The sequence below is a fragment of the Podarcis melisellensis genome (assembly GCF_964234715.1).
Source record: "Podarcis melisellensis genome assembly, chromosome: W".
Classification (NCBI taxonomy): Eukaryota; Metazoa; Chordata; class Lepidosauria; order Squamata; family Lacertidae; genus Podarcis; species Podarcis melisellensis.
In genome coordinates this window covers 29,401,223-29,472,787 of record NC_138535.1, presented here as the reverse complement: position 1 = coordinate 29,472,787, position 71,565 = coordinate 29,401,223, and the positions used below count along the sequence as shown (strand labels likewise).

At 47.4% G+C, this 71,565-nt stretch overlaps 2 long non-coding RNA genes across 2 annotated transcripts; one reads left to right on the top strand and one right to left on the bottom strand.

The window, feature by feature from the left end:
* Positions 1-31,679: 31,679 nt before the first annotated feature.
* LOC309361333 lies at positions 31,680-33,597 on the bottom strand. The gene is made up of 3 exons (XR_014164430.1): positions 33,455-33,597; positions 32,848-32,932; positions 31,680-31,787 (listed from the first exon to the last, which is right to left on the bottom strand). It is a non-coding gene; the product is annotated as an uncharacterized lncRNA (long non-coding RNA).
* Positions 33,598-34,521: 924 nt separating this feature from the next.
* LOC309361337 lies at positions 34,522-55,337 on the top strand. Its single transcript, XR_014164434.1, has 2 exons — positions 34,522-35,158; positions 55,191-55,337. It is a non-coding gene; the product is annotated as an uncharacterized lncRNA (long non-coding RNA).
* The last annotated feature ends 16,228 nt before the right edge of the window (positions 55,338-71,565 follow it).

Genomic DNA, 71,565 nt, shown 5'->3' with positions numbered 1-71,565 from the left:
ATTCATAGCAATCGAGTCTTTTATTTCTTCTTGTGCCTTGTTTAGTTCCCCCATCTCATTCTTCATCTTCTCTTCCTCTCGTTTCATCTCCTTCATTTCCTGCTTTGTCTTTTTTAATCCCTCATCCACTTTTTTTGAAACCTCCTTGATCTGTCCTTTCAATTCACTAACTGTCTCATCAATTTTTTTGTCCATTTTCCCAATTTTACTATCCACTTGTTCCAATTTTGTTTCTAAATTTTTCTCACTTTGTTTTATTTCTGCAAACATTTTCAAAATTTCCGTTTTAAAGTCTGTCTCCTGCTTCGAAGCTCTCCTTTCTATCGGTGTCCCCCCCTCTGCCCCCTTTTTCTGTGCGTGTGACATTCTTAAATATCAGAAATCCTAAATATCAAAATAGAGTTAATTATCTACACAATCCAATTATTATTTAGCCAATTACACAATAAACCCCCAAGTTCAATCCCCAAGTTATCAGTCCAAGTTTTTGGAGCAGAGTTACGGGGTTGGTATAAGATTCCACTCTTTGTCTGGTAGAGCTTTCAAGGCAGAAATTCCAAAATTCAATTGTCTGTAAATTAATTATCTTCTTGCCCCCACTCGGGCTAATCCACAATTGACCATAAAAGATTAAACGTAATCCAATTAGTCCAAATTCTACCACTTGTAATCCAACCTGAGGTCTCTATTGTAATCCAAATTTGTATTCCAAATTGGGGTCTCTGTTATAATCCAAAAGATGCAGGAAATCCAGAAATAAAAAATGCGAGAAGTCCAAAAGTCCAAAAATAGAATCAACGGTTTAAACTCCTCAGGGGCCAATCCAAAAACCCTTAAAAAAACCCCTTGGAAATAAGTGTAGAAAGTGTAGAAAGTCCAATCAGGGGGGAGGTCGCAAAGAGCTAAATTCCCCAAGTCCTTTTTTTACTTCATCAATGGAAAATTCCGAAAAACAACTTGTTATGACTTCTTTTGCCCACTAGGGGAGCGAGTCCTCACATAAAAGTTGTCAAAAACTTAGCGTCTTCATTTAAATTTAACTTTTCCAATCTCTAAGTCCGAATATAAAAGGCAAAAAAAAGGTCACATAAATTCCATCTAAATGTATCAAAACCCCCCAGAAAACAAAATTATCGATTCAGGTCTTCCTCCTCTGCCAGCGTCTCTTATATACTTATACTTAAAAAAATGGCGCCGGTGGCTCTTTTTTACTGTAGCTCTTTTATCACAAACAAAGAGAAACCGGGAATGAGTTCTGAGTCCAAAACCCTCCGTTACATCAAGGGCTTTCTCCTTTGCTCACTTCTTCCTCTGTTCCCCCTCAAAGGTCTCTTCCCTGAATATATATATACCGTCTTTATCCTTTAACTTAACTTGAAACAGTTTCATAAAGTTAGGGAGAAACGGAAACAATAGCCGCTAGCGGCAACTCACTTTCACTTTTCTGCTCTGCAGCAGTCCTGCGATTTCTTTTGACTCCAAACGATCGCTGAACTCGTAATTTTTCCTTATTAATCCAAGGCTTTTCCTTTTGTAGTCAATCCAATTTTTCGAAATCTTTATTTCAAGTCTGAATTTCTTAGTTTTGAGAGTGGAGCGCTGTTCCTCACAGGCTCGGGGCTTCGCTATTCGGCCGCAGCAATGGCTTCCCGATAGCCGGCAATCCCGTTCCGCCGTACTCTTCACCTCCTTTTCGGAGGCTACCTGACGGCTGGACGGGCTGCTTTTTCGGCACCGCCGGGAACCTGGACTTCTGGACACCCACCAGAGGCTTTAACGGGGGGCTTTTCCGCCCAGAAAACCCCCCTTTAGGCCGAAATAGCTAGGATTTCCCTCGCGGGAAAAATCCTTCGCCTGAGTCGGGCTCGCGCTCCACCGGAAGACCTGGCGGGTCTTTGGAAAACTGGCGGGATTCAGATTGAACAAGAATAAGACGAAAATGATTGTCAAAAATATGGAGCAAAATATGATTGAACTACTGCAGCAACAAACGGAGATAGAGGTGGTGAAAAAGGTTAAATACCTGGGAATTTGGCTAACACCAAAGAATATCGACTTATATCAAAATAATTATATCCCGGTTTGGAAAGGAATAAAGAAGGACCTGGAGGTGTGGGCCAGAATGAAAATATCATTTTGGGGAAGAATTTCCACGGTAAAAATGGCGGTGCTGCCAAAAATGTTATTCTTATTTCAGACTATACCCATATTAAAGGGTATAGGAATTTTCAAAGAATGGCAAAAAGTGATTTCAAGGTATATCTGGCAGGGTAAGAAGCCCAGAATAAAATTTAAGTTTTTGACAGATGTGAAAGAAAGAGGGGGCTTCTCCCTGCCAGATATGAGACTGTAGTATGAGGCAGCATGTTTATGCTGGGTAAAAGAATGGATAAAGCTAGAAAATAATGAATTATTGGATCTTGAAGGTTTTGATAACAGATTTGGATGGCACGCATATCTCTGGTGTGAAAAAAGGAGGGCTCATAAAAGTTTTGGAAACCACATTTTCAGGGGTTCATTAATTGAGGTATGGGAAAGATATAAGAATATTTTGGAACCAAAAGTCCCACACTGGCTGTCCCCCTTGGAGGTAATGAGTGTTAAGAAAATTAATATGAGGGAAAAAATGGGGTACATACAGTGAGTTGGTGACTAAGGAAGAAGGGAAATGGAAATTGAAACCATACGAACAAGTTAAAGAGTATACATATGATTGGCTGCATTATCGTCAGGTAAATGAAATATTTAAAAAAGATTTGAAGGAAAAAGGTTACGTAGAAAAGGAATCAACTTACCAAAAAGAGATAATAAATAATGAATACAAAATTCTGTCAAAAATGTATAAGATATTGCTGGAGTGGCATACTAAGGATGAAGAGGTTAAATCGGTAATGATACAGTGGGCAAAGGATTTCGGGTACCATGTTCAATTTGAGGAATGGGAAAGATGGTGGAAAGAGAACATAAAATTTACGGCATGTACGTTGTTGAAGGAGAATGTAATGAAAATGTTTTATAGGTGGTATATGACTCCTGTAAAATTAGCAAAGATGTATAAGGTTGATAACAAATGTTGGAAATGTAAAGATAAAGAAGGGACGTTCTTTCATCAGTGGTGGGAGTGTAAAAAAGTTAAAAGTTTCTGGGAAATGATCTATAATGAGATGAAAAAAATGTTAAGATATACTTTTGTGAAAAAACCAGAAGCATTTCTTTTAGGGATGATAGGAACGGACATAAGAAGGAAAGACTTTAAACTTTTCCAATATGCAGTAACGGCAGCCAGAATCCTGTTGGCCCAGAAATGGAAACAAGAAGAGATACCGACGATAGAAGATTGGAGATCAAAACTAATTGACTATGCGGAACTGGATAAACTAACCGGGAGAATTAGATATACTAAAGACCAAAAGTTCATCGAGGACTGGGGAAAATTAGTTGATTATCTGAAGAATAATTGTGATATGAACACAACGTTAGTGGGTTTTCAAGAGGCACTGTAAAAAGCCAAACAAGTATTGTTTATGGGAAATAAGGGGACTAAGGAGTAATAATGACAATATATTAAAAAGGGAATGCGTAATAAAGGTAGAAAAATGGATGACTTGCAAAGACGCTGAAGGAAGTCCAAAACAGACATAATTTGTTGTATTTCGGGTTCAAATGTATAACTGCTGGAAAATTAATAAAAATTTATATATAAAAAAAGGAATGATCAGGCATAGCAACTCCTGCAGAGAGGATAAAACCAAAATGTTTCCAAGGGACACATTTATCAAACAAGATATCTGCCCATAGCTCAGTCAGTAGAGTGTGAGACTCTGCATCTCAGGGTCGTGGGTTGGAGCCCCACGTTGGGCAAAATATTCCTGCATTGCAGAGGGTGGACTAGATGACTCTTGTGGTCCCTTCCAACTCTACAATTCCATGATATCCTGTGAGGAGTAGTCAACTGAGTTTTACTGAGAAGAGATGCGTCAAAATCAACACAGCCACGTAATTTGTGCCCATCAATTTAAATAGGTCTGCTGTGGAAAGGACTGATGTTGACTACAACCCTGATGTTTTCTGATTATTTTACAGAGCGTTTCCCTCAATATCAAAAAATGGAGGCAGAGACAATTTACTGAATTTCAAAACCACCAAAGCTTTATTGAATGAACGAATCAGTTTATTACAGCCACAAACCAGAATATGGACTTCTACAGAGATAGAGAAAATGTGGAAGAAGAAGAAGAAGAGGAAGAAGAAGAGTTTGGATTTGATATCCCGCTTTATCACTACCCTAAGGAGTCTCAAAGCGGCTCACATTCTCCTTTCCCTTCCTCCCCCACAACAAACACTCTGTGAGGTGAGTGGGGCTGAGAGACTTCAGAGAAGTGTGACTGGCCCAAGGTCACCCAGCAGCTGCAGGTGGAGGAGCGGAGACGCGAAGCCGGTTCCCCAGATTACGAGACTACCGCTCTTAACCACTACACCACACTGGCTCTCATATATATGTAGGTTAAAATCAAAATCTATAAGCTAGAACACAGTAAAGAATACAGATGTGAAACTATTAAAATGTGTAGTTTAAGACCTTAACCGCTAATTTAAAATATGCATGTCAATGCTTTATTATAATTAAGGCAGGTAAAATAATTATTATTCTTAATAGTAGTCATTGCTATGAGGCTTCTTGAAGCAATTCAGAATACAATCAACATTAGCAGAACACTTTCCTTTACAAGGACAACTTAAAAAGCAACAATTTAAAAGCAATAAAAAAGTAATATGGCATAGGAAAGAATTCTAAAACAACAGCAACAAGACACAATGAAACAGCAAGCAACAATTGCCACTCCATCATCGCTGAGCCTTGAAATTTGTGTCTTCTCCCCATAATCGAAACTGACATCAAGTCTTATGTCATCTGGAAGAGAATGAAGGAGAAGAGAGATGAATTTCTGCCACCTTTACTGATTCACCAAATTGACCTGGCCCCCATTTACAAGGAGGCTTCCAGGGCTGGGGTTCTATTTATGGATCCTGCCTTTGGTGGCAACGACTCCTTCCAAGCCTGCAGTTTGGCCATCTTTGTGCTGTGGCAGGATTGCACAGCCACATGACCCAGGAGGTCTGCATCAAGCAAGGATGCTGCAGCTACTGAGTGGGCTCTCCTTAGTCTGGAAAGTGTGTCCCATGTCCCCAGGCTGTGGGGTGTTACCTTCTTTGGGGCAGAAGTGAGCCAGCTCCAGAGGGACGAGAGCATGTTGTAGAGAAAAGAAAAGACCGTACTGGGTCAGATGACTGATCTGATCCTAAACCCTCCCCCCCCCCAAAAAAAAAATAATGGGTGCAAGAGAACATGGAAGCAGACCCAAGCCAGGGAAGACTTGCTTCCATCATGGGATGAGTGAGTTCTATTGCCTGGCCCCAAGGTGGAAGTGTAAGATCAAGGAAGAGGGCAGGAAATGTCTCCAGCCTTGTCCGGCATCCCAGGGACACACATTGTGCTGTGCGCCTGATACCAGACTGTGATTCCTCCTGTGGGAATCCTTTCACAAGCCACTCTGGGAGCCTCTTGGGGCTGTGAAGGTGCCAAAGGTGAGAGACTTACCTTCAGGCAACTGAGCCTTCTTGCACAGGACATCAGCCAGCTAATGCCACTGGCTGCCAGTTGCCTCTCCGCTGCAATCACACTTGTTGTGTAACCTCTCAGTTCCTGTGGGAGGAAAGGGGACCTCAGAATCAGGAGGCTGGTCTGGGGGAAAGAGGCAGACCACTGTGAAGCCCTTTACACTCTCAGAGAGAGATCCGTTTCTGTTCTAAAATGGCAATGTCCTCCAGCCCCAAATTGTAGCTCTGCATCCAAGGCCCTCCTTTGGCTGTCTGGGCAAGTGGGCCTTTGCTGGCTGGTCCATGTGGCCAGCTTGCCTTACAAGAGGGGAAGGGCCCAAGAGGTGCACTGCTAGGTGGCGGCTTCTCCATGAAAGCTTTCTAGGTCCAACAGCCACTGAGGCCATCAAGATACTTACATTCATCAGCAAGTTCAGGGACTTAGTGCTTGGGGCCTCCCAGAGGAGGCCTCCCAGCATCAGAGTATAACGTTCCTCTAACTCCTGCAGGCAATGGCAATGAGGGAGAGGATGCGCCAAGCAGGGGAAAGAGAGATCAGATGTTGAGCAATGCTTAAAGCGTGTGAAGAAGAAACAACAACTACAGAAGTCAAATTTCAAGGCTAACAACTTACCTGCTTGTCGGGCTCAGTTTTGACCTCAATGACCGCCGCAAAGGCTGCATGCACAATCAGGCTGTGGAGCTTCAGTGGTAATTTGGGCTTCATGAGGCTGGAGAGAAGGAGGGAAACCTTTTTAGACTCTGTCTCATATGGGGGGGGGGAGCATCAAATACATGCCATTCTCTTGAAGTTCTAGTGAATTCCTGTGTTAGCTTAAACCACTTTTTACAATCAAGCAGCGTATCAATTTTACAGGGTAAAAATGAATAAAGGTAAAATTAAAATAAACACACGAGGGCACTGTTTATGTGGCAGTCTACCTGGCACTTGGTTGCAAGCCTCTAGGTCTTAGTTAATCCCACCCCTAAAAGCCGAGTCATTTCGCAGTCATCTCTAGACAATATATCTTCTATTTTCTCTCTCACATCTCCACTCATCCTGTAAATAGTTGCTGCATAAAGAAAGCTCTTTGAACGCAAGAAACCCAAGAAATTGTAAGCAATTCTTCCAATCGAATTCACTGCAGTGGCAAGGTCTGGTAACACCTTTCCACATTCTGCTCCCCTCCCCTCCCCCGCCCCCCCCCCCCCCGCCAGCTCCTCGTCAAGCTCAAAAAACCCGGTATACCTCAGTTGGTAAAGGGCTTCCAGCGCCATAGCAAGGGCCAATTCAGGCTGCGTAAAGCACACAACCCGTCCCATGAGATCCTGATAGAGAACAGAGGGCGGAGGGGGGAAACGTCAGTTCCCTACGGACATCAGGTGGATTCCTCCAACCCCAAACTCAGTGCAGGAATTGGCAATGTAATGCCAAATGCCTGCACAACCCTTCTCTTGGCCAGACCCCGCCAGGCCTTCCTTCTGCCCAGCATCCCCCCAATCCCATCCCCAGCTCTCCTGCCCACCTCACCCCTGGATACCTCATGCAACCTCTCACTCACCGCAATTGCCTTGACGGCCATCTTCTTGGAATACCTCAACCTGTCCTTTTCTCTCGCGCGGGCCTCCGAGCAAGTGGCCAGCACGCAGCAGAGCAACATCTCATCCTTCTCCAGTTGCTGGAATGGCAAGAGTCAGGCTGTCAGTTCATGGCAGGAGGGCTTCTCTGCATCTGAGACCGCCAAAATGGGGGTACAAACAGCACTGGTGGATGGGGGGGTGGGGGTGAGGGATTTCGTATGTACTGTGCTGTTTTCTCAAATACTAACCACAGGCGATGCCCAGACCCTGCCAGTCTCTGAACCATCTGCAACAAGAGAAGCAGGAAAGGACATGGGGGCAGGTTAGTTCCTTTCTACTTATTTTCCACAGTTGAGGATTAGAGCATTAAGGCCACCCCTCCTTACGCTCCAAAATGAAAAGGAAGCATTTGCTCAAGTGGGCCCCCAGCAACCCTGGACTTCTGGGGGACTTTGCGGGTCCCCTTCTTCTTGCGGGCTGCCATGTCCCTCAGTCGCCTTGTCGCCGGAAATCACCCCCCCCTTCATTAACACGTGTAACACATAAGCACCACACTCACACATGCACGCACCTCCCCTCCCTGACCCCAGAGATGTCCCTTTAGAGGGCCATCTCTTAACAGCCTTCCGTAAATAAGGAAGCACTAGTCTGACAGCTTTTCCCCATAGCGCTCCGCATCGCCCTATCTTTATTATGAGTAGACCGGCCGCCTGAACTTTAGGTCAAACGGTGGCCGCCTCAGCCAATCAACATTGCCGAACAGCGCCCCTTGCGGCGGCCACGCTGGTACTGCAGGCTGCAAGCGCCTTTTCCTCACCTTTTGACAGCTCTCAATACAATGTTTCCGAGTTAAATTGACCGTGACTGATTTAATCAAAATGTAGCAAGTAACTTCCGAAAGGCGAAAGTACTTTGAACTTCAAGGACAATATTCTTTATAAATTCACCAAAAATCAGCCGTACATCGGATTTTCACCGGACCACTTTTATTTTGCTACATATTACAAGGACTATCAAAGGGGGGTGACCTGATGCAGGGCAGCCATAATCCCTTGACCGAGCGGTCACGTAGTCAGCGGCCCTTCTCAGCGGACGTGACTACCTTGATAGCCATCATGATGGGCTCAGACAGAAGGCTATCAAGGACACAATAAACTGCACCCTTTAGTGTATTCCATGCGGACTCGCACAAAAGGACTCTGACCGGATTCCCCTCAGGGGGCAGGAAACTTCGCCCTTCTCTTTTGTTCTTGTAAATAACTCATATGGGGAGGGGAGAGGAGGCTCCGACCAGGTGTCAGGTCACTCAGATTACCTGTGTAGCCCCTCCTCGACTCCTCCTAATATTAATGTAATCATGATGTAAATGTGATGTAATTCTAGGGGTGTAGCATAGGGGATTAGCAACTAATAAAAGTTACGGTCTCCCTTTGTTCGGGGCTTCCATCTTGCTTCACCTCGTGGGCGGTGGGAGTCCTGTCGCGACAGTCTTTTCTTGAATAAAGACCGAGCCTACTGGCTGCTGTTTTGCTCTGAATTGCTCTGGTCGGTGTCTTCATTTGTCCAAGAGAGCCCTCGGATTTTCCGGTAACAGCCTGAACCTAGCAGAGAAGGAGAGGGGCAGACCTTGTTGTTGTTGTTGTTGTTATACCGCCCTATACCCACAGGACTCAGTTACAACCAGTGCTTTTTTCTGGGGGGATGCAGGGGTACGCACACCCCGAAACATTTTGTGAATCTTTGCACTTTTGTCCATTTACTGTACTGCATTTATTTCCCCGATTTGAACTATAAAATGGTGATTTTCTTGAGTCAAAATGAGAGTACCCCAAACATTTTTTTAATAGAAAAAAGCACTGGTTCCAACATAAAAATCGCAATATAGAAACACAAAATGCATAATAAAGGTGAAAAACAACCCAGTAAAGCCCCCTCCCCAACACATTTCAAAACCTGAGACAGAAGCCTACAACCAAAATGGTGTGTGTGTGTGTAAGAGAAGGCAGGGAGTCTTTGCAGCATAGCCATAACACAAATACGGGTGGCCTAACAGTTGCAGGCAGAGCCGTGTCATTTCACACACTACTTTGGCTGCGGGACATCGTATCAACAAGGAAAGGAGCATTTGGTGTTGTTGCATCTCCTCGGGTATTTGTTGATTTGTCGCCACGAGGGGTTGTAGTTGTGGAGGTATAGTTTGATGAGGTTTCTGGTTATTTGTACCCTAGGTGCCCACTCACACACAAAAACAAATCTCCCTGCAGCCAACCAAAGACCACCAACCACACCCTAGGTCACCCCCAACCTCTCTCACCACCAAGGAAATGCAACAAGGGAATAGTAAGTGAACCCACACAAGTGATGCTGACACAAAACCCCACACATACAGGGGAAACTCGGGAAATTAGAATATCGTGGAAAAGTTCATTTATTTCAGTAATTCAACTTAAAAGGTGAAACGTCTACTTCTCAGAGGTCAAATATTGCTCTGTTTGCAATCCTTGTTTTGCTGATTTCATTTCATATTCTAATTTTCTGAGATTGTTAATTTGGGGTTTTCATCAGCTGTACGCCATAATATCACAATCACAACAAATAAAGGCTTGACATATCTCGCTTTGCATGTCATGAGTCTATCTCATATATTAGTTTCACCTTTTAGGTTGAATTACTGAAATAAATGAATCTTTCCACGATATTCTAATTTTCCGAGTTTCCCCTGTAAACTAAGTAGAAGAGAAGCATTGCCACCCGGCCCCACCCTCCCCCTCTTTCCCCCTCTGTTCTTCCTAACCCAACACTGCATGCAACACTAATGTCTCACAACAAATGAAACTGATCTGTAGAAAACACAACTTGACAAAAGAGACAAGGCACGTTTTTTTGTAAACTAAGAAATCTTCAAGCATTTGTTTATTTATTTATTTTTTTAAAAAAACAAGGAAAGGAGCAGGAAGGAGTTATCAGAGATGATCGTGGTCTTGGAGAGAAAGCAGATGGAGGGAGAGCTTTGAATCAACTAATTTGAGTATGTTGGTGGGAACTTCTTCACATCATGTTTACTCCGTTGCTGAAATTTGCAGGCAGCCGATGCTACAAGGACAAGTAGCCTGCAGGGCTGGGAAGCAGATTACACCAATTGTTGGAGGAGAACAACAGCATCTCTTACTATTACTCAGCATAGCAATATAGAGCTTCCAGGAACAGAGGCACTCTACCTCTGAAGCCAACAGCTAGAGGAGAAGCAGCAGGAGTGGGCTACTGCTTGTGAGTTTGGACTAGATGGGCTTTTCCTCTGATCCAGCAAAGCCACTTCCGCCTACAAAGGAGGTGGAGTTGCGGGCGACTGAGGGAATCCCCGGCCGCGTCAGCCCCTGGACAGCCAATCGGCTGGCTCAGGGGGCGTGACCAGCCCTATTTATCGCCGCCTACCTCGTAGCAAATCGTCACAACTTTCTGGGTATTGGCGGTTAGGCATTGGTATTGGTATTGTTCTGTAGATGGAAGAGGGGAGGAAGCGCCATCACCTGCCCCGCATATTGAAGGGTAGTCCGATAAAGGATTCCGGGGGCGTGGCCCTGTCCGAAGCCTATGGAGGTGAGGGCCTAAGGCACGCCCCTGAGTGGTGACCCCGGGGAGGGGGGTGCGAGTTGACGTGCATCAGCAGGACTCCCCCTACTGGTGGTTAACCCTTCCCGGACCTCAAGCGGACGGGCTGAAGCCGGATAGTCGGTTAGGACCAATGCCTAAGCCAATACCACTCATCACCTGTAACCAATAAAGTTGTGGCCATATTTAGCCCATTAACCTGAAATAATTGTGTCGTGTGTCTTTATTTCCCCTTGGGGGGGGCGGGAACTCGCCACGCAATAGGGCTCTTTTTGTTTTTTTATGCACCCACAGACCCCAAACGGCTCTCCACAGGAACACAGTGGTGCATCTCATGTATTGGGGGGGGGATTCCAACACTCCCCCCACCCCCATCCCCAGCAAAGGAAAGATAAGGGAAGCATTTCCAGCATTTAAAAGAGCCCTCAGCACAATGCTTTTAGGACAGCAGCCCTGCCTGGAGAGCGAAGGGGGCTGCTAGGAAGGTCGTCAAAGCATCAAGGCATAGATGAGCCAAAGAATGCAATGAAAACTCTCTTAGAGTCAGAGAGACTGACAGGAAGACTGACAGAACCCCTGTCTGTTGCAGTTGATGGCTGAAGAGTTGAGAAACGGAGAAGGGGTAGAGAGAGGGGGGTGTATAGTGGCTAGAATTCTGGACTAGGGGGACCTGGGAGATCCGAGCGCAAATCCCCACTCAGTCATGAAGTGCACTGTTTGATGTTGGGTCCAGTCACTCTCATCCTAGCCTGCCTAACAGGTTTGTTGTGAGGGGAGAAACAGGGGGAAAGGCAAGCCATCAATGCCGCCTTGAACTGCTTGGATGAAAAGTGGGCTACGAATGTAATAAAAAGCATCCCCAAATAATGATCATGGAAGGTCTAGTCCAACCCCCTGCAATGCAGGAATCTGCAGCTGTACCTTCTGGGAATCGGGCCTGCAACCTTGGTGCTATCTGCAGCTCCCTCTAACCAGCTGAGCTGCAATGAGATTGGAGGGAGAATGGGAAGGCGGGTGGGAAGAGAAGTTAAGCTGTTCAGGAAGGGGTTAAATTCCATGGGGATGCTGGCCGTGTGGGGGACCCCAAGCCCTCGCCCCAGAAGATTAAAAGAAAGAAGCAGAAGACATCCTACTTACAGATTCACGATGCTGGCCATCTCTTCAGCTGAAATCCCCTCCTGTTTAAACTCAACTGCTTTAAAATGCTCACACAACACTAACTGTGAACCTTGCCTCCAACCCTATTGCTACTCCTCTCTGTCTAAAGTATACAGGAAAATAGGTGCACAAAATATACAGAGGAAAATGAAATGATAAAGTGAAAGCAAAGCAAAGTCTACACCTATCTCCCCTGTTGGTCCCTCGCTCGCTTGCTTGCTTCTCCGTCCCAATTCTGTCTCAGCCAACTCCTCCCAACTATCCCACGACAGGGATGTGTAGCCTCTGTCTTTTCTACAAGCAGCACGAGATGTCACAAAGATGGGCAGGACACTGTTTCCTTGACAACCCATCCAGCTTGACCCTGAACTAATCTCCCCCCTCTTTCGTTGCCATGTTTTCTCCCTAACCTTGGGACACCTGCTGTTTGCAGCTTTACGAATCACTTTTTATCACAAACAGGTTCATACATTTTCTGGCAACGTTTCTCAAGAGAGGCCACCCAAGCAATTCACCACCCACAATTTGCGGACACCGCTATGCCATCATATTGGCATCAGGTGTTTTCCAGGCCAGTGAAAGTCAGCAACCCCTTCTTCTAAAGCGGCTTCCCCAGTTTCATCCAAAATAGAAAGAAATGCCATTTGGTAGCCCAGTGAGAAGCTTTGGGAAGTAATGAAATACATTTCTGAAAGTTATTTATGGATGCACAAGGTCACCACATCTTTGCTTAAGGTGAATGGAAAGGAACATTTCCCCAGGCGGCACACCACTGTCCCCGAATCTCGTCCACTGCCTGGTCATTTCAACAGATTGTGTGTCTTAGTAAGATTTTGTACATTTCAGAAAGCTTCCCCTTGCCTACAAATGAAGTGCAGGATTTTTCAAAAACTTATTAATGCCCCGTGCTTTTACTTCTGGTGTGGTAAAAAATGGCAGAATCTGGCTATCATTTAAAGCAGTGTAAGACGCTAGTTTACGTTTCCCCTCACATTTGGTGACTAGGTAGGGATATGCAGTTTTGTGTTTTGTTTTTTGAAGAGTTGCTAAGGAGTCCTGCTGCTTCCGAGTTTTATTTTGGGGGTTGTTGTTGTTTTTGTTTACAAAAAGGTAGTCCAGTTGTAACCCTTTTCTAGGTACAATTCTGTACATTCTGGTACTACCTGTTCACTCATGGTCCCTCCAAATCCCTTTGTTTCTTTTAGCAATGTGTCCTTGTGTATCTGCATAAGCTTTTCAAAGCCTGCTACCTTTGCTTACAGAATTTCTCCTTGGTCTGACTCTGTGGAAGGCACCATGCTATTCCCCTTTAAATTAGCCATTTCAACAGAAAACACGAGAACTGGAATTTTGCTCTTGAATGGATTTTTGGATCGCCTGCATGCCAAGCACATACTTCTCCCACTGGGCCAGCACCCTTCCTCAGTGACTGAGCTCTCATTGCACACAGCCATCCAGCAAGCAAAAAATGTTCTTGTTAGAAGGGCAGAGTGGGGAGCAAGAGATTCAGGGGCCGGTTTTAGACCCACAGTGCTCGGGTTTATTCTGCTGCCTGCTTGACATTGTGCCTCCTTTCCTCCTACCTTTTATTCCTATGAAAGTTTCACAGTGTCGCTGCTTGGGATTCTGGATAATTTATGGTGTTTTTCTTTTCAGTCTTTTAAATTAATTTTCCAAATTTTGTTTTTTAATTTTTTTATTCAAAGTTATAACAAAGCATATTTTCCAAAAACATATCCTTATTCCCTCCCCATTTTTCCTCCCCCCTCCCCCCACAAAACCCCCCCCCACCCCCCGACTTCCCTCAGTTCCAGTCTTTGGTTTCTCCAATAATGCTATTTTCTGCATGTTACAGAGTTGTATAGATCCTCCAACTGTTTAGCTAATTGTTATCAGTAAAAAAAAAAAAATGTGTGAAATATACTCAGAGTCGCAAAGTGATTTCATGCTCTTTATTCAGCTCATAGTGGTGAGGAGGAATGAATGAAAGTCCCCTCAAAGTATCTGCTTTATATACATTATTTACACAATGGGCTGCACATGATTGGCTAATTCTGGAATTCTACTGTAAGCCAATCAGGTTGTGGATTCACTTCTATCTGGAGCATGATTGGGTGGTTCCTGCCAACCAATCATATTGCTGCATTGTTCTAGGACCAATCAGACTGCTGCATTCTGAATCCTATTGTTCTAGGACCAATCAGACTGCTGCCTTTTGGATCCTATTGTTCTAGGACCAATCAGACTGTTGCAGTTTGGATCCTATTCACTCAGTACATAACACCCCTCCCCTCTAAGTTCCAGTCCTCCTCGGGAGGTCGCATTCATAGTCCTGAAGGTACGCCGGCGGCCTACGTGTGCGTTGCGGCCTGGGGTGTTCCCTGGTCCGGGGTTCAGGTTCTGGCTCGTGTTCCAAGGATGCTGGCTGTGATGGGGCTGTTTGGTCTGGTGCAACCTGCTCGCTCAGTCGTAGTTCTGGTTCTGGTGTCCCTTCGGCCTCACGGGTCCTCTCTGTATTTACTGATTCTGCCTCTCCTGCTTGCCCCTGCTGCTCTATGGGCCTGACTGCCCCACTGTTCCCTTGGGACTCCCTTGACCTGTCCTCCTACTCCTGGTTTTCTCCCGGGAATCGTCGCCGTATCTGGTCACAGTGGCGGCGCCAGCATTGCCCCCCATCTGTTAGCACCTCATACGACACGGGGCCAGTGACCCTGGTGACTGTGGCGGGTACCCATGCAGGGCCTGCCCCAAAATTCTTTGCGTACACTGGGTCCTGGGCCTCGAAGGTCCGGGGGTTCCTGCCTTCCCCCACCCCTCCCTCATCCTGAGCTCTATCGGGGTGAAGGCGGTCCAATCTGATTGCAAGGCGCCGACCCATTAGTAGTTCAGCGGGGCTCCGGCCAGTCGTTGAGCTGGGGGTGCTGTGCTGTGCTAGAAGGAATGTGGCAAGGCGGTACTCCCAATCCCCTTGCGTCATGCGGCGAAGGGTGTCCTTGGTGGTCCGCACCATGCGTTCTGCTTGGCCATTGGTGGCTGGGTGGAATGGCGCCGAACGGATGTGGCGGATGGCGTTCTGCGCTGTGAAGGTTTGGAATTCTCCTGACGTAAATGCAGTCCCGTTGTCTGAGACGAGAGTGTCAGGGAGCCCGTGGGTTGCAAACAGCCTGCGTAGTACCCGGATGGCTGCGGACGTAGAAGTGGACGGTACCAGTGCGACTTCCAGCCATTTGGTGTAGGAGTCCACCACTATGAAGAATGTTTTCCCCTGAAAGGGGCCAGCGAAATCCACATGCAGGCGTGACCATGGTGCTCGGGCGGACTCCCAGGACTGGACTGGGGCCCTTGGGGGATCTGGGCGGGATTCTTGGCAGGCCTGGCAGTGTTTGACCCAGGCCTCTATCTCTCCGTCGATCCCCGGCCACCACACATAACTCCTGGCAAGGGCTTTCATTCTTACTACCCCTGGGTGTGTCTCGTGTAGGGCTGTGAGGACCCTTTTGCGGAGGGGCTGGGGAACAACGACCCTGCTTCCCCATAACAGGCACCCCTTGTGGGCTGACAGTTCATGTTTGCGGGTTGTGTAGCCGGCGAATTCTGGCCCGGGGCTGCTGCTGGGCCATCCCCTCCACACCCAGTCCAGGACCCGGGAGATGACCCTATCTTTCTTGGAATGGTGTGCAACTTCTTGTGCCTGAATGGGGCGGTCGGGAAGCAGCTCCAGGCTCATAACCTCTTGTGCAGGTGCTGGGTCGGGGCCTGTTTCCGGTAGTGGTAGCCTGCTGAGGGCGTCCGCATGGCCCATCGCCTTCCCAGGGCGGTGAATCAGTGCATACTGGTAGCTGGCAAGGAAAATTGACCACCTGAGGACGCGAGGAGACAGCACTTGGGGGGTCTGCTTTTCGGGGGCAAACAAGCCCAGCAACGGCTTGTGGTCAGTCACCACAGTGAAGGGCCGCCCGTACAAGAAATCATGGAATTTTTTTACTCCCTTCACGATTGCCAGACCCTCCTTGTCGATTTGCGAGTAGTTCCGCTCGGTTTCGTTGAGTGTCTGGGAAAAGTATGCCACCGGTACCTCTCTTCCATCCGGGAGTTGGTGTCCCAGGACAGCGCCAATGCCATAGGGTGAGGCGTCGCATGCTAGCACAACTGGCAGCCTCTCGTCGAAGTGTGCCAAGACCGAGTTTGAGACAAGCAAGTCCTTGACTGCCTGGAATGCGGCCTCCTGGCGCTGGCCCCACACCCAAGGAGCCCGCTTGTCCAGGAGTCTGTGTAGGGGCTCCGCTACCGCCGCCTTGTGGGGAAGGAAGGAATGGTAAAAGTTCAATAGTCCCAAGAAGGCCTGAAGTTCAGTCTTGTTCTTGGGTGCTGGGGCATCACAAATGGCCCGTACCTTGTCCCCAGTTGGGTGGACCCCTTCTGCATCCACCATAAATCCCAGAAAGTCCACCTGAGGCACTCCTAGTAGACATTTTTCCCGCTTCACCTTGAGACCCGCCGTCTGGAAACGGTGCAGAACGGTGCGGAGGCGGTCCTCAAACTCCTCGGGTGTGGGCCCAGCAATCAACACATCATCGAAGAAGGGGGTGACACCAGGAATCCCTTTAAGGAGAGAGTCCATTAGATTCTGGAATATGCCTGGTGCCACGCTGACCCCGAATTGCAGCCGCTTTACCCTGAACGCTCCTCTGTGCGTCACAATCGTCTGTGCCTCTGCTGTAGCCTCATCTACTGGCAGCTGTTGATATGCTTGGGCCAAGTCCAGCTTGCCAAAAATTTTCGACCCAGCCAGGGTGGCAAGGACATGGCTGACCACTGGCACTGGGTATGCATGGGCCGTGAGGGCCTTGTTTATGGTACATTTGTAATCTGCGCAGATGCGGACCGAACCATTAGGCTTGACGGGTGTGACGATTGGGGTTTCCCAGGGGGCATTAGGCACCGGCTCCAGCACTCCTTGCTCCACGAGTCGGTCCAATTCCTCATCTATACGGGGTTTCAGGGCGAACGGGACCCGGCGGGCCTTGAGCCTGACCGGTCGTACTGCAGGGTCAAGCTGTAGAGCAATGGGGGGCCCCCTATACTGTCCCAACTTCCCATCGAAAACCCCCGGAAATTCCTTGCATATGGCGTCCACGTCCACTTGTAAGCTCATGTGGTTCACCCCGGTGATGGCTAGCCCCAGTGGTCCAAACCATGCCAATCCCAGTAAGCTAATGTAGGGGCCCTTGACCACAAGCAAGTCCAGTTGTCGCGTCCGCCCTCTGTATTGCACCCTGAAGGTCCCCACCCCCATTGTGGGGACCTTACGTTTCTGGAAGTCCCGGAGGGTGAATGGGGCCGGCCTGAGTTTGGGACCCCCAGTAGGGCACAGTTTCCTTAAGGTCCTTGCCGAGATTATGGATAGAGTTGAACCCGTGTCAAGCTCCATGCGGCATGGGGCCCCCTCTATCCGTACCTCTACATAAATTTTCTCTACGTTGGGGTGGGGCAACTGGTATACCTGGAGGTCCGTGAGCTCCGTTGAGTTGCCTTGGTGCGTTGGGCCCCGGGACCTGGGGCTCTTGGGTTGGTCATCTGATGCCTGGTGTCGGGTGGGCCGAGCCCGACACACCCGGGCGATGTGTCCCAATTTTCTGCACTGCCTGCACTCTGCGTTGGGGAAACGGCAGGTCCTCCTCTCGTGACTTTCTCCACAGCTTGCGCAGTTCCCTCCTTCTCGTCGAGGCAGCTGTGGTATGTGGGCTGCTTGAGTGCGCTGCTGTACTCGGTGCACCTCCTCCCTGTCGGATCCTGAGTCGTTGGTGAGGTCTTCGTGGTGGACCCTCGGTTGGGACGGCTGGCTCGGCCGTGCCTCTTGCGTCGACCTCTCGGCAGCTTCCGTTGCCAGGGCCTCCTCCAGAGCGACCTGGAACGTTAGGTTCTTCTTAGCGTAGAGGCGTCGTTGCAGCTTCTCATCCTTCAGGCCACCGACGAGGCGGTCACGAAGCATGTTCTCCAGCTCTGAGAAGTTGCAGAACCGGGCAGCTTGGCGGAGAGAGGTCACAAACCCAGTTATGGTTTCCCCAGGGGCTTGCCGCTTTGCGTAGAAGGCATTTCGACGAGCCACCACTGAGGGCTGTGGCGAAAAGTGCCCCTTCAGCTGTTCCATTATTGTTTTGTATGGAACAGTAGCGACGTCTTCAGGTGCAAGGAGAGCCCGGGCGATTTCAAACGTCTCCTCTCCGCAGACGCTGAAGAATATTGCCCTCTTCTTGGCGTCTTCTTCATCGGTGATCCCTTTGGCTTCTAGGAGGAAGGTGAAACGGGAGGCGTATGCTTCCCAGTCTCCAGATGCTGGGTTGAACGGCGAGAAGCTGCTGTCGGTTGCCATTCTGAGTTCCTTGGGTCCGGGAGCTGAAGCCTGGATACACGGTGCGAGGCAGCGGTGCGGCAGGTGGCGGTGCTGCGGTGCTGTGTGTGGCAGTCAGCTCAGCGGGATCCCACCTTCGTCGCCAGTGAAATATACTCAGAGTCGCAAAGTGATTTCATGCTCTTTATTCAGCTCATAGTGGTGAGGAGGAATGAATGAAAGTCCCCTCAAAGTATCTGCTTTATATACATTATTTACACAATGGGCTGCACATGATTGGCTAATTCTGGAATTCTACTGTAAGCCAATCAGGTTGTGGATTCACTTCTATCTGGAGCATGATTGGGTGGTTCCTGCCAACCAATCATATTGCTGCATTGTTCTAGGACCAATCAGACTGCTGCATTCTGAATCCTATTGTTCTAGGACCAATCAGACTGCTGCCTTTTGGATCCTATTGTTCTAGGACCAATCAGACTGTTGCAGTTTGGATCCTATTCACTCAGTACATAACAATGTGGATGTTTATTCAAAACCTGCCAAGGAATCCAGTTCGCTTTGTTGCGTCTTCAAATACTTTGTGAAAGGTTCCCATTCATCCTTAAAGTCACAGTTATCCTTGTCCCGTAGCTTATGAGTCAATTTCGCCAGTTCTGCATAATCCATCAATTTTTCTTGCCATAATTCTTTAGTTGGGGTTTCTTCAGTCTTCCATCCTTGTGCTATCAGAACTCTCGCGGCCGTTGTCGCATGCATGAAGATGTTTTTCAACTTTTTTGGCAGGTCTTTCCCTACGATCCCCAACAAAAATGCCTCGGGTTTTTTAACAAATGTTAGATGGAACATTTTCTTCAGTTCATTGTATATCATTTCCCAATTTTTTTTAATTACCTTACAATCCCACCACATATGATGAAATGTTCCCTCCTTTTCCTTACACTTCCAACATATGTTTGAACTAGTTTTGTACATTTTCCCTAACTGCACTGACTGGTGTTGTGTACCATCTGTACATCATCTTCATGTAATTCTCCTTCAATAGGGAACAGTCTGTAAATTTTAAGTCAGTTTTCCATAATTTAACCCAATCCTCCATCATGATGTTGTGACCTACATCTTGTGCCCATTTAATCATAACTGATTTTACCTCTTCATCTTTCGTCTCCCATTCTAATAGTATGCTATATGCGGCCTTCAGTAGTTTCACTTTCCCTTCAATCACTTCCGTTTGAAACCTAGATCTAGTATAACTAAATCCTTTCTGTAAAGGGAATTGGGGTTGCTTGTGCGTAAGTGGCCGCTGCTTTTGGCAACGTTCCCTGGCTAAACTTTTCCCTGGCTGAACAGCACTTTCTCCGTGGCTGTGTCAGTCACTGGCAGAATCCGTCAGTGGGCGTTTCCTGAACTTCTTCCAACACAAAAGCTCTTTGACACCAAGTCGTCGCCTAGCTTCCCTGCGTGGAAGTTTTCTGCGCAGAGTGGGTGTGGCCAGCGGAGGTCCTGGGCTCTCCCCGCTGGTCTCTGTGGAAGAGTCTTGGAGCCATCTCTCCGACGTCCCTTCCGGCTCTCTATTCTTCCTGGTGTCACGCTGATCTCCTTCCTCCGAGGAAGTGTTCCCTCTGTCCCGGCTGGGCCCTTCTCCTGCATCGCTAGGGAGCCTCACCTCCACTCTTGGCTCCGATGGCAGTTCCCTGACACTTTCTTACAGTCTTCTTTATGTTTCATGTAGTTGTCGATAATGCAACCAACTCTGAAAGTGGTCTTTGATCTCATCATAATCTCATAATTTCCATTTTCCATCATGTTCCTTTAATAAATCAGCATATGTGAGCCATTTTCCTTTCTTTCCAAGTGGTTTGAGCAGTAATGCTTCATGTGGTGAAAGCCACCACGGAGTCTTTTGTTCCAATAAGTCTTTATATCTCTCCCATACTCTCATTAATGATTTCCTGATTATATGGTTGTAAAAGCTTCTATGAATCTTCCCTTTCCCATACCATAAATATGCATGCCAACCAAATCTGTTGTCATGACCTTCTAGTTCTAGTGCCTCTTGCTTGTCCAATCTCATCCAGTCCCTGATCCATACCAAACAAGCAGATACGTAATACAATTTAAGGTCTGGGAGGGCAAACCCGCCTCTATCTTTCACATCTGTAAGTATTTTATGTTTTATCCTTGGCCTTTTGCCCCCCCCCCCCCCGATAAATCTTAAAATCTCTTTCTGCCATTTTTTCAAGCATTCTTCTTTCAGGATGACTGGTATTGATTGAAAAAGAAATAGCATTTTTGCCAACACATTCATTTTAATCGCTGATATATATATTTTAAAAAATAATTGTCAGGGTTTCTGGGAGAGAGGAGGAGATGACAGAGGAGACGGAGAGCGAGTGGGAGGAGGGGCAGAAGGATGAGGAAGAAGATGACGGAATTCTGAGGGAATCCACGAGTCTGAGCAGCGAGTCAGAGGATTCTCAAAAGGGGGTTACCTTAATCAAGCAAAGGGGAGGAGAAGGGAGAAGCGGAGAGGAGCCCAGTGGAAGACAGAGGAAGCAAGAGACGTCTCAGCCGGAACGGAGTAAAGGGGGTGGAGTCGTCAGCCTCTCGGAGGGAGCAGGATTAGGAGAGAACAGAGAGAGGGGGTTGGAGCAGGGTGTTCAGCCGGAAAGGGTGGAGAGCAGAGCAGGGGGTGGTGTAGCGGTCGAAAGAAAGGTCAGCAGCAACGTACGCGCGCCAAGTTCAAACGTAGAGGCGCGCGGAAGTGGAGAGAGCTCAGGGGAGGAGCCCGGCCCTAAAGCCAGAAAGAGGGGGGAAGAGGCGGCAGAGGATTCAGCCTCAGGCGAGTCACGGAGAGAGGGAACCCAGGGGGGCAGGAAGACCCTGCGGAAAAGAAAGGAGAGGAAGAGGTGGTCTAGAGCCAGGCTATTAAGTTGGTGCGGAAGAGGGGAGGAGTCAGAGGGGACTTCAGCGGTCTAACGTGGCAGACGTACGGCCACAATGCTGAACTGTATGAGAAGCAGAAATCTTCAATAAACTTTTCCTGTAAATAAGCTGCAACGGAGTGAGGTCTCTTGTGAGCTGGGACCAGTCCTGGGTGGCCGTGACAGTAAGTCCCCTCTCAGAAAGCAAAAATTTTTTTTTGCGAAGCTCACGAACGGGAGCAGCCATGAGCGCTGAGGAGCAGCTGGTTGCATTGCGGAATCAGGTTACCGCTCTCACATCGGCAGTCATTGCTTCGCAGAAGAAGAATGACGACTTGGAGAAGACGTGCCAGGATTTGCAGGCAAGGTGGGAGCGCGCGGACAAGGCGGGGGCCCCAGGATCCAGAGCGGAGGGCATTGCGCTTGGACGGAGGGGGGGTGCCCTAGTTCCGCATTTTAATGGCAACTTGCAAGACTATCCCAATTTCAGAGCGGACGTTGTATATGCACTGCACTTACTCCGTCACGATTTTAAAGATGAGGAGGAGAAAGTGGGGTTCATTGTTTCGCACCTGCATGGGGAGGCCAGGGCTTGGCTACGCAATTTGTGGCGCGGAGATGGACCGGCCCGTCGCGATTCAACTGCGTTCATCAAAGCGATGGATTCTTGTTTTCAATCCTCTGTGGATGTGGACATTGCGCGCCGTCAAATGCACGGGCTGCGGCAGGGGAAAGCGACTGTGCGCCAATACCACTCTAAGTTTTTTGCATTGCTCACCGCCTTAGATTGGCCAAAGGACAGTAAGCCGGTCAGAGATCTTTTTTGGGAGGGATTGAGCCCCCCCATCAAGGATGAGATCGCTAGGGGGGACAGACCCCAGACCCTAGAAGACGTGGTGCACCGGGCTTTAGCTATTGGAATTCGACATGAGGGGCGTCCGTGGCACGAGGAGGACGGGCCCCAAGCGCGTGCGCAAGCAAGGACTCTCCCTTTTGTGCACAGGGACTTCAGCCGTGCGCACCCCTCGCCAATGGGGAAGGACAGAGAGGAGCCAATGGAGATTGGTGGTGCTAGGGCTCAGAAGCCATCCCAGAGCCCTGTCCCTGGTGCAGCCAAAGCGAAGCCTCCTAGAGGAACCAGGAAGTGTTACATCTGTGACAGTGCGCACCATATGGCGAAAGAGTGCCCCCAGAGGCTCCAGAAGCACACTGCAGCGCTGGCAACTGTAACAGCAGAGGTGCAACCAGGGGAGCAGCTTCAGGGAAACGACAGTGCCTGGCTGGAAGCAGAGCTACTGGGGCTCAGCCAGGCGGATCTGTAGACAAGCCCCCAGCATCACTGCAGAGCGTGGACCCTTTGCCTCCCAAACCGGCAGTTCTGCTCACAGCAACACTCCAGTTGCCTGATGGGAGACTCCTCGAGGTTCCAATAACGATCGATTCGGGAAGCAACGCCGACTTCATGGGACTGCAGTTCGTTAAGCAGCACAACATGGCGCTCCTGCCTGCAACGACGCCTCTGAACGTGGTCACGGTGGACGGCAGGAAGTTGCTGGGGGGGCAAGTGGTGCAGCAAACCCCTCCCATGATGATGCAGATTGGCAACCATCGAGAACTTATTAGTTTCAATGTCACCCACTTATCGGACACACCCATCGTGTTAGGCATGAGTTGGCTGGAGAGGCACAGTCCCGCGGTTGCGTGGTACCAGAGGCAGATCAACTTTTGTTCATCGTATTGTGCTCAGCATTGCTTTCAGACCGATCAGGGAGGAGAAGCTGAGCAGCCATTGCATCTGGGTATGGTGCAAACAGTGCCTCACAAGTACCAGGAATTCTTGGAGGTTTTCTGTGAGAAGGAAGCTGACAAGTTGCCGCCTCATAGACCTTACGACTGCGCGATTGATTTAGTGCCAGGGGCGCAATTGCCTGCTGCCAAGCTGTACTCCATGTCGGAGGACGAAATGCAAGAGCTTCGGGAGTTCATAGACCATAACCTCAAGCGAGGTTTCATCCAGGAATCTAAAGCAGCGGGAGGCAGCCCTGTTTTCTTTGTGAAGAAGAAGGACACGCCCCAAAAAAGGCTTATAGTGGATTACAGGTTCATCAACAGCTTGACTAAGCCCAAAGCTTTCCCCATGCCCAAAATTGACGACCTTTTAGCGACCGTCAGGAGGGGCAAGATTTTCACCAAGCTGGACCTACGTGGAGCTTACAATCTCATCCGCATCCGGAAAGGAGATGAGTGGAAGACCGCCATGTTCACCCCTCTGGGCACATACGAATACAGAGTCATGCCTTTCGGCCTCCAAAATGGCAGCCACGTTTTTCAAGCATTTATGCACCACGTGCTAGCAGGTCTCCTCTACAAAAAGTGTGTCTGCTTTCTCGACGATATCCTGATTTTCTCGGAATCGCCGGAGGATCACGATAAGGACGTGAGGGAGGTCCTGCAGAGGCTGAAGGAACACAGGCTGTACGCCAAGTTGGAAAAGTGCCAGTTTGATGTCAGAGAGGTTGATTTCCTTGGCTACAAGTTGTCCGACGAGGGACTGGCCATGGACAGGGCTAAGGTTCAAGCGCTGTTGGACTGGAAAAGCCCTCGAAATCGGAAAGAGGTCCAGAGGTTCATCGGCTTTGCCAATTTTTACCGCAAGTTTATTAAAGGTTTTGCGAACGCGACGGCGGCGATCACTGACACCCTCAGTTCCAAGAAGAAGAAGTTCGTCTGGACCGAACAAGCGGAGCGGTCCTTCCGGACGCTTAAAGGTCTTTTCGCCTCCGAAGAGCAGCTGCTCCACGTGAATCCCGGCAGACCCATGCGGGTAGAGACCGATGCGTCAGACAGAGCGGTTGGGGCCGTTCTTTTGCAAGAGGATTCACAAGGCAACTGGCGACCGGGTGCGTTCTACTCCCGGAAGCTCAGCAAGACGGAGCGCAATTATACCATATGGGACAGGGAGTTGTTGGCCATTCATGCAGCTTTCAAAGCGTGGCGACACTTCTTAATAGGAGCCAAGCACACGGTGCAGGTCCGCACGGATCACAAGAACTTAGAGTATTGGCGGACGGCTAAGTTGCAGACCCAGCGACACATGCGCTGGGCGGAGTTCTTTGCGGACTTCGACTTCAAAATAGAATACATCCCAGGAGACTCCAATGTTATTGCAGACGCGCTGTCCCGAAAGCCGCAATACTTGGAGGAAGCAGCTCCAATCGCAGCAAAGCACATTTTCGCACCGCAGGCGTGGACGTGCGCTACCATCGCAGTCGACCTGGACGCGGTGCGACGCGCGTTGCAAAGGGATCAGTTTGCACAGTCTAAGATGGAGGAGCTACGCGGAGGGTCGCGACACAACGATGAGTTTCAATTACAAGATGGACTTTTGACTCGTAAGGGTGCCCTTTACGTGCCCACCGACGATCTTCGAGCCAAGGTTTTGCAACAGTTGCATGACGCCCCTAGTGCAGGCCATTTCGGCAAAGAGAAGACGATGGAGTTGGTGGCTAGAGACTTTTGGTGGCCCCAGATGAGAGGAGAGGTGGCGGACTACGTCGCCAGGTGTGATATCTGCCAGAGGTCCAAACCAGTGCACCAGAAGCAGGCGGGATTGCTAGAACCGCTGGAGACACCGCAGCAACCGTGGGAGAGGGTAGCGTTGGACTTTGTTACAGACCTGCCCAGCTCCAGAGGTAAGACGGCGGTGTTAGTGGTGGTGGACTTGTTCACCAAGATGGCGCACTTCATCCCTTGTGCCAAGGTGGCGACGGCAGAACAGACCGCAAAGCTCTTCATCGATCACGTCTTCAGAGTGCATGGACTTCCGCAGTCCGTCTTGTCCGACAGGGGGCGCCAGTTTGTTTCCACTTTCTGGCGAAAGCTTCTGGGCATCTTGCACGTCAAAATCAACCTGACATCGGCGAGGCATCCACAAACCAACGGTCAAGCGGAGAGGGTCAACGCGATCATGCAGCAGTACCTGCGGTGCTACGCCAACCAGCGACCTGCGGCGTGGGTGGACTATCTGCCGATGGCTGAATTCGCCTACAACAACACGAAACACGCTTCCACCGGGGTGACGCCTTTCTTCGCGAACAATGGCCGTCATCCCAGAACCTTCCCGAGATTTGCGGCACCAGGAGGGGGGGGGCCTCAAGATGCCGACCAGTTTGCAGCGGAGTTGCAAGAGGTGCACGAGGAGCTGCGGAGACATTTGGAGCTGGCAAAACAGGCGTATAAGGTGCAGGCCGATAAGCACAGGAGGGCGGGAGAGGACATCCAGGTTGGGGACTGGGTGTGGTTAGCAGCCCACGCGATGCCGGCCAGGTCATTGGCCAAGAAGAAGTTAGGACACAGGCAGCTAGGGCCATATCAAGTTGAGGCTAAGATCAATCCGGTGGCTTTTCGTCTAGCCCTTCCGGAAGGTTCCAGGGTGCACCCGGTCTTTCATAGGTCGGTGCTCACTCCCTACAAAACCCCACACAGGTTTCAAGAGTCAGGAGCACTCCCAGAGCCACGTAGGAGGGCGCCTGAGAGGGGGGAATCGCCAAGACCAGAACCTCTTAACGAGGTCACAGAGATACTGGACTCGAGATGGGGGGAGGAGGGAGTTGAATATTTTCTCGCCAGGGAGGGCACACCAGCCGCTGCTAATAGTTGGGTGCCAGGCTACGAGTTAGACGAACCCCTTTTGAAAGAAGAGTTCCATGCACTTTTCCCACATAGACCCATGCCAGCTGAGTACTTTGATGACTGGCTTTTCACACCCACATTGTCTGATAGCACGTTCAGGGGTTTCTCTTCCCCCGAGGAAAGAACACCAGAATCAAGCCCGCCCAGGGGATCGTGCTCGGGGGTGGACACGGAAACCCCTTATTGGTGGGAGGAGCAGCCAGAGGAGGAATGGCGTAAGAGGTGGCTGATAGGTCCTTGGCGGGCAGCACCGGAGGAAGTAGCGATGGAAGCAGAGACTGAGAAGCATTTGGGGGAAGAACCCGACTTCGAATACACTTACACAGAACTGCCAGCGGAGAACATTGACGTAGACGACCTGTATCCTGAGCCTACCCCCGAAGAGCCGCAGTTTCCACAACCGGTCCCCGGCGAGCGGGAGGGGGGAAGGGGGGGCTTCGAGGGGGGGATGGATGTCAGGGTTTCTGGGAGAGAGGAGGAGATGACAGAGGAGACGGAGAGCGAGTGGGAGGAGGGGCAGAAGGATGAGGAAGAAGATGACGGAATTCTGAGGGAATCCACGAGTCTGAGCAGCGAGTCAGAGGATTCTCAAAAGGGGGTTACCTTAATCAAGCAAAGGGGAGGAGAAGGGAGAAGCGGAGAGGAGCCCAGTGGAAGACAGAGGAAGCAAGAGACGTCTCAGCCGGAACGGAGTAAAGGGGGTGGAGTCGTCAGCCTCTCGGAGGGAGCAGGATTAGGAGAGAACAGAGAGAGGGGGTTGGAGCAGGGTGTTCAGCCGGAAAGGGTGGAGAGCAGAGCAGGGGGTGGTGTAGCGGTCGAAAGAAAGGTCAGCAGCAACGTACGCGCGCCAAGTTCAAACGTAGAGGCGCGCGGAAGTGGAGAGAGCTCAGGGGAGGAGCCCGGCCCTAAAGCCAGAAAGAGGGGGGAAGAGGCGGCAGAGGATTCAGCCTCAGGCGAGTCACGGAGAGAGGGAACCCAGGGGGGCAGGAAGACCCTGCGGAAAAGAAAGGAGAGGAAGAGGTGGTCTAGAGCCAGGCTATTAAGTTGGTGCGGAAGAGGGGAGGAGTCAGAGGGGACTTCAGCGGTCTAACGTGGCAGACGTACGGCCACAATGCTGAACTGTATGAGAAGCAGAAATCTTCAATAAACTTTTCCTGTAAATAAGCTGCAACGGAGTGAGGTCTCTTGTGAGCTGGGACCAGTCCTGGGTGGCCGTGACAGTAATAATATTTATTGAAGTTTCAAAAAAGTTACAAAAAGAAAAAAAGAAAAAAAGAAAACAAAAAATACAAAGTACAGAAAAATAAAAGCAGTTAAAAACAAATCAATCTTTCCATATCTTATCTTTCATTTACTTGTTTCCCTGACCTCCTCACACCTCCCTTTTTTGTATTCTAGTTCAATTGGTTATTTCAGCAAAACCTTTCCGTTTTTGCTTTTATCTTAATAATTCATCTTAATATATTGTAGCTTTACATTCTCACCTGTTAACAATCCATTTTTACATACCCCTTTGTAACATTACTGCTAAAACCACATAACTTCATTCCAGCATCCTTCTAACATTCATTAATTTTACAATATTTCTGTAGATAGACTTTAAATTTCATCCAATCTTCTTCCACTGACTCTTCTCCCTGGTCTCGGATTCTGCCAGTCATTTCTGCCAGTCATTTCTGCCAGTCCCATATAGTCCATCACCTTCATCTGCCATTCTTCCAAAGTGGGTAGATCTTGTGCCTTCCAATACTTTGCAATAAGTATTCTTGCTGCTGTTGTAGCGTACATAAAGAAAGTTCTGTCCTTCTTTGGCACCAATTGGCCGACAATGCCCAGGAGGAAGGCCTCTGGTTTCTTCAGGAAGGTATATTTAAATACCTTTTTCATTTCATTATAGATAATTTCCCAGAAAGCCTTAATCTTTGGGCACGTCCACCAAAGGTGAAAGAATGTACCTTCAATTTCTTTACATTTCCAGCATTTATTATCAGGCAAATGATATATTTTTGCAAGCTTGACTGGTGTCATGTACCACCTGTATACCATTTTCATAATATTCTCTCTTAAGGCATTACATGCTGTAAATTTCATACCTGTGGTCCATAACTGTTCCCAGTCAGCCAACATAATGTTATGTCCAACATCTTGTGCCCATTAAATCATAGCAGATTTCACCGTTTCATCCTGAGTGTTCCATTTCAACAGCAAGTTATACATTCTTGATAAAATCTTAGTCGCTGATATTTTTCCTAACATTGAGAGATTCATTCTGCTCCATATTTCTAAATTTCTTTTTACCTCAAGCCAAATTTTTTCATAGTTATTTTTAAATAGGTTTATATTTCTTGATGTTAACCAAATCCCTAAATAGTTAACCTTTTTATGGACTTCAATCTCAATATTTTGTTCTAATTCGGTTCTTTCTTCTTCCTTCATGTTTTTAACTAATAATTTAGTTTTATTCCTATTTAGCTTAAATCCTGCCACTTCCCCAAAATTTTGAGTTTTTTCTGTTACTTTAGGGAGTGAAGTTTTAGGTTCTTCCACTCTTATCACTAGGTCATCTGCATACGCTTTTAACTTGAATTCACTTTCCCCAGCTTTTACACCTGTAAACTCCTTATTTGCTCTTATGTTTTTGGCAAGTACTTCCAAGACCAGAATAAACAATAATGGTGATAATGGGCATCCTTGTCTTGTTCCTTTTTGGATCTTACAGTCATCCGTTATCACCTGATTTATAATTAGTTTGGCTTTTTGTTCTGAATAGATTGCTGCTATTGCTTTTAAAAACTTGGGACCACTTCTAATTTGTTCTAACAGCTTTATCATGAACTTCCAAGAAACATTATCGGAGGCTTTTGCAGCGTCTATAAACATCATTGCCACTTTCTTTTCATTTTTAGCCTCCAAATATTCTATTATATTCAAAATATTCCTTATATTCTCCTTCATTTGTCTTCTTGGTAGGAACCCGACTTGATCTTGATGTATATATTCCTTTAATTTTTTTTTTAATCTGTTAGCTAGGATATTTGCAAACAATTTGTAATCATTATTTAACAAGGAAATAGGCCTATAGTTTTTAATTTGCAGCAAATCTGCGTCTTGTTTTGGAATTACTGTTATATAGGCCTGTTTCCATGTTTCTGGGATTTCGCCTGTGTTCAGTATTTCATTCATGACATCTTTCAATGGGTTCACTAATTGTTCATTTAATATCTTATAATATTTTGCCGTAAAACCATCCGGGCCTGGAGACTTGCCATTTTTAGAGCTTTTTATTGCGTCAAGTATTTCTTGCATTGTTATCTGGGAGTTAAGGATGTTCCTTTGTTCTTCTTTTAAATATGGCATATTGCTATTTCTGATGTACTCTTCTATCTTAAATGTTTTTTCTTTCCCTTGTCTGTACAACTCAGAAAAATATTTAACAAACCCTTCTTGTATTTCCTTCAGCTTGTCTGTGATTCTGCCATTTATGTTAATTTTATTTATGGAGTTCCTTTGTTCAGTTTTATTCAACTGCCAGGCTAACAACTTCCCCGGTTTATTTGCATGCTCAAAATATTTTTGTTTTACTCTTTTTATTTCCCAGCTGATTTCCTCGTTTATAATCATTGAGTACTGGGTTTGTAATGTTTTGATTGCCTGTTTTACTGCCTCTTTGGTTGCTTTGTTTGGCAGCTGTTTCTCCTTTTTCATAATTTCCTCTAATATTTCTTTTTTCTTTTTCTCTCTCAATTTCCTTTTAAATGAATTTTGTTGTATAAAGAGTCCTCTCATTACAGCCTTGCTTGCATCCCAGACCGTCTGTAACTTTGTTAGCCCTTGACTATTTATTTCAAAATAATCCATCAAGGTCTTTTTTGCTTTTTCAACAAATTTGTGATCATCTAATAACTCATCATTTAATCTCCATCTAAAAGAGATTTGACTTTCTTTTTGTAATTCCATAGTCAGGGAATTATGGTCTGAAAAGGTTTTGGGATTGATTTCAATTATTTTGACTCTTGTTTCTAATTCTTTGGAGATCCATATAGAGTCAATTCTCGAACTGCTGTCATGTACATGGCTGTAAAAAGTATACTCTCTATCAAACACGTGTCTCACTCGCCAGATATCTATCAGCTTTAGATTTTGAGTCATGTCAAAAAAAGTTTTTGGCAGTTTACCTTCTTTGGTCTCTTTTTTCCTGGCTGATCTGTCTTTGTCTAAAGTTGGAACTCCATTTAAGTCTCCCATTAAAAAAATCTTTTGATCTGCAAATTCAAGTAGTTCTGTTTCTAGTTTCCTGAAAAAAGTTACTTTTTTATCATTAGGGGCGTAAATACCAACCAATACCACTTTCTCTCCCTGGATTTTAATTTGTATTATTAAAATTCTGCCTTTTTCGTCCTTCTGAATCAATTTGGGTTCAAGTGCAGGATTAATATAAAAAACAACTCCTCTCTTTTTTGTTTTATCTGATGAGATGAAGTCCATACCTAATTTTTTGTTAATTAAGACCCTTTTATGCTTTTTTGCAATATGTGTCTCTTGGAGACAGATGATATCCAATTTCTGTTTTGCTATTACATGTTCAATCCGATATAGTCTGGCTCCAGAGTTCAAACCATTAACATTCCAGCTCAGTAATTTAAGCTTGGCCATTTCCAGAGTCAGTTACAATATCTGTTTTCCCTGAAGCCGCCTCTTCCAAAAATTTTCCAATTTTTTTAAAGACAAACAAACAAACATACATCCTAATTGCAATTAAACCAATCTTGATAACATTGTTAAGTGACTTCCTCAAATCCCCCTGGTTGAATTTCATTGTATTTCATTTTAACAGTTTTCTAAAAATCAATCTTCTCAAAAGATTGCTCTGTTGCTCTCAGAGTATTTCAGCAGCTCCCGCAGGAAAGCCACCAGGAAGCGGAACACGTTCTGGTGCGGATCTGGCAGATCACCTGCAAGACAGGGAGGGGCGGTTTGGAGTTTCAGTGCAGAGCTTTGCTAGAGGAGGGGCATGGATCACTAGCACGGTGTGCTTGTTATGTTTGCAGGTTTAGACCTGGCATAAAAAAAAGAATGTTTAAAATGGTAACCGGACTAGAACTCTGCTGGGAACTTTGGGGAATAATACAACTGTAGAGTCGGAAGGGACCACGAGGGTTAACTAATCGAACCCCCTGCAATGCCTAAGGTGGGGCTCGAACTCAGGACACTGAGATGAAGAGTCTTATGCTCTACCAACTGAGATATCTTGGGGGAAGGGCCATAGCTCTGCAGTAAACCACCTGCTTTTCATGCAGAAAGTCTCAGGCTCCACCCCCAGCATCTCCCAGGAGGGTAGGGAACATCCCTTGTCTGAAATCCTGGAGAGCCACTGCTTGTCAATTTCGACAATACTGAGCTAGATGGCCCAGTATATGGCCGCTTCGAGGTTCACTGAAACAGGTGGGCTATTGTTACAAGTCCTGGTCAGAAAGCAAAAAGGCAACATGTGCGCACCCCACCCCCCTCCACAACCGAGAGGGATGGTTATCAAAGGAGACATCAGCAACCTCTGCAGTTAACAAGGCTTCCCAGACCAGACTAGCCCTCCTGCCAGTGTGCCGGTTTACTGGCTTTCAGGGATGTTTTAGTGGATTTCCTGTTACTTGCGGCAACATTTGGACTAGATGATTTTGGAAATCCCTTCTGATTCTATGCTTCTGTACACACCACAGACCAGCCAGGAAGAGATGGGGCTCTGGGGCCGACCTGGTGACAGAGGTGGCTGTCATGTGAGCACTCAAGGCAGCGCTGATACAGTTCATAGCAAAGGACTGGTTCTGGCACTGCCTCCAGGAAGATGAGCAGAGCTTCGGCCACCGAGTGGTCACTGCCAGCTATTGACAGCCTGGCAAGGGAAGTGTTCTGTCCTGTTACCTGCAGCCTGCCTCCTTCCCAGGCTGGTCCAAAGCAAGAAGCTTGGTCCTTATATATCTGGGCCCACCTTGCAAGTTTCCCCTTTTGGCGCAAGGTGGACCTTGAACCCACAGCCCTGAGATTAAGAGTGTCACGCTCTACCAACTGAGCCACCCCACTGTAATTATCCCACACCTCCCCTCTTGACGAAGCTGCCTGCAAAGCTGGTCTGCCGAGGAAATGTCCTTCTGCAGGCATGGTTTCAATCCAAACAACAAATACTAGTGGTCAACTCCAAAAGTGCGGTCAACAAACCCTGCTTGCCAAAGAACAATTGAACGCACCCTTGAAGCTCCTTTGCAGCCATGTCTCCACACCTGACACCACGTATGATGCTAGATGTGGGGCCTGTGGGCCTGTCAAGATTCCCCACCTCTGCTCTATCTAGCCAGGCTGATGTTTTTGTTACAGAGGGGCAGTCATTTCACAGTGCGCAGCACCGGAATTACCTCACAGTGTAATATGAGCTGTACAGGATGTACAGGAAGTTTTAGTCACAACACTGCTGGAGTTTGAAGAGAGCAGTCCTGTTTTTTGTAACGCTGCAAAGACAGAAATAAAAGCATGTAAATACGTTTCTGTCTATCTCTTTCCCCTGCCTGGGGGAGGCAGGAAAGAGGGATGTGTTCTTCTCACGTTTGAGAAGAATCGCCGATCGAGACCTTGCCTGCGTCTGCTGGGGAATGCAGCCAGGGAGGTCAACAGGGAATCAAGCCGGGTGCCTGGACTGCTGCCAGCTTATCATGAGAAGGGCTTGAATTTCCAACAGTTTTCAAATGGGAGTTAAAGCTGTGGAGCTGTTTGGATGCATGACTGGACTTGACTGTGGGCATTTCATTGTGCTGTGTCCCAGAGCCTTAAGGATGGGCTGGCCTAGGAACCTAAGACAACAGGCATATAAAAGTGAGGTCCACTCCAGCCAAGAGCGAAAGAAAACCACCAAGCAGCCCTGCTCCCCAACAATGCCCCCCAAGAGGATACGGATCGTCTCAGGAATGCTGGTGTCCAGGCACTCAATTCTCTCCTGCAGCTTGTCCTGCGTCCCCGGGGTCTGGAAGAGGTCCTCCTGAAGCAGAGTATCACCCATGCGTTCGGAAGGGATGAGGTACATCCTGGATAGCATGAAGAACAATCCAGCCCTGGGGTGCATAATGTGAGGTCGAGGAATGCCACAATGGAGAGAAGCCCCTCACCAAGAGAGCTGGCACAAGGGCTGAGAATTGTATCCCGCCTGCTTTCCACAGTAGCATTCCTACTACCCTTCTCCTGATTTGGGGCAATGGGAGAGTGAAATCATTCCCCACGTCTTCTAGTGGCGAGTCTCAGAGAGCCGCTTTGCTAGGGATAGACAGACAATGGTTGGGAACACTTGGGTTCTTCTGAGCCGCTCTAAGGAAGACCGTATGCTGGATGTCCCACCCGCTGCGCTCCACCAAGGTGCCACTATACTCACAGCAGGAGCTCGTAAGAGCGAGTCGGTAGCTAAGATATAAATCAATTGGGACGTCTGGAACCTGCACACCCCAAAACTGGTACTGGATTCCAGCCCACACCCATCCTTTCAATGGTACCGTCCCCCTCAGCTCACCTGGTGGCAGGCATTCTTGAAGAGGTGGTCCACCAAAAGCCAGATCTCCTTGGCCGCTCAGTGGAGTCATCACCATCCTGGGGTACGATATCCAGAAACTGCTTCTCCTGGAGGTCCAATGACAAGCGGGACTGGCATGAGAGCCTGACAGAATGTGTGCCAGTATGCATTCTTTCCTTGCTCCAGCTGGGTGGACAACTCTTGCCCTCTGAGGCCACAACTAGGGCTGGGCGATAGCTGGCTTTCAACACGGTGATATATCACTAGCTAAACATTGCAATACACCAATATATCACGATGTCTGAAATAAGATGGAGCTATGTAGAGGCATTGGCTGGCTTCACGGTTTCCCCCGCATTGTGATTTCGGCTGCCCCCTGCAGGAGGGCAGGGGAAAGCTGAACCGGCAGAGTCCACAGGGGCTGCAGGAATCTAAAGAAGCATTGGCTGGCTTCACAGTTTCCCCCCACATGGTGTTTTTTGCATAGTACACACACACACATCATGATTCGCAATATATTGCCAGGTCAGAAATTATGAAACCAGTCTCACTATCTAGACTTCAAGCTGATTTGAAAATATATCGCCCGGCCCTAGCCGCAGCAAGCATCTCAAGTGGGGAAACAAAAAACTAATTGCTTGCACCCCAAATCCAAGCTCCCCCTCCCCCTATTAATATGCAGCTAGTAATCCTCCCACTCCGGATGTGCAGTTCATCCAAAAGCTTACTGAATATGCAGCTGTGGACATGGGGTTTGGCTAGAGAGCCAGTGCGGTGTAGTGGTTCAGAGCAATAGACTCGTAAGCTGGGGAACCGGGTTCGCGTCTCCGCTCCTCCACCTGCAGCTGCTGGGTGACCTTGGGCCAGTCACACTTCTCTGAAGTCTCTCAGCCCCACTCGCCTCACAGAGTGTTTGTTGGGGAGGAAGGTAAAGGAGAATGTTAGCCGCTTTGAGACTCCTTCGGGTAGTGATAAAGCGGGATATCAAATCCAAACTTCTCTTCTTCTAACATTTTATTTAATTTGTTGGAACCTGCCCTGGGACCTTAGGGTGAAGGGCAGGAAATAAGTAACTGTCAGGGGCTCAGGAGCAGAGGCACAGGGGAGAGAGGAAATGGAGAGCGAAGGGGAAGAATCTGAGGGCAGCGTAGGGGAGTATGACAGTGACCCGAGAGATTCCATGAGCTTCTCCAGCGAATCAGAAGATTCCCAGAGGGGGGCGCCGATGGCCAGGGCAAGGGGGGTCCCAGGGGGGACGCACCAGAAGCAAGGGGCCAGCGGGGAATCCCAAAGCAGCAGCGGGAGATCAGGACCAGCTTCCCCACCAGAGCGTAGTGGGGGGGAAGAGTCCCGTGTATCAGGGCCAGCGTCTCCTCCAGCAGGGAGAGAAGATGAGTCAGGGCTGACCACGCCTCTATCGGAGAGTGGGGGAACGGAGGGGAGGTCAGGTCCAGCTAGCCTCCCCGAAGGGGGAAGCAGTGACAGGAGCAGTGTAACGGTCAGGAGGAAGGTTGCCGGCTGGGCGCGCGTGCCAAGTTCGAATGTACAGGCGCGCGGGACAGCAGAAAACCCGGATTGGAAACCAGGTCCTAAAGCCCGCCGGAGGCAGGGGGAAGACTCAGGGGACTCAGCGTCAGAAGAGTCTAGAAAGGGCAAGACCCCAGCGGACAGGCGGAACCAGAGGAGGAAAGAGCAAAGGAAGAGGTGGAGCAAGGCTAGAGTCTTAAACTGGTGTCTGGGGGGAGGAGATTCAGACGGAGCTTCAGCGGTCTAGAGTTTGAGACGTAGAGCTGCGCGCTGCGGCTTTGAAAGTGAAACTGAACTTCAATAAAGACTTTTGTATATAACAACGAACTGGCGTTGGTCCTTTGTGAGCTGGGACCTCGGGCAGCTCTGACAGTAACAAAAACAGCAACAGAACATGGATGGGCCTTCATAGGTTGATGGGCTGCAGCCCCAGCCAGCATGATGAGATGATGGGGTCACATGTTCACCACCCCTTGTCTAGAGCACGTTGCAGAGGCAGGGGTAGAAACTGAGCAACAGCTGGAGCCCCAGCCCACGACTTTGTCTGGGCAATGCAGCACACAGCAGCTGGTGAACAATGCCTCCGGCCTCCTTCCCATCTTCCTCTCCAGGAATGTTCAGGGTGGCTAGTTCTATCTCAAGCTACCACATTCAAGAGAAAGAGAAAGAGAAAGAGAGGAGGGGGGAGCAAGAGAGCTTTAGGAGCACAGCAGTGGCAAGCAGCCCATCACTAAAAGGAGTTGGCAAGGATGGAGAATTTGATCCCCTCATCCCCAGGGCAGCTGTTGATTAGGACCCAGTTCATCCCCCCTCCCCCCCCCGCCAATACTCCCCGCCCCTGGAGAGAGAGAGAGAGAGAGAGAGAGAGAGAGAGAGAGAGAGGACTTCCGGGTTAGCGCCATCGGCAATGGCGGCGTTCCTCTGACTGAGAGGAACCCGCTCCGTGAAATTCGGGTCGTGCCGCCGCGGCGAAGGCGGAGACCCTTTAAAAATCCCAGGCGGATGAAGCCTGGGAACGTGGGATTCGGCTGACACCAGGAGCACCCCCCCTAACCACAGGGAAACCCCTTTTCGGGGCTCCCGAAGTGACGTGGGGTGAGTGGCGCGGTGTTTTGAATCAATGGCTATTTTTACGGAGTGAAGCTGCGTAGCTGTTGCCGGAGAGCGCTGACTTTTTCTTGTGGACAATTGGATTTCAAACAATAACCCGTGAGTAAACGGAAATTGGACTCTAAAGTATTTAAAGTTTCTTTTTAAAATTGGTACTGATCGGGGAAGGTCTAAACAGGAAGTCCGCCTCCCCTTTCTGTAAATAAACTGAAGCAAAGAACCTGTTAACTAAGGTCGTGGAGAATTTTATGTAAAGGATTTAAATTCTATTGATTGAAACTATCATCAATACTTTTTGTGAAAGCAGGGGACCCTGCAGAAGGAGGTTAAAAATTTGGGAATTGAAGTGCCACTTCCCCAAACCCGGGAGTGGTCTGTGAGAGCCCGCTGACGTTGAATAGATAAATCTGACAGCTGTCAAGTCTGCTGACAAGATACAAAAGAAGGACTTTGTTTTCTACTGCCCGTTTTGGTTACAACTTTACGTTTAAAAGGAAACAAGGAACTGTTTCAATTTAATGTATGGGACCTTTGGGTCTGTGTTGGAAGGAGTGAAAAGAAACTTGAATCCCTCTAGAGGGAGCTTTGGGATACTGTTACAAGGAACCAGCTGGGAAATTGTTTTTAAAGATAAAGCCCTGAGAAACTAGTTTTTGACCTTGGACTGTGTAAGGATGGCAGTTGGGAAGGAAATTGAGTGCGAGCTGAACAGGACATTTTATCTCTTGGGAAAGCTACATGATCAGATAAATGCTATGGCTACGAACGTAGTAATATTGGGAACAAAAATGGGCATTGGTGAAGAAGTGGACAAGAACTCGGCATGGGAACCTCTGCCAACTGAACAAATTGAAAAACCTGAAAAGGAGAATCTTGTCGTGACTGAAGTGATGAAAGGGGGAGTCGTGGCCCTACAGAGACAAATGGTGGACTACAACTGGAGGTCTTACATGATGGCAACTAGGAGAAGTAAATTTTTGGAGATGGAAGCCTGGCTCGGCCTCGAGAATGAAGGATGGAGAGATCTCCCTATGTGGACAGCAAATGACCTCTGGGATATAAATCTGAGCCAGGTGGAGATCGGAGATTTGGGGGTCTTTGGATTTGAAAAGAGTGTGAAGCAAGATTTGGAACATTCTATAGGCCCTATCGTTAATTATGGAAGTTTGGCAGGAAGGAATATGATTACTGTTGGGTTGGAGCTGCTCCGAGATTTGGTTTTTAACATCAAAGACTATCAAAAAGACCGGCAGAGGGGATACGAAAGAGACTTAAGAGCTTCGGACTTGAGATCTCCGGGTTGAGGGTTTTTGGAGATTGATGGAACTATTGCTAGGGGCCGAAACCGGGATGGAGATCTGGTGGAAAAAATTGGGAATTTAAAGTGTATATAATTTGTCTGGTTTTTTTTTTCTTTGGTTTTTTTTTTTTTAGAGATGGGGGAATCGTGGAATTGAATCTTTCTTTGACCCTAGGATAAATGTTTTTAGAATAAGTATAGATTATAAGTATTACTGGAAATAAGATTAAAGGAAGTAAAAGTGGATGGTTATTTAGTGAAAGAGAGAATGGGAAATTACAGTATATTAAGACAAGATATAAGGATAAAGTTTAAGATGAAGGATTTGTTGAAATATTTATATGAATTAGAATATAAAGAGGGGAATTATAGTAAGTTAAGATAAATTAGCAGGATAAAAACCAAGTTGCAAGGATTTGCTGGAATATCTAATTGAATTAGAATACAAAAATGGGAGGCATGAGGAAGTCAAGGAAATAAGTGAATGCAAGTAAGTGAGTTAAAGGTTTGATGTGTTTTTTATTTCTTTTATTTTTTTCTATTTTTCTGTTTTTTGATGATGTTTTTTCTTTATATGTATTGGCTTTTTTCTTTTCTCTTTTTTTTCTTTGATTGTCTTTTTTATTCTCTTTTGTAACCTTTAAAATCTTAATAAAAATTTATTTGAGAGAGAGAGAGAGAGAGAGAGGAGAGAGAGTATTGGTGTGGGGAATGACACATGCTTAGTGCAAGAGTAGCTGGTGCATGCTAAAGAACACAGGAGCCTTGCTGGGTTAGATCAGCATTCTGTTCCCACAATGGCCAACCACATGCCCTTGGGAGTCCATAGGGACACGGGGACAAGAGCACTCTGTCCATCATGTTCCCCAGAAACTGGTAATCAAAAGCATGTGGTTTGTGATAATAGTGGCAAGAAATAGCCCTGACCAGAGCCACTGATCAACATATCCTCCATGATTCTAAATGTCTACAGCTGTCCAAATTGACAGTCACCACGGTCTCCTTGTGGCTAGGATAATACACCCAAGTTGATCTGATTTCGAGAGGAGTGACATTTCCCTGAGCCACCCCAAAGCAGCCACTACCGCTTCCCAAATGCCAGTGCTCAGGTGGTGAGAGTAAGCCAGAGTGGCACAGCCTGTGCAGCAGTTGCTGAGCACAGAGACAAGGAGAAAACTGGCTCTTGGGGCCAGAGGGGGCTGGCGCCTGCATCATGAGACTGGGCTTTCTGCCTCCCGTGCTGCCAATCGCAAGCGGACCCAGAGTCAAGCAGCGATGGCAAATTCTGGTTTCGTCTCCGTTCTCCTCTGCCGAGTTCTACAAGGGCCACGTTGAGACTAGGGGAGAGACCAAAGCAGAGAGCTAGAGCCACCACCTGGACTGGATTTGAGTCAGAAGGCAGGCAGGTGCGGGTACCTGAGAGGAAAGTCCGGTTGGTGGGGTAGTGCCTGGTTTGCCCTAAGGGACCAGCTGCCACTGCATGGAGCAGCTGCTGATCGTTGACAAGGGCAACTCCATTTACGTGCCTTCGAGGCACATGCACACTGCCGCAGAGCTGGAAGGGGCACTGGAAGGGGCAAAAATGTCGTCCCCCCCCCCCAAGAGCACAAAAGCGGCAAAGCGGCATGGAAACAGCATCTCGACTCCCTCCCAGGAGCTTTGGCACCGACCTTTCAGACCTGTGGAGAGTTGGAGCAAGGAGTTTTGCAGGGAGGCTGCTGGTTTTCAAAAGGCCTTTCAAAAGGGCTTCCGGAAGTTTAGAGGGTGTTTGCAGGCTTTTCCAATGCTGCCCCCAATATACACAATTTCATTTAAACGCACGGCACCTCGGAACGCAACCCCCGTGTAAACCTGCTTTGAGCCCGCTACAAGAACATCTAGAGCAGTGTTTCCCAACCTTTTTTGGGCAAAGGCACACTTGTTTCATGAAAAAAATCTCGAGGCACAGCACCATTAGAAAATGTTTAAAAAATTAACTCTGTGCCTATATTGACTATATATAAAGTAACTCTCTTTAATAGGAATCAAATAAACACAATGGAACGGAATCCATTTATTTTATCTGTACTTGTAAGCAGGTTTTCATTTCGGCCTTGCATTCGTGTGTTCAGTTCATTCAGATGATGAAATATATCTGCCAGGTATGCCAGCTTTACACACCACTCATCACTTGCAAGCAGCTTTGCGTAATCTGACCTCTCATTTGTCAGAAACACTTTAAGTTCCTCCCGCAGCTCATACACACGAACCAAGACCTTGCCACGCGACAACCACCTGACCTCCGTATGAAACAGCAAGGTTTTATGCTTCGCTCCCATCTCCTCACACAAAGCTGCAAATATGCGACTTTTCACGGGTCGTGACTTTACAAAGTTTACCATGCGCCAGGGGCGCCGACTTATAAAAAATATTGGGGGGTCCATACCGACTTATAAAAAATATTGAGGGGGCCCAAGACCTCCAAACCGCTGCTGCTGGGGGAACGAAAGGGGCGAGCCCCGGGCTGTCCCGACCTTAAGTGAACCTGTGAGGGCCCGCCCTTTGCGGCAGCCGATTGGCTGCCGCCGTGGGCAGTGAATATTAATGATGTATCATTTTTGTGCTTCATGCTGTGGCCACAGACATGTGATCTGATGGTGAATTTGGGGTGACCCAATGCAAAGATCCTGAGGATCCCTGTGGATCCATGTTTTGTAACCACGTTTTTGCACCATTGCAGCCCCAGGCAACAGTGGGTGTGTGATTTTGGGGGGGCAGGCTGTAGCCATGGACATGCTATGTGCTCTGATGGTGAATTTGGGGTGACCCAATGCAAAGATCCTGAGGATCCCTGTGGATCCATGTTTTGTAACCACGTTTTTGCACCATTGCAGCCCCAGGCAACAGTGGGTGTGTGATTTTGGGGGGGCAGGCTGTAGCCATGGACATGCTATGTGCTCTGATGGTGAATTTGGGGTGACCCAATGCAAAGATCCTGAGGATCCCTGTGGATCCATGTTTTGTAACCACGTTTTTGCACCATTGCAGCCCCAGGCAACAGTGGGTGCGTGATTTTGGGGGGGCAGGCTGTAGCCATGGACATGCTATGTGATCTGATGGTGAATTTGGGGTGACCCAATGCAAAGATCCTGAGGATCCATGTGGATCCATGTTTTGTAACCACGTTTTTGCACCACTGCAGCCCCAGGCAACAGTGGGTGTGTGATTTTTGGAGGGCAGGCTGTAGCCATGGACATGCTATGTGATCTGTTGGTGAATTTGGGGTGACCCAATGCAAAGATCCTGAGGATCCATGTGGATCCATGCTTTTAAACCACATTTTAAGTGGGGAGGGAAGGAAAAACACAGAACGGACAAGGAGCACGAGAGGGGTGTGCAGCTGGCTAAGCATGCAGGAGAGGGGTATAACTGGGAGGGAGGAAAGGAAGGCAAAAGTTTTCCCTCACCTACGCACCCAAGCCAGCCAGCTCGCACGCTCTCTCTCTCTCTCTCCCTCTGCTTGCCTGGAGGGGAGGGGCTTTCCCTGCTCTTTGTTCCGTTTGAGCAAACACAGCAAGGAAACAGAGGCGGGTGGGCAGTAAGACCCTGAGGCAAGTGCGTCTTGTGCTTGCTCAGCAGCTTCTTCACGGTGCTCCGCGGAACGGTGTTCTTCATCCCGGCGGCGGCTCCCTCTCTTTCCTCTCAAGCAGAGCGGCCTTCCTGCTCCAGCCGCGCCTGCGCCTGAGGAGTTTCGAATCTGCCGCCGCGCGCAGGGTGACGTCACGGCCGCCGCCGGGCCAATCCGCCTGCTCGGCCCCGCCTCCCTTCTTCTCGCCTCCCTCACGAGAGGAAGCGCCTCCCTCGCGCACGGCGGATGCAGCCTGAGCAGAGTCCCCTCTCGCTTAGAGCAGTGTTTCCCAACCGGCACAGCAGGCAACGTCTTGCGGCACACTACTGTGCCGCGGAACACCGGTTGGGAAACACTGATCTAGAGGATAGCAAACCAACTGTTACCTTTTCTTGGAAAGCCACTTCCAGCCTGCACAGGAGGTGGGGTTGCGGGCTTCACGCCCACCCCCACATGAGCGGGGGCTGGTTTCAGCCCCCCGGAGAACAGGGGAATCCCGGCCAGATCTGCCCTATTTAGGGCCGGCTCAGAGGGGGCTCGCCCTCTTTCACCGGCTAGCCCCCACGTTTGTTTCCCCGCATATCAGCTGTTCCTGCTTGTCGGAGATCTTATCTGCCTTGCCTGGAGCGTTCCTGCCTTGCTTCTTTGTTGCCTTTGTTCTTGAGCTGCAGGGCACCTCGTGGAATATGCTGTAGTTTCACAGAAAAAGCTCTCTTTCTTACAGGGAATTTCCAGCATTCGCTGCTGGTATTGCTTGATTTCTAAAGTGCTTGAATTTTCAGGAGTTGTTATCTCTAGTTTTGTGGGGCTTTTCTCCTTCTGGGGGTTTCCCCCTTTGCGCTCCATTCCAGCTGCTGCAGTTTAACAACGGAGCTGTAAGTGAGCTAAAATCACTGTGTGTGTGTGTTTGTGTGCTTTCCTTCCAGCATCTCTTTCACGTCTACAGTTTTACAGGGAGCTCTGTGTGTTTCGGTGCAAGTTCCCTGCCCTCAGGAGCTTGCTGTGCCTGCTGCTGCATGCCCCCTTCAGAGGAATTTATTCAGCTTTGTGGAGCTTTTTCTGGTGATCCGTTGCCTGCCCTCGACTGCTGACTGCCTGTTCTGCAAGGAGCTCAAGGAAGAACGTTTGGCTCCTCTTTGTTATTTCCACGGAGGATGCAGCGCACCCATCCAATCAGGTTTTGCTGTTGGGGCTTCAGATTTTAGCTAGGGGTTTGTGCAGGGGAGCGCGGTGCGGGCTGCGTTTTGTGCCGGTTGTGTTTCATTTTACTGCCAGGGTGAGGGGCAGAATTTCTTGTTAGATAATCATTTCAGCAGCATTCTTGAGGGGGTGAGTTCTACAGGCTGTTTTAATTTCGTGTGGAAGTTTAGACTTGGAAAGCGTCGGAAGCAGCTGCGCCGTTGCTGGGCAACCAGCGCGCCCCGGCCGCCATTTCATCCGCCCACGTGGCCTCCTGGGCAGCCGCCATTTTACTATAGGCATTCCACGTGGGAAGTTATTTTACAAACCCTCCCTTTTAAGTCTAACCGGCGAGAAAACCAGGGGAATAATTAACGTTCATAAGGAGTATGTGGGGAATGCCTGCAGGTTTTGCTCTTGAGGCTGCAGAATTTTTCAGGGTTAAAGGGCTAGCGTTGTGCTTCCGCATGTTCATTGTCGCTAGGCAACGGGAATGCATTATGGCCGCCATTTTGATTGCCCACGTGGCCTTGCGGCGGCAGCCATTTTAGGAGAGGCAAAACGACGTGGGAGCTATCTCCTTTTCGAGTGCCCCTCACTTTCTCGTTGGTTTTATATTCAAAAGCAATATAAACAATACAAACAAAGGAAATAAACATAAGCAATATAAACAAAGGATGAAAGCGCAATTATTAAAAGAGCCTAGCTTAAATAAGAGCGCGCAAGGGGCTGCAGGGAGCCCCTCCTTTTGGTGCATAAGCTTGTATAGAGCTGGCTACAGCGTCTCTGGCTAGGCTGATCTTAGAATTAATATCCTCTAATTAATTTACTGCTTTTTTTATACTTACACTCTTAAGAATTTCATTCTGGGAATTTACGAAACACATTTAAATTAAATTGAAGCATTAGTGCACAGTATATTGGAATTCAAATTATTTCATTCAGCTGGCGGTGCTCTGTGGAGCTGTGTCACTTACTCTCTGTCTAGGCATTAAGTTTTATAATTTGGTATAGTCAACTCATAGTTATAAGGAAAAAGAGATCCGGGTTTTATATAATTTGATTTATTGAAGGGCTTCTTCCCCTGCAATCTCTTGCGAGCTTTGCATACAGGTTTATAGGGAATCTAAAGTAAATAGCTCATACCTCTTCTACGTTCATCTCTTTCTGCTATTTCATCTGTTAGTTTACAAGTAAATATTTAATCTGGCAATTTTATTCATTTGGTTGATTTTGATAATAGTGCTTAAGGGCTCTTGGGAGCTTTGCTTTGCTTATAGGTTTGTTGCATAAGTCAATTTATCATAGCTGCTTACATTACCAAAGGTTCTCTTCTGTTTATTATAGACTCGGTATTCCTCTAAATACATTGCTTTGAGGTGTGGGCTGGTATTTTTGATTGCTATCCAGTGCAGATAATACTGAGCTACGGTGATATTGTTTGCAGCTAAATACAATTTGTTGGAGATTAGTTAGGCATCTTTGAGTCCTTTAAACGTACCAGCGCAGACAATACTGAACTACCGTGATATTGCTCGTGTTACAGGAAAAATCCGAGGGCTCCCTTGGACAAAACAAAGACACCAACCAGGATAACTTGGAGCAAAACAGCAGCCTGTAGGCTTGGTCTTTATTGAACTGTTGCAACAGGGTATTCCCCTCACTTGCAGGGAGAGGAAAGACCCAGAAGAATAGTGTGCAAGGTCTTATAAAAACTTTTGAAATTCCCCTCCTCTAGATCAAGCCCACCCCCAGAAACATCATGCATACATTACAGAAAGGAGGGGTTGAGGGAGGAGTTGTGGTGGTAACATCATGCATATATTACAGAAAGGAGGGGTTGAGGGAGGAGTTGGTGGTAACCTGAGTGTCTTGTCACCTGGCTGGTTCCTCCCTTCCCCCCTCCCCCTGAGTCACTTCCAGGAGACAAAGGGGAGTTTGCAGTTTCCTGCCCCCAGAGGGAAGATCTGATCATTGTCCTTTGTTTCAGTCCATGCTGAATCCACTCCCATATGCAAGTTCTTTGTGATCTTGATTGTCTTCTGTCTGGGATCATCTTTTTTTTATATATAAATATTTATTGAAATTTGTAAGTTACAATATAGTAAACAAACAAAATTATAACAAAACATAACATACTTTCTTATCTTCTTGTGACCTCCTCGCATCTCCCGCCCCTACCTTCCACGTTAAAAAATTTAATCCAGCAAATTATCGCCTTACTTCCATCCTTACTGTCTAATTATCAATTAAATTTAGCCAATTGTTTATCCAAAATAAAAATTGTTTTTTCTTACATTTTAACTTATCTTCCTACTTCGCTTCATCTATTTTAATGGTGCCAAATTGTTTATAATCAAGCATCCTGCTTAACATTCATACAGTTTACAATGTTTTTGCAAGTAAATCTTAAATTTTTTCCAGTCTTCTTCTACCGTCTCCTCTCCCAGATCTCGGATTCTGCCGGTCATCTCAGCCAGTTGCATATAGTCCATCAGTTGCATCTGCCATTCTTCCAGTGTGGGTAGATCTTGAGTTTTCCAATGCTTCGCGAGAAGTATCCTTGCTGCTGTTGTTGCGTACATGAAGAATGTTCGGTCCTTCTTTACCACCCCTTGGCCTACAATACCCAAAAGGAAGGCCTCTGGTTTCTTAGAGAAGGTATACTTAAATACCTTTTTCAGTTCATTATATATCTTTTCCCAGAAAGCCTTCACTTTAGGGCAGGTCCACCAGAGGTGAAAGAATGTTCCTTCGTTTTCTTTACATTTCCAAAACTTATTATCAGACAAGTGGTATATTTTTGCAAGTTTGACTGGGGTTATGTACCATCTATATATCATTTTCATTACATTTTCTTTCAAAGCATTACATGCAGTGAAATTCAACCCAGTAGTCCACAACCTTTCCCAGTCCTCAAACATGATATTATACCCAATGTCCTGTGCCCACTTTATCATGGCCGATTTTACCGTTTCAGCTTGTGTGTTCCATTTTAACAGCAAGTTGTACATTCTTGAAAGTACCTTAGTCTTAGGCTCTAACAATTCTGTTTCCAACTTCGATTTCTCCACCTGGAACCCTAACTTCTTGTCAAGTTTAAAAACTTCCTTAATCTGAGCATAATGTAGCCAATCTTGCACTTTGTCTCTCATTTTCTCCATACTCTGCAATTTCCAATTATCTCCATCTTTTTTCTAATATTTCCCAATACTTTGGCCAGTTGGCCTCCATATTGAGTCTTTTTCGGGCCTTAGCTTCCAATGGTGAGAGCCACCTTGGAGTTTTATTTTCCAGTAAGTCTTTATATTTTGTCCAGACATTAAACACTGCTTTTCTGACAATATGATTCTTGAAAACCTTGTTAATCTTAACCTTGTCATACCATAGATATGCATGCCAACCAAAAGCATTGTTAAAACCTTCCAAATCCAACACGTCAGTGTCTTCGAGAAGTAGCCAGTCTTTTAGCCAGCAGGAAGCTGCTGCTTCATAATAGAGCCTTAAGTCTGGCAGGGCAAAGCCCCCTCTTTCTTTCGCATCTGTTAGTATCTTAAACTTAATTCTGGGCTTTTTGCCCTGCCAGACAAATTTAGAGATATCTCTCTGCCACTTCCGAAAGCACTCTGTCTTATCCACAATCTGTAATGTTTGGAACAGAAACAACATTTTTGGCAATACATTCATCTTGATAGCAGCAATTCGGCCTAACAAGGAAAGTTTCAGTCTTGTCCAACTATCTAAATCTCTCTTAATTTCTGACCAACATTTCTCATAGTTGTCCTTAAATAAACTCAGATTTTTTGCTGTTATGTTTACCCCTAGGTATTTAACTTTTTTAACCACATTTAACTCTGTCTCTCTCTGAAACCGTTCTGATTCTGCATCTGTCAGGTTTTTTCCCAGTACCTTAGTTTTCTGCTTGTTTAATTTAAATCCCGCCACCCGACCAAAGTCTTGAATTATTTGTAATACTCTTTTCGTGCTAGATTCTGGCTCCTGCAGGGTCAAAACTAGGTCATCTGCAAAAGCTTTGAGTTTATATTGTTTCACTCCGACCTGTATTCCTTCCACCAACCGGTCTCCTCTAATCATATTCAAGAGCACCTCCAGAACTGAGATAAATAACAGTGGGGAGATAGGGCAACCTTGTCGTGTTCCTTTTTCAATTTTAAACTCTTCTGTGACCACATTGTTAACTATCAGTTTGGCCTTTTGTTCTGAATAAATTGCGTTAATCCCATTTTCAAAACCCCGTCCCACTCCCATCCCTTCTAAGTTCCCTTTCATAAATTTCCAAGAGATGTTGTTGAAGGCCTTCTCCGCATCTATAAAAATTAGCACTGCTTTTATGTTGACATCTGTTTGCAAGAGTTCCAGAATATCAATAATGTTCCTTGTGTTAGCAAACAAATGTCTACCTGGGAGAAAGCCTGCCTGGTCCTTATGGATTACTTCATTTAGAACTTTTTAAAATCTACTTGCTAAGATGTCTGCAAATATTTTGTAAGCCACATTTAAGAGGGAGATGGGACGGTAGTTCTTAAGTTGTGTCTTTTCAGCTTCCGATTTTGGTATCAATGTGATAAAGGCTTCTTTCCACGATTCCGGTGCCTTCTTCCCCTCCATAATTTCATTGCTGACCTCCATCAGTGGTTGTATCAAATAGCCCTTCAATATCTTGTAGTACTTGGAGGTCAGCCCATCTGGCCCTGGAGATTTGCCCAATTTCATGTTCTGAATGGCAAGTTCAATCTCTTGTGGTGTTATTTTGCAATTCAGGATTGATCTGTTTTCTTGTGACAATTTTGGTAATCCATTCTTTTCCAAAAATTGTTTAATCTCAGCCTCATCTTGCGGCCCTTGTATATATAATTTTTTAAAATATCTCTGGAAGCATTTTCTAATATCCACGGGGTTCTGAATGTTTCTTCCTTCAATCTCTAAATTGGTAACTGTATTTAGTTTTTGTCTTTTCTTCAACTGCCAAGCTAGCAGTTTCCCACATTTATTCGCAGATTCAAATGGTTTTTGTTTCATTAGTTTAACTTTCCACTCTATTTCCTGATTTATCAGTTTAGAATATTGTGCTTGATAGAGTTTAATTTCTCTCAGAATCGGCTGTGACTTCGGATTAGATCTTAACTTCTTCTCTAGTTCTTTAATTTTCTCCAAGATCTTGTCTTTTTTCTCATTTTGTGTCCTTTTCTTTACAGCATTCTGTTGTATCAAGAACCCCCTCATCACGGCCTTGCTTGCGTCCCAGATAGTTCTTTTTTCCACCGAAGTGTTCAAATTTATCTCAAAATAATCCTTCAAAGCTTTTTGGGCCTTCTTAATGATTTCCTGATCTCTAAACAAGTTGTCATTCATTTTCCATCTAAAGGAGCCGGTTGGTAATAGTGTCATATCCATCTTTACCGCATTATGGTCGGAGCAGGTCTTTGGGCAGATTTCCACCTTTCTGGTCTTAGGTGCCAGACCTCTAGGTATCCATATTTGGTCGATTCTTGTCCATGTCAGTTGGGCTTCAGAAAAGAATGTTCCTTCTCTTCCCAAGGGGTTCTTTGTCCTCCAAATGTCAATCAAGTCCATATTGTCAGTCAGTTCAAAAAAAGTCTTAGGTAGTCTGCCATCTTTTGTCACATTTTGGTTTTGAGACTTATCCATATTGGTTGAGACCACGCCATTCATGTCTCCCATCATAATGATGTTGTCATAGTCCAGATAGTCCAGGACACTCTCATGCAACTTCTTGTAAAATTCTGATTTCCCCTCATTTGGTGCATAAATTCCTAATATCAAAAACTTCTCTCCTTGGTGTTGTATCTCAATTGCCAAAATTCTTCCATGTTCGTCTTTAAAAAGGAATTTAGGTGACAGGCTCTCTTTTGCATAGATCACCACTCCTCTCTTCTTCATTCGGTCCGAGGATATAAACTCTTGGCCTAATCTTTTATTTATTAGCACTTTTCTGTGTAGCCTAGTCACATGTGTTTCTTGCAAACAGATAATGTCCAAATGTTCTTTTTTCAAAATATGAAATATTTTTTTCCTTTTCTCCGGAATGTTGGCGCCATTTATGTTCCAACTCAGAAGTTGCAGAGACATCCAGAATATATCTGCTATTTTTCAAGGGGTGGTTCCTTTTTCTCTGAGTCTTCAGTGTCCAAGGGTGTGGGTACAGCAGATGCTCCAGGCCCAAAAGGTGTTTCAATTCCTTTCTGTAGGTCCTCTCCGTAAGCAGTCAAAAATTTGTCTCTATCTTCCAATGTTTTGATTTTAACCTTCTTCCCTCTAAAGGTGAAGGATAATCCCTGAGGAAATTCCCACCTAAAGATGATTGAGTTGCTTCTCAACAATCTGGCCAGTTCAAAGTATTCAGATCTAAGGTCCAGCAGTTGTTTCGGAATATCTTTGTAAATTTCAATTCTTCTGCCCAAAATGTCCAGTGACTTTCCGTAGTGCAGGCCCAAAATCTTGTCCCTTTCCTCCTTCGATCTCAAGGTTATCAAACAATCTCTGGGCTTGTCTTTCCTTGCAAATTTCCCAAGTCTAAAGGCTGACACAATTTTAAAGTCCTTCTCTTCTATAGGCCAAACTTGGAAAACTCTTTGGTCAGGAACTCAGTTAGGTTCCCTTCTTCAGCTTCTGGTATTGACCTTATCCTTAAGTTATTTTCCCGATTTCGAAGTTCTATCATAGATAAATACGTCTGTTGCTCTCCAACCTGTTTGCAGAGTGGCTTTACCTCTTGTTCTAATTTTTCAACTTTTTGACTAGTGGCCTCAGCCAATTTTCGATTTTCTACAGTGTCCTCAGTCAACTGCCCAATTGCTTGTACGTTCTGTGCCACCTGTCCAGTTATTTGATTTAGGCAGGCTGTATTTTGATCAATCTTGGCTGTTTGTTCATCTGCTTTCTTGTCCAAAGATTCTACTCTTTTGTCCAAAGATTCCAACTTTTCATAAATTTGTGATAATCCAGAACTTAACAGGTTAAGTTGTTCTGGGTGTGCGTCACATTCTGATGTCAGTCAGCTTTTAGAAGCTGGGAGGAGTCAACCACCTTTCTCTGGGTCTTTGAGAGAGAAAGACGTGCCTTTGCTATGGCTGAAAGAAGTCCTGGATTCTGTTGATGAAATGTTTCAATAAACAACTGTAAATGGACTTAAGTGCTCTCTGAGTTTATCTGAAGCTAGGCGACAGTCTTTTACCGCTGTGTTTTACTCTGCACGACGTGACCAGGAGGGTAGCAGAAGTGCGCAGTTCGCTGAGGAAGCGTGCCGGACCGTAAAAGGGCTAATTGGCAATCGTAAACCAATTAGACGGTCATGTCTCCAATCAATCAATTCCGCATAGGTTATGGGTGACGTCATAAATCGCTCGTAAAGCTGTCGCTGAAGCTGCCGGGTCGCTTTGAAGTCTGCGTTCAGAGGCAGAGAAGCTGGCCGGAGACGGGGGCTGCGTTCTGTGAACTGAGAGAGCTGAGAAGCAGCTGGAAAATTGTTTCTCCACAGACAAGTGCCAGAGAGCTGGTAACGTGAGTACAGCTTGGGGCCACTTTGGGAGAACGGAAGAGAATGGCAGCCAGCCAGGTTCTTGAGGACATCCCCTTGGAAAAGCTAACTTTAACAAGTTGGCAAACCTGGAGCAAAAGAGTACGGGGGTGGTTCCTGGTTGCAGGGCTTTGGGAAGCAAGCCAGCGGGAGCCAGGGTCCCCTACTCAGGAGGCTGCGGTGGCTGAAGATAGCCAGCAAAGAGAGCTTGCTATGCTGAGAGCATGCGTACATGCATCGCTGGAACCCAATCTGGAGGGTGTAAAATCAGCAAGGGCTGCCTGGGATGTGCTGCGTAGTTTGTGTGAAACTTCAGCAGGAGGCCAGGGCCCTGGAGAAGCTGGAGACGCTGGTGCGGCAGCTGTGTTTCCCGATGGATCAGCCTCTAGGAGCGCTGTTGAGCAGATCAGGGGGGGGGGGCGAAGAATTCCAAAGGCAAGTTTAAAGACTTTTCCTCTGAGAGTTCTGGAGTGGATGGCCCTTTCAGAGGGGGCGGGGCTGGCAGGAGGCGCTTTTCCGGAAGAAGGAGGGCCAGGCCAGCAGAAAGGACCCCCGGGCAGTGTTCTTCCACTGGAGCTGAACATCTGCGTCGCTGCTGCAAAGAGCCGAAGCAGGATGTTGCCAAGGTCACTTCCCATGGGAACCAGCCAGGTTTCCATGACAACCAGCCTGGCCAGGCGGGCAGGCGGGGAGGTGGACGTGCCAAACGCGAGGAAGAAGTTTATCAACTTACTGCCAGCATGGCTTTGTTTGAGAACAGCTGTGTGAGAAACACTGAGCTGAGCTTTGTTATTGACTCAGCAGCTAACCGCAACATGGTTCCTGAGACACCTGCAGTTAAGATGTGGAATTGCAAGGCAGTTCCAGCTGGACAAACTGTTTTATTCGCAGATGGACAAAAAAGAAATGTCACTAACTGTGCTACATTGTTCCTTTCTGTTTTGCAGGAGCAGATCGAAGTGTGCACCATCCCAGAGATGCCTCACTGTCTTTTGTCTGTGCCTTATTTGTTAAATAAGGGGTTCAAAGTTTGTTTTGAAAATGCTGTCTGCACAATCTCCAAGGAAGGGAGGGTACTTGCCAGGATTGAGAAGGGGCAGAATGATCTTTTCATTCTTAAAACGTCTCTTGGGGGTGAGGGGAAGGTTGAGAAAGCACAAGCGTTGCGTGCTACAGTTCCCACTCAGCGTGCTATAATTCCCGCTCATGTCACATGTGCATGCGTATGGCATCAGAGAACAATTCATGGTTCGGTAGAAGACTTGCAGACTCTACCTGAGGTTGCCAAGGGGTGTAAGATTAGAAATTGTGGAAGTGCCATTAATTGTGACACTTGCAGACAGGGAAAGGTAAAAGGGTGCAGTTACCCAAAGGTGGAGAGGGTAACCACTAAACCCTTTGAGCTGGTACACATAGACCTGTTCGGTCCTGTCAAGGAACAGAGTCTGGGAGGGGCCAGGTTTCTGCTAACGATGCAGGACGATTATTCGCAGAACTCCTGGACTCACGGTCTCAGATCCAGGGAGGAAGCAGCACAGCTGATCAGAAGCTGGATTGAGGAGGTGGAACTAAGGTTCTCCACCAGGGTGCAAGCAGTCAATAGTGACAGAAACGCTATGTTTACTGGTTCTGCTTTGCAGAAGTTCTTTCGCAAGAAAGGAATACATCACACAGTGACATCTTCCCAGCAGAGGGGGGTGGCAGAGCTTAGGAGTGAAGCTCTGGTTAAGGCTGCACAGGTGATGCTGACAGAGGCTAGGTTACCTCCTAAGTTTTGGCTGGAGGCAGCCAGATGCGCGTGCTTCACCTGGAATCGTACCTACAATTCACTGGTAGGTGACACACCTTACTTCATGTTGCATGGCAGGAAACCCCAGGTCCATTTTCTGCGTACGTTTGGTTCATCTGCAGTTGTGCCAGTGCCTAAGGCTTTGCAAGGGCCAGATGGAGCCAAGTTCCAGAAAATGATCTTCTGCGGGTATGAGCCAGCAGCTTGTGCATGGAGGTTTGCATACCCGTCAGGTGATCAGAGTAAAGTGCTGATCAGTAAACACGCTGAGTTCTGTGAGCAGGTTGAAAAGCCAAAGATTCCTGCACAGCGTGATGTTCTTTCAGAATGTCTCTCTGATCCAGAGGACAATCAATCAATTCCGCATAAAATTTTCTCTATAATTGAAGCGGTTGTTCCTGAGGCCATATCTTCCAGTTGCAGCTGCTCAGTTTCTTCTTCCGCTGCCGACGGTAAGATAGGTACAGATGATCTACGTGTCTGTAAGGCCGAGGTTAAAGTTGTTTGTCTAGTTCTTGCTCCTCTTTTTCTTGTGCCACTCATTCCAGAGTTATCTAAAAGTCAAGGTCAGTCTGAGTTGTTCCCATGAGAAAGTAGCAGCCCAGAGAAAAACAGTCAAACAGGAGGAAAGGAAAGAGAAAGTAGAATAATGTCACTGCTATTAGTCCCAAATCCTCTAGAGGGGGCTTGAAATGTCTTGAGGGAAGAAGTCAGATCCAATAAGATCAATAAAATTGATTTTAAAGTCCCAGGACCTTCAAATTAGTGTTTAGCAGAGTTGGTATTAGTAACATAACATTGTTTCTGACAAGTGCTAGCTGGTATTTCAAAGTAACAAGTCTGTAAAAGCTCAGAATGTTACAAGTCCAGATACACAATAGCCAAGTTTGCAAACTGACAGCTCTTCTGTTCTTTAGGCAGCTCAAATACCTGGGTTTCTCAGTCCAAATTTGTAGTTCCCACAGGAGAAAATTAACACAGTTCAAATAGAAAGTAAGTCCAATAGATATATCTTTTCTTCGTCTAAAGGTAGTTCCAGTGGATGCTCAGATCAGATGGTTTAAAAAGCCTCTACAAAAGCTCCACTCCTCCAGCTCTTTGCTTTGTAATTTAAATAGCAGCGGAAGACGGGCTTCCTTTTAACGTCTCTCCGCTTTCAGCCAAGTTTCTTTAAATTTAGAGTCCAATTGTAAAAGTCCCTCTTTACTCACGGGTTGTAGCTTCTGGTTCCGAATTTTAAGGAAAAAAGGTCAGCGCTCACCGACAGCAGCTGCGCGGCTTCACTCTGCAGAGTAGCGATCGACTCACAGCGCCGCAACCCCCTCCGCGATCCGAGGCTCCTTACGGGGTCTCTTCAACGTTTCGGAGGTCGCTTTCAGCGCCCGCCGAGTCCCACGTCCACAGGCTCTTGCTGCCTGTGGTTTTTCGGTGCGGGTCTCCGCTTCTGTCTGGGATCATCAGGGTTGGCATGGGCAGGGCTCCTGTGGATGTGCTGAGATTAAGGGATTATGGCTGACCAGGACTAAGTCACCCCCCTTTGTTAGTTCTTGTCATATGGAGTAAAATAAAAAATGGAACAGTGCAAATCCGATGTATGGTTGATTTTCTATGAATTTATAACAGAAATGTGGCATATGTAGTGTGTGTGTGTGTGAAGTTTATACAAACAGAATGATTGGGGTGGGGGGGTGGGGTTCCTGCTACACTCGCAGCTCACACATATAATCCAAACTAGTTGGCGTTGATTTTACTGAACCAGGCTAATTAAGGGTATCAAACTATGTCTGCTCAAGAGAACCAGCAAAATGCAGCTATAGCTGGGGTGGCACAAGGGAACCAGGAGGGGTCCCAGGCTTTGTAATGCCTGCTGAATCTGGGGGTGCCATAAGGGAACCAAGAGGGGCCTCAGGCCTTCGTAGTGCCTAGTAACCCACAGACTTTGGCACAGTTTCCCCCCCCCCCCATGCTTTTTAGACATTTTATAGGCAATATAGGCCTGCAGACCAGGTGGCAGCGGCACCTCTTGCACTCACCCAAGAATGCATCCCGGATACGCCATCTAACGTTGTGGACCGCCCCGGCACCTCCGTGGCCACCGCGGCAGTGCTGAGAGCAGCCAATGATTCAACAGTGGGTCCTGTGTCCAAAATGGGTCAGGGTAGCCTCCTGTGCCCCGCGACCCACAGGCCTAATCAGTGTTTCCTCTGCTTTTGAAACCTTTTACCAGCAATTCAGGCCCATGGTCACTGCGGCCTCTTCCGAAATAGTGAGGAGCTCCCTTGCACTTTGGCCTCCTTATTTAGGGTTCCACATTCGGTAGCAATCCATTTATGCATCCTCACACATAATTACAGTCTACGTGTCCCTAGGTTTCCAATAACAGATCCTCGGGAGGTAGGGCTCATACTTACAATTATAACCTTTCTGCCTCTCAGTATACCCCAGACTTTCCCAGTATTCTACAGGATTCACAACCTCAGCCTTTGCCATAGAAGGGGGCTCCGAAACATCATCGGACGATGAGACGCAGGGGCAACAGGGAGTGTCAGCGGCTGCAGAACAGCACCAGTCTCCAATGATGGGCAAGGGAGAAAGAAGTCTAAGTAAGAAGAAGCATTTGGCCAAGAAGAGCAAAAGAAGTAAGCTTTCTGATACCGAGGAGGATTCAGAAAAGCTTCCTGCTGCCCACCACCTGCTGCGTTCTGAGCGACCAGAATTACTGGATGGAGCATATGGGTCCCTATGTGGAAAAAGGAAACCATGAGGTTTGCTGGGAGTATAACATGGGTGTGTGCCAGGGGCCAAATTGTAAGTATGTGTATGAATGTGTGAAGTGCATAGCGTCTTCATGTTTTAAAGGTAAACAGCCCTTTCCGGGCAGCAGGGGGCATTTCAACCAGGGGTGTTGAAAAGGTCACAGACCCGCCAAAAAGAGCAGCCACAAACTGGTATGAATTTGGCCCTTGACTGTGATGTTCTCTTCTGTTAAGCTCTCACCTCTTAGAACCCTTCTCGATAAATACCCTAAAATAGAGGCAGCAAAGTACCCTGGGAAAGAGTTTCTCTTATGGCTTCAAGATCCTCGTTTCATTACCCCCTAACTCAGGGAACCCCCCCCCCCCAAACCAGTTTGGGAAATGCCAGCTATTGCAAAAAAGAAATTAAAAGAAATTTCTGGCCGGGAGGGTGGCCGGTCCCTTCAGGGAGCCACCTATAGCGGGTTTACTCATTTCACCTTTAGGCATTGTCCCCCCATAGACTCCAGGAGATCCACAACCTACCCAACCCTAGAGGTGGCTCAGTCAATGATGCAATACCACAGAAGCCTTGTTCTGTGAAATATGCCTCCTTTGATCAGGCTATAAAGTCTATGCGCAGGTTCAGCAGGGGCGCGCTCTTGGCAAAGTGCGACATTGAGTTGACATTCCAACTCCTGCCAATTCACCCTGAGGAATTTCTATGGCAAGGTTTTTAGATTTGAGGGGGCTTATTCCATAGACAAATCTATGCCGACAGGGTGCTCAGTAGCTTGTGCACTTTGAATCATTTAGTGCAATTCTGGACTGGGCTCTTCGCTTTAAAACTGGTTTTGAAGGGGTGACCCATTACCTTGATAACTCTTCTCCCCCATCATTAGTAATAGCCCTGATTGCGCCTCTACTTTAGAGGCTTTCACCTGAGGAGCTTGGGGTACCTTTGGTGGCGGACAAAACGGAGGGTCCAGTTTTGACCATAACCTATTTTGGGTATTGAATTGGACACAATTGCACAGACATCCCACCTACCAAGGGAGAGACTAGCAGCACTTAAAAATTAATCCTGCAACTTCTTCCCCTCAAGAAGGTCACCCTTGGCCAGCGTAAAGTCAGGCTTTGGTCACCTCAACGTTGCATGCTGGGTAGTGTCCCCTGGCCGCCCCTTTTGCGGGTGATTGGCTAAGCTGTCAGCGGGACTGCGCGCTCCGCAACACTGAGTGCGCCTCTCTAGAGTGGTCAAGTCGGACCTGATGGTTAGTGCATGGAAAAGTACAGTGGCATTTGCGGGCTGCAGAGTTCAGGAATCACCAGGTATGCTTCTGGACCGACAATCAAACGGTTGGCAGTGTCCTGTCTAAACAATTTTCGCACTCTCCTAGAGTGGCAAATCTGTCCCAGACCTTTGTCCTTTTGTGCTTAGAATTAAACATCTATTTCTCTACCAAATTTACCCTGGGGTTATCAAGGGCATCACGGATGCACAGGCGCAGCACATTGCCACATCCATTCCAGGAGCACCTTTGGAGCCTGGGGAACGTGATGTCCTGAAGGGAGTATTAGCTTCAGGAGCCACGCCCATGCTTAGGTCTTATAAAAAGGCTTGGGTGGACTTTATGGAGTTTCAAGGCAAATTTATATAATAATAATAATGATAATAATAATAATAATAAAAACAAACAAAAACAACAACAACAACAACAACAAAAAACCTAGGCTTGACACACCTCAAGGCAAATTAAAAAATCCTAGGCTTGACACACCTCCTACCAAGGCTGAAGCTCTACAATACTTGGTACATTGGAGGGTGTTGGGTCGTGCAGCAAAGACTCTTAAACATCCAGTAGGCGGCAATCTCCTTTTTCTGTAAGGTTGTTTAATCCAGAGACCCTGGTGTGGCCTTCTTAGTGTGAAGGGCACTGTAGGGCTGGCGCAGGCTGCAGCCTCCTAAAAGTGATGGTAGAAGGCCCTTAACTTATGACATTCTATGCCAATTCTTAAATAAATAAATAAATAAAGTAAAATAATAATCATAATCATAATAAAAAACCATAAAAAAATCAAGAAGTATCTATTGGTCCGAGGACAAGGCCCAGTTATTTACTGCTGCATACTCCATTGCCTTTGGCGCTATGCGAAGTGGTTTGTAAGGGCCAACCAGATTCCGCTGCCCGAGGTATTTTGAGAGACCTGACCTTGTTAAGATCCAATTTAGTCCTGCATGTCCAATGTTCCAAAACCGATCAGCAGTAAAGGACACTGAACAATTCATGTACATGAGACCAACTGTCTCAGGTCCATTCCTCAAACATTGGGATGGCTCCGGCCTTGCACGGCATCAGTCCATGCGCGTTATGCGAGGGGCGATTGCTGCCTGCGGTTTACCCTCAGCTGAATTCGTGGTTAACTCCTTTAGGATTGGGGCCGCCACCACAGCAGTGCATTTGGGACTCTCATCTGAAAGGATGAAGGACTTAGGGGCAGTGGAAGTCTGATGCATTAAGGGAAGTCTGATGCATATAAAGGATATATTCGTAAGACCTTGTGATTGTTCACAGTATACCTGACCTGGCTTTGTTACCTTCTTTTGCTTTCAGGTGACGTTGTGATGCATATTTGGAGTATAGGCCCTGCACCGTCCACGGGGATAGAAAACATGCCGTTAACGGGGACCTAGGGTGCAGGAGCTATGAGGGCGCACATCTGGATAATCAGGCACTGGGCATTGGGCCAGGGTCCGCGCCATCAATTCCGGTCTCGGGCCGCACCTTAGCTACATCAATATATCTTGGATCTCTCAAAGGGGAATGCGCTGGGCCGAAATGTTGCCCGCTATTAGGGCCAGAGCGGCAGCGGAGGGCCCCCCAGATGCTTTAGTTATCCAATTAGGCGAAAAGAGTTAGCTTATAGAAAGGTAGTCGACTTGATGTGGCATATCTTTAGTGACTTTGAGGAACTTAAGGCCTCTTACCCAAACGTCACTACTATTTTATTTGGGCCTCGTGGATGGAGAGGCGGGTTTGGTGAGATCGCAGGTGCCCGATAGCCATAAATAGGGCGGTGGTGCGTAGAGTGGCAGCCCGGGGGGGGGGAGGGGGAGTGTCATTGACCACCCGGGCATATGTGTCAACGGTGAGGCCCTCTACCAGTTTGATGGCGTGCATCTTTCGGATGCGGGAAATGATATTTGGCTGACGGCGTGCATCTCTCGGATGCTGGAAATGATATTTGGCTGATGGATATGGCAAAGGGGATAAGGGATTGGTTTCAGGCATGAGAGTATTGGCGGCGAGCGATTGCTCGTGTGGCGGTAGGCATTGGTAAGAAGGGGTTAAGAGGATGTGTGTGGGGGGGAGGAACGCCATCACCTCCCCCCAGTGAGCGAAGGGTGGTCCGTTAAAGGACTCCGGGGGGCGTGGCCCTTTCCGAAGCCTATGGAGGTGTGGGCCAAAGGCATGCCCCAGAGCGGTGACCCGGGGGAGCTCCTAGTCAACGTGCCTTGGCAGGAGACTCCCCCGATAAAGTGTTAACCCTTCCCCGTGTCTCCAGCAAATGGGCTGGAGCCGGATAGTCGATAGGACCAATGCCTAAGCCAATGCCTCTCATTCCTGAATTCAATAAAGTTGTGGTCTAATTCGCCCAATTAACCTTAATTATGGTGTCTTGTGTCTTTATTTATCCTGGTGGGGGGCGGGAACTCGCCACGCAAAGCCACTTCCGGCCTGCCCAGGAGGTGGGGTTGCGGGCTTCACGCCCACCCCCACGTGAGCGGGGGCTGATTTCAGCCCCCGCGAGAACAGGGGAATCCCGGCCAGATCTGCCCTATTTAGGGCCGGCTCAGAGGGGGCTCGCCCTCTTTCGCCGGCTAGCCCTCACGTTTTCCCACCCTCCCTCCCTTTAGGTATGCTTTAGGTAGGTCTTTGACTTTGCTATGGACTTCGGTCTGTCGCCGCAAGGGGCATGGTAGGAATTTTTCCCAATTGGCAATTTGTAGCCTTTTGGTTTTTCGCCTACCTCGTAGCAACTCGTCACAACTTTTCTGCATTGGCGGTAGGCATTGGTAAGAAGGGGTTAAGAGGATGTGTGTGTGGGGAGGAACGCCATCACCTCCCCCCAGTGAGCGAAGGGTGGTCCGTTAAAGGACTCCGGGGGGCGTGGCCCTGTCCGAAGCCTATGGAGGTGTGGGCCAAAGGCACGCCCCAGAGCAGTGACCCGGGGGAGCTCCTAGTCGACGTGCCTTGGCAGGAGACTCCCCCAATAAAGTGTTAACCCTTCCCCGTGTCTCCAGCAAATGGGCTGGAGCCGGATAGTCGATAGGACCAATGCCTAAGCCAATGCCTCTCATTCCTGAATTCAATAAAGTTGTGGCCTAATTCGCCCAATTAACCTTAATTATGGTGTCTTGTGTCTTTATTTATCCTGGTGGGGGGCGGGAACTCGCCACGCAACAACCCTCTGTGAGGGAGGCTAAGCTGGCCCAAGGACTGGCCCAAGATAGCTCAGCCAAGTTGCCAAGGCCAGCATTTAAGACCACGCACCCTTTCCCCGCAGATGAGAAAGCCGGGATGAGTCATGCTAGCAGCCTGTGGCCTTGATGGGTTTTCAGGCAGCCCAGCCCCCTTCTCTGCAAGCAGGCTGCCTCCGGGGAGGAGCAGCAGCGCCCGACTTCCCCCTCCCACTTGCCGCCCGCCCCAGTCTTTCTCCTGCGGCTCAGTTTAGCGGCTCATCCCAGGTGGGAATTCGGGTGGCGCTGCTTGCAGAAGGAGAAGTGGCTGGCGCTAGCGGACATTCCCATTGTTCTTCTCAGGTAGGACTTCCGGGATCCAGACGAACGTTTTACCAAAAAGTATGGCTCAACTACTGATTTCCCATTTAAAGGATGGCAAAAAGACCGAAGTTTGGAGGAAAGGTGAAAAAAACCACGAATTACATTTAAAGTTCTGCGATATGCAAAGGAAAGCTTGCGTTTTAAACTTGTATTTGACAGCTTGTTGCTTGATGCGGTTAACGGAATGGGGATATTGAGAAAGAAGATACTTGGAATTAGAAGGTTAGGATTTAAGGTAAGGTTACCAGATTTTTTTTCAAAGAATCCGGGGACACTTTTTCAAAAGAGAAACAAATGTTATTTTTTAAAAAAATAAGAAGTAATATCTTCTCTTCTGGGTCTCCTCTTTCGTGTGGCCTTCCTCTGGGCCCCAGCCTGATCTCTTGGAGTGCTATCTGCCCTGGAGTAGGCTCGGGTCGGGCCTGGGCTCGGCCCCGTGTCCTTGCCCTCCTGGTGCTCTCCTACCTTTCTTCCTCAGCGGCCGCAAGGTCGGGGCTCCCCTCTTTTTTCTCCTTCCTCTTTCTCTTTCTTCCTTCTCCTTCTCCTTTCCTCCGTCTTCCTGGGTTGGCTCTGGGGTTTTTACTGGCCCTGGAGCGCCGCTGGGCAGTCGGCCACGTGGCCGGGCGCTCTCGCCCCCGCCTCGATTTGAGTCCTGGGGGGGGGGGTGTCAGCGGTTCCCCCAGTTGACGCGCCAGGCATCCCTGGTTCCCCCTCGGCAGTGGCAGCGCAGGTGGCAGTCTCAGCAGCCCGGAGCCAGCCTGGTAGTGCACTTGGCTCTGGCTGGCTTCAGGAGGTGCTCATTGCCGTGGCACCCGCCATTTTGCCTCGCCGGAAGTCCCCATATGATGTGTCTTGTGCCGTTGAACCAATCACGCAACATTCCTTCTCTACTAATAAATCTACAACACTTAAAATATAAATCTGGGGGCCTTATATGAAATCCGGGGACATTCCGGGGACGGATTTTGTTGGGGACAGATTTTTAAATCCGGGGACTGTCCCCGGGAGACGGGGACATCTGGCAATCATTCCGTAATAGGGCTTCTCCTGCCTTTGCCAGTATGTCAGCCTTCTCCGCCTCCTTAAAGAGGGCGTTCAGAAGCACTTGTACGTCTGGCCATATGGGATTGTGAGTGGAGAAGGTGGCACAGTCTGGATGAGTCCCTCTGTCTTGCTCTTTGGTCACTGTGGCCGAGCACCATTTTGGGCCGATCAGGATCTATGGGGAAGGGGATCCACCCAGAAGTTATGGAGGGAACGGGAAGAGAAGCTTGGTCAAGAGACTGGCTCATGTCAGAAGGAGGCCTGACTGCATCCTTGGCGAAGCCCAGGGCAGGGCAGGAAGGCAGCATTGCCCAGCGGGAAGGCATTCGGAGGCAAATCATCAGCAAGGAGCAGAAAATCCCCTCCCCTTCCCTCAAGAAGACTGAAGAATCTCTAGTCGGCCTTCAGGTGAGTTCAGCATCCCAGGTCTCTGGGGTGTTCCTGTCCATTACAAAGCTGACTCGAGGCTCCGTCAACTGAGCCCCTACACTCTTTGTGTACATGGAAGGGGCACAGAAAGGATGGGAGGCAGCCTTTTCCTGGAGCCGTCTTACCTGCAGCAGTTCACTCGCTGGCTGCTGATCCTTTTCCTCCATCACCTGGATGATCTTCTCAAGAGAGGAGAGTTTCCTGCAGAGTCTGGCCAGCTGCTCATCCCTTCTCCCTGCAATCTCCTTCTCCACCTCTTCCACATGATTCAGCAGACGCTTTTCTTCTTCTTCTTCTTCCAGCAACTGGCGCAGTTGTCTCAACTTCTCCACAATCTTCAACCTCCGTTTCTGAGGAGGTCTGAGTGAGGAAGAGGATCAGCCTTCAAAACATCAGCAAGAGAATTAGGATTTGAATTGAACTGCTTCCACCCTCTCAGCTCACAAGTCCTCAGGCTTCTCCTTGACTGCTTTTCACATAATAAACAACAATGGGAAATAAACTCCATTTAGCTGCATTCAAAGGTGAACTTACCTAATTCGCAATTCTTGGGGAAATATGGAGACCAAAACAGCATTCTTTTGAAATTCACACCTTTGAATTTCTCAAGGTTGACCCAGCCAGGTAATGTTCACACAAAAATGAATTTATGAGGGTAAAGCACGTATTAACATCTTTATACGAGAAGGTAGCCACCCTACCATTTGATTCATTTTCAGAATAATAAATAAATAACAAACCGATATGGAAAAAGGAGAAATGAGAGAAGTTGAAATGGGCAGATTTCCCCCTCCCTCCTCAGTCCGGACTTGCTTCTTGAAGTGCTTGTTCCCTCACTAGTAACAAGAGGGACTTTGCTTTCCTTGTCCAGGTCTGCTTGATAGGCCAGAATTCCCCCTCTCTCTTTCCTCCGAATCTCCAGGCGGCGACAAAGAGAGGAGATGTATATTATACTGGCTTCTTAGGTCCAGTGGCCTTGCTATAATAGGAAAGGAATTGACTGGAGGAAAGAAAAGTACAGAGGTTTTCAACCTTTTAGGGTCCACGGCTCCCTGGACCAACTCCCTTCTTTCTGCGGCACCTCTGTGGGGCTCAGGAGACCAGTTAGGTCCCCCCTTGCTTGCCACCCCTCCCCCTTTCTTGAACAGCCTCCCTTGCGGAGTGCTCTCTCAGCCTCCTCTCCTCTCCCCTCTCCTTAGGAGTCCTCCTCTTGGTCACTGAGCTGCCCCCACTGCCCCCCAGGGACCTGGGACTTGCCTGTCCATTCGCAACAGCAAGGGCCCCTCGCCAGTTGGCTTGCTTCCTCTGAGGCCGCCTCAGCTCCTGGCAGCCCACACCCCCTGGCCAGCCCCAGAGGCACCATTCTCTGGGGGAGAACAGCTGGGCAAGCCTTGGGGAGGCAGAGATGGCATCCGAGGAGGGAGGGAAGGAAAGAGGGACAGAGGCCAGTGTCTCCCGCGGCACCCCGACCATCATTCAAGGCACCCCAGCTGCCACAGCACACTGCTTGAAAACCACTGCAGAACTGGGATGGGAAAGGTTTCTAGTCCAACTGACTGGTCTGGAGAAGAGGAAAGGCAGCCATGCTTGCTCCTTTGTCTTCTCCGAGGAGACTTCCAGCCTGACTTCTCATCTTGAGGCCCCAGCGAGAAGTGGGAAGAGGAGCAGGAGGAAGCATCCCCAGAAGAAGTGTGCTCCCCACCAGTAGGTGCTTCCACCCCCTCTCCTAAATCTGCTTCCAACAGATACTTGGGGGGGGCATCCTGCACCATCTGGTCAATTCCTGGTGTTAGGAGAATTAGAAGGTCTAAGATATAAACACATACATAAATACCGTAAGTAGTTCTCATCACAAAAGAATATGCAGGTAAACCCATGAACAGCCAGGTAAACCCATCAACAGGTTTCCTGCCAGACAGGAGTCTGTTGTAGGCCGCCCCTTCTGTGATGTATGTATGATGTATGGAGGGATGGTCTTGGGCTCCAGGGTGGGCAATTTCAAATGTCTATATAAGGACTTGGTTCGGGGTCTCCTCCTCCCTCCTGCGTGGGGGGGGGGGGGTGAGCACCCTGTGGCAACAGGTAATAAAGATCTGGCTTACTAGCTGCTTTGCTTCTCAGTATTCTCTGGTTGGCCTCTGTTATTTTCTCCTACCGATAGAGAAGCTGTTCTGCTGGAGAGACTGATTTATGACTTGTAAATAAACGCTTCTAGAGATAAGAACCGATCTGTCTTTGGACTTGATTTATCCCTTTCTCACATGGACTCAGGACCGCTGCATTTCCTCTGCTGTTACTCTGCTAGGCCAGCTCAGAGCTTCCAGGGATACGGAGCTGAACTGGGAAGCTTGCTGGACCCAATATTCCGGACGGGGAATTTATTTTCATTCCCAGAGAAGCTACCAAAGGACTCTATATGGGCTCTGAGGTACCCCAGAAGGGAAAAGGTGCCGTTTTCTCCTTATAACACTGGCCCCCAGTCCCCACCCCCTTGCAGCTGACCCCTTGCTGCTCTCTGCTTGGCGGGGTATTGAGGAGGCATCCTGCTAGCCAAAGGAGACATGTGCAATTCACATTTGTAGTGTTCTAAATGTGTACAAAGCAACATTGCTGGTGGATGTGGATGAGGTTAACCCTTTCTCCCCCTGCCATGGTCCCAACCCAAATCTTTGAAGCTGCTGTATTTCAAGGGAAGATCCCTTGGCCCCCCTGGCGGAGAGAAAGACTTTGACTCCCTCCTCCCAGCCATCCCAGCAGCCCTCAGGCTTCCCCTTGGCTGCTTCTAAGGTAATAAACAACCACCAAGGAATACCATGCCTACTCTGGATCTGAGAATTAAGAAGATCACCTGCCAAGAAGAATACACAGCTATTTCTCCCCCTCAAGGTACCTTGTATTCCTCGACAGCCTCTTCCAGAGGAATCACCTCGTGGTGTTGGTGCTTCTTGGATCTGCCCCAAACCACACAGATGGGGGCTTCATCCTCCTTGCAAAAGAGTTTCAGGGGCTCTTGGTGCTTCTCACAGACTCCTCCTTTCCCTCTGGAAGACTGAGAGTCTTGGCTACTTCGACAAAGGTAGCCAATTGCCAATTGCGGACGAGGCTCCTTCTCTGGACTCCAAATCGGCCTTGAGGACAGGAAGCCAGCCTCCTTTTTCCCCCCTGCACTGGATCAGGCCGGACCGGCAGAAGTTGTGCCCACACTCTGGGATGGTCCCTGTGTCGTAAGAGAGTCAGGGTCAGAGAGGGGAATGAAGGAGAAGGACCCTACCAATATCAAATAGATCATATTCTGCCTTCACGCCCTACAAGAAGGTCAACGGTGCCTTGGGGAATGGATCCTTTTTCGCTGTATCGTTCTCATTGACTTTAAGAATGGATCTGAATGTATTTTTCGACTCAAATGTATTTTTCCTCAAAATGCTGTCCTTTTCTAAATGTATCCAAATGTATCCGAATGGGTTTTTGTATTTCCCCCCAATCTCATCGCCTAGAGAATGTTCCATAAATGTAACAATCACTTGTTCCAAATGTATTTGATTCAAATGTATTCGAGTGTATACTTTTATGGGAAAACGTAGCTAGGACAATGTGGAGATATATATATCTTGCTTATAGTGCCTTTGAACGGTCAACGTTCCACCCTCTATCCTTTCAGGAGCTGCCAAAAACACTCTCCACACCACACTGCCATCTACTGGGTCTACAAATGATACCATGAATACACACAAATACAAGCTCTAAAATAAATTAGTTTTATTTTCCCATAAGTATGCAAACATAAGACTATCACACCCGAATTGATAGCTATGCAGAACAGGATTCCCCCCTCCCTCCATCGGATAGCTGCCTGCCTGCCTGCCTGAAGATTCCGTGCCCCGGGGGGCGCTGCGACCGGCGCCCATTGGGAAGGAACAAGACAGGAAAAGGAAGGAAATGGGAGAGGTATTTGTAAGGCCCCACTTTTCACATGGTGTCCTGTTGTGTGGTCGGAAAGTACTCTTTATTGTTTGATTTGGGTTAATGTCAGACTAAAAGCGAGTTCCTTCAAAATAACACATTCCTTTTTATCTTATCATTTTCTCATATTGTAAGAAGCGGAAGAAGAAACCATAGAGAGCATTCATATTTTCCTTCTGATCAATGAAGTCAAACGTTACAATTATCCATTTTAGAATGAGCACCTATAGGGAGAAGACAGATCTCAGTAAGCCAAAGCAAGGCCAAGACAACCAACCCCTTCTGGAATATGGTCAGCGTGTACAACATGTAGCTGAATCATCACCAGGATAACTAAGTCAGGCTGGGGGAAATATCATTCTTCAGAACCAAGACATCATTACCATGCTTTCCAAGTTACCTGAAAGTCACTAGAACACTTGCGAGCACAGAGCCAAGACACAGCTGAAAGAAGAGCAAAAGACGGAGTTTGGCCTCATTAGGTCCCCCTACCATGAACTCCTTAGGTGGGCCACCCTGCGTCCGCCTCGGCATCGCGCCTCCCTATTCTGCAACTCGAGATAACACTGAACTGCTCTGCAGGGTTGTAAGGATTGCAAGTCAAGGCTGTTGTAATTGCAGACTCCTGTACACAGCGGAAGGATGAGCAGTACATGCCACATGCTTAACTTTACTTTATTTACACTTCAATGCTGAGAGATTACAAGCAGGCATCTTGCTTCTGCGAGAGCAGAGAAGCAACTCCCTTCTCGGAAACAAAGAACACCGAGAGAACAGTGAAAAACAGGAAACCAGTGTACGTCACATCCAGTCTCCCATTCCCGTGGGAAACCCAACAGTGCACTGACTGTGGAATGCAAAACATTGTCCCGTGACAAGCACTTCGCTGCACAGTGAAGGAAGCAGAAACCAACATCCTCCCACTTTCTGTGAACATCACTGGGCAGCGTGTTCATACAATATCAGTACAAACCCAACTTCTGCACATAGGTACAGTGTTGATCCCTTGATACAATCTTGGACAATACATCAGCAGGAATTTCATTACCTGGCATATAGGACACCGTTACGAGTCCCTTCTGAATACATTCCCTAGCATGTTGCAATTTCAATTGCAAGTGCTTTGTGCTTTGCTTACAACCTTCAGAATTCAGCAAAGCCAAACATGGCTTTGTTGTCCTGGTAAACCTGGATTGGACATTTGACAGGAATTTTCATGTCTTTGCACAATTGTAACAACCATTCACAATCCTTAAGTGAATAAGACAGTGCATTCAGTTCAGCTTCACAAGTACTTAAGCTAATTGTAGTTTGCTTCTTGCATGACCAATCAAATAGACCCTGATTGTACATGTAGCAAACTCCAGATGTACTTTTCCTGTCTGTAGTGTCACTTCCAAAACTTGCATCTGCAAATATCTCAAGACCACCAGACTTCTGATGGTTAAACCTCAGTCTGTAATGCATAGTGCCTTTTAAATAGCGCGCTATGCGTTTCAGAGCTTTCCAATCCTTAACACTAGGATTGTTGACTTGTCTGCTTAGCAAATTACAGCTAACAGCAATGTCAGGTCTTGAACATCTGGCAATGAAGTTTAGCTTGCCTAGCACACTTCTGTACAGTGTAGTGTCAGAAAATGCTTCTTCAGTGTCTTCTACCTGATAACCTGTTGTCATCGGAGTGTCTACAGGGTTAGCATCCATCAGGTTTAGTTTGCTTAACACATCAGCAATTTTCCGTGACTGGTGTACTAGAATGTTACCATCTTGATCTCTCTCTATTTCCAGAGATAGGTAGTTGTTTACCTCACCAAGATCTTTCATGTCAAAGTGCTCTTTCAGTTGAGCTAGGGCGTTATTGTACATTGTGACATCTTTCCAAAAGAATAATATATCATCAACATAAAACAAACTATACAGCTTCTTTTGCCCCTCCTCTTTGACAAATACACATGGATCAGCTTTGCCTTGCTGAAAACCTAAAGAAAACAATACTTCAGTGAGTTTTGTGTGCCAACACCGTGCACTTTGTTTGAGACCATAAAGGGACTTTTTCAGAGCACAAACAAATCCCTGTTTTACCTGTACGCCATCAGGTGGAAGCATATAAAGTGATTAACCTAGAGATCCGTACAAAAATGCTGTATTCACATCGTGGTGACTAACGTGTAGATTCTCCTCTGCAGCTAGCTTGAGCATAAGCCTAATGCTCTCATACCTCACTGTGGGTGAGTAGGTCTCGTGATAGTCTTCACCTGGTACCTGTGCAAAACCTCTGGCTACCAATCTGGCTTTGTGTCTGACTATCTTGCCATTTTGATCTGTCTTCGCTTTGAAGACCCATTTGCTTCCAAGCAGTTTCATTCCTGGAACTACTGGAACTAGCTCCCATGTTTTGTTCCTTTCCAAGGAATCAAGCTCAGCCTTCATGGCATTTAACCATGGCTCAGCTTCCTTTGAATCCAAATCCTGGATTTCTTGGAAACTTGAAGGTTCAAATACCTTCTTGGAGCTTTTAACAGCTGCTACTGCTGTCTTAGCAAACTCATCAGCATATCTCTTTGGAGGTCTGCCTTTTGTGGCTCTTTGTGACCTGCGAATTAGCCTTAAGTCCTCAACACTCTCCTCTTCCTTCTTAGGAGAAAAGTGACCTATTGTGAACAATGGTTCTTCCAATTCTTGATCAGAGCTTTCAGAGGGTCGCATAGAGGCTTTCGCACTCTTGAAATCCTCTGAATCATCCGATTCAGTTTCAGACTCAGAATCAGAACCTTCATCAGTGGGTGTGGGTTGTTGCGGCTGCTTTTGCTTATCATCAGTCTCATCACTGTCATCAGGATAACATTGGAAAATTCTCACATTCTCCCCCCACTTTGCATTGTACTCAACACTTCTTGTGAGCTTAATTGTCTTAGAGTCAGACATCATTATTCTGTAAGAACCTTTCTGATAACCTAGAAAGATACCATGCAATCCACGCTTGCCTAACTTGGAGTTTTGTGGTGTATGAACCCATATGTCAGAACCAAAAATTCTCATGTGTTTGATATATGGTTTCTTGCCAAACATCTTTTCATATGGGGTACAACCAATCGCTGAAGATAACCTGCGATTAAACTGTAAACAAAGCACGAGAGAGATTCGGCCCAATAACTCTCTGGAAGATTGGCATCATGCAGCAAGGTTTTTAACCCTTGAAGCAATGTTTGAATTGCCCTCTCGCAAAGTCCATTCTGCCATGGCGAGCGAGGACTAGACAAATCGTGTTGAATTCCTTTCTCAGTCAGAAAAGCTTCAAACTGCTGAGAAGTGAATTCCCCCCCGCGATCAGTGCAAAGAGTCTTTATCTTCTTACCATGCACATTTTCCAACCAAGCACAGAATTCCTTGAACCTTGGAAAAGCCTCTGATTTCTGCTTGAGATTGTACACATAAATATACCTGGAAAATGCATCAATGGGAACCATGAAGTATCTATTTCCACCCAAAGAGGGCGATAGTGGACCAACCAAATCAGCATGAACAACCTGGTATGGTTCTGTAGCTTGCCTACTAGACACCTTACCTTTCGCAGCCATTTTCACCTTGTTTGCTGTGCATGCTTTGCACTTCATGTGGTACTTGCATGGTTTAATAGTCATACCTTCAACCAAGGCAGGCATTTTAGATACTGCCTCAAAATGCAAATGACTAAATTTCCGGTGAAAATCGTGAATACATCCTGCATGCAAACTTTTGTTAGAACCTGCAATGCAACAAATTTCATCCTGCACAACATCATCATAATACAAAACAAACAAACGATCAACATATTCAGCATGCAATACATAATCGTTTTTCTTTGTGATGGTGCATTTCTTGTTCTTGAAGGAAACGTCAATTTTCCGTTCATTCAGCTGAGTAGATTGTGTGTCGCATCTGGTACGTAAAGTACATCTTGTATCGATAAGTCCAAGCTGTGAAGAACAACAGTTCCGTAGCCTTGACTGGGGATCGTGTGGTCATCCGCCTGGTGAATCGCACCTTCCTGCGGTGTAAAAGACACGAACAGTCGCTTATCGGTGCACATGTGGTGGGCCACTGCTGAATCAACAACGAAGAAAGATCTAGATGTCTTCTGGACCGTTGCAACCTTTGGAGTGAAGCGTGAGACCATTGCCTTGTGCTGCGTTGTCCTGGACACCGGACCTTTGCCTTTGCTCTGGCCTTTTCCACGCGATGAGCTTTCGCTGCACTGCTCTGTCTTGGCCCTGGGATATCTGCATTCCCTCTTCATATGGCCTAGACGTCCACACGAGTAGCATTTCACTGCCTTCAAAGCTTTGGCGCCATCTGGTGGTTCCACTGCACTCTGGGATGACGTCTGTGAAGACTCCCCCTTACCCATGCAGCTAGCACCCCGGCGGTCTGCTTCATTCAGAATCACGGCAGTAACATAGTCTACTGTGAGCTGAGCAGTTGGCTGAACAGCAATCTGAGTGGCAACAGACTCCCAACTTGAACCCAAAGAATGTAGTATCATGAAGGAATACACGGCCTCTGGAAAGGTGAGTCCTCTCTGTTGCAGCTCATGTCTCAGATTCTGCATCTCCATCAGATGTGCACGCACATCTCCACCTTCAGCAAGAGCCATACCATGCAGCTTGGTATAGTAGAACATAGTGGACCCAGCTTCTGTCCTCAAGTGAGCCTCTCTCAAAGCGTCCCAAATTTCTCTGGCTGAGGTCTTATCACGCAACAGACAGAGCTCTTCTGGGGATACTATCAATGTAAGAGTTCCCCTCGCTTTGGAATCCATAGCCTTCCATTCATCTGTAATTGGAGCTGGGGGGTTGTCTGAAATAACTTTAAACAGACCCTCTTTCCGCAGAATACCCTCTGCATACAGAACCCAGTCCGCATAGTTTTTCTTATTGAGCTTAGGAATCCCAAAAGCATCAGCCAGCCTTACATTTGCCATTTCTGCTGCTTTAAATCAAGCTGCGTCTGTTTTCTGCAGCTGCTTTATTCCAAAAGCACTTTTAAAAGGTACTTTCGGTTTCCAGCCTCCCCCAAGCCTTTGAAGCCTTTGCCTGGTGCCGCGGCAAAGGGCTTTAAAAGTTCAAAGTCCAGCCATAAAGCCATCAACTAGAAGCTGGCAGGCTGCCCGAAGCATGAGCACATACCTCTCATCAATCATCTTGACGCAGAGAAGATAACATCCGATCCGTTTCTCTGTTGCACCGACCGGCATTCCGACTCGGCTTCTGGAGTCCTTGCATCAGTTTGATCGCGTTTTTCTGGGCCCGGAACCAAAAATGTTGTAATTGCAGACTCCCGTACACAGCGGAAGGATGAGCAGTACATGCCACATGCTTAACTTTACTTTATTTACACTTCAATGCTGAGAGATTACAAGCATGCATCTTGCTTCTGCGAGAGCAGAGAAGCAACTCCCTTCTCCTCGGAAACAAAGAACACCGAGAGAACAGTGAAAAACAGGAAAACAGTGTACGTCGCATCCAGTCTCCCATTCCCGTGGGAAACCCAACAGTGCACTGACTGTGGAATGCAAAACATTGTCCCGTGACAAGCACTTCGCTGCACAGTGAAGGAAGCAGAAACCAACAAAGGCATCCAAAGTGCCTTTGAACATTGAAAAGCCCCTAGTCGGACGATTGGGCTAAATTTATGACATACATAGAAAGAAATTATGAAAACATACCAACTATAGTAGGTTTATTATAAAACTTTCGATGTTTCAAGTTATTAAACTACAACAGCTGTAAAAATGGAATTTTGTAAAAATTAGGAATCCGGAATCAAGAGGGATGGAAGTTGAACTGTAAATGTAATGTGCTATGTTGTCTTGTTTTTTCTCTATTTTTTCTCTCTTTTTTACTTTTTACTTTTTTTTCTTTTTCTTTCACATCTATTCATTTTGTCATGTGTATGCATCAAACGAAACTTAATAAAAAGAATTTAAAAAAAAGAAAAGAAAGAAAAGCCCCTAGTCAATGCTTTGAACTACTGTCGCTTTAAAAAGGAAACTCTGATTAGTAAGAGTTTGGGGGATTAAAAATTGGTTTGTCCTGGGGGCGCTGAAGCTGTGTTCTGGCTTGAAAAGCCAGTGAGACCACTGGGCCATCTAGTTCTGTATGGTCTGCCACAACCAGCAGCTGCTCTCCAGGATTTCAGAGCTCTCTTTCCCATGAATGGGTTGGAACTGCCGCTTTTTGCATCATGTGCCTCTCCCAGTGGGCCACCCCGAGCCATTTGCTGTATAGCATTCTACATCCCATGTAGTCCTGCTTCTTCCAGCTCAGTTCAGTTCATTCTGCAACTGTGCAAGTTAGGCCGCATCTGCTTTATGCATTCAAAGCACCATCATGCCCCTTGACATGCTAACAGTTGCATCTTGGTATTCAATCCCTTCAGCACCTTGGACAGCAGTCTCTCAAGGCTCAGCCACAGGTTCCTGGTGCCCCATGCTTCCTAGGCCCAGGTCCGTGCTTTAAAGGCACTGTGTCCGAGTCTTTTGTTGTCCCAGGGCTTTCTAATTTTCAGCATCCCTTTCCAGGGCAGCTTTATTTATTTCATGTCTGAAAGGAGTCCTCTGTGCGTGGCAAAGGCTTGTTGCTGGGACAATAGGAGGCTGCCTTATACTGAGTCCCACTATGGCTCTATCTAGCTCAGTCTTGTCCACAATGGATGGCAAAAACTCTCCAGGGTTTCAGACAGAGGACATTCTAGCTGGAGATACAACAGATTGAACCGGAGAGCTTCTGCATGTAAGCAGCTGCTTTACCACTAAGCTATGGGCCTTCTCCCATTGCGTCTGCCCTGAATGAACTGCAAGCCTGTCCTACAGTCCTCCCAAAACTCACTTTGGTGGCTACACTCTGCAGGAGGTCATTGGTTGCAGAAGTGACTGAATGAGGGAGAAGGCTGATCTGGAATGAAATGCTGACTTTCAGGCATCTCTTGAAGACCTTTTTTATGCCAACAGGTCTGTGCTACCATTTAATCATTTCTTGAGCACCCAGAC